This window comes from Cannabis sativa, chromosome 9, assembly GCF_029168945.1.
Source record: "Cannabis sativa cultivar Pink pepper isolate KNU-18-1 chromosome 9, ASM2916894v1, whole genome shotgun sequence".
NCBI classification, from domain to species: Eukaryota; Viridiplantae; Streptophyta; class Magnoliopsida; order Rosales; family Cannabaceae; genus Cannabis; species Cannabis sativa.
In genome coordinates this window covers 34,503,531-34,575,619 of record NC_083609.1, presented here as the reverse complement: position 1 = coordinate 34,575,619, position 72,089 = coordinate 34,503,531, and the positions used below count along the sequence as shown (strand labels likewise).

At 32.1% G+C, this 72,089-nt stretch overlaps 2 long non-coding RNA genes across 2 annotated transcripts; both read right to left on the bottom strand.

Annotated features, from left to right (window-relative positions):
* Nucleotides 1-47,258: 47,258 nt before the first annotated feature.
* LOC133030846 (uncharacterized) lies at nucleotides 47,259-49,157 on the bottom strand. Its single transcript, XR_009684383.1, has 3 exons — nucleotides 48,675-49,157; nucleotides 47,919-47,982; nucleotides 47,259-47,443 (listed from the first exon to the last, which is right to left on the bottom strand). It is a non-coding gene; the product is annotated as an uncharacterized LOC133030846 (long non-coding RNA).
* A 5,281-nt stretch (nucleotides 49,158-54,438) lies between these two features.
* Nucleotides 54,439-56,539, bottom strand: LOC133030845 (uncharacterized). The gene is made up of 3 exons (XR_009684382.1): nucleotides 55,898-56,539; nucleotides 55,140-55,203; nucleotides 54,439-54,664 (listed from the first exon to the last, which is right to left on the bottom strand). It is a non-coding gene; the product is annotated as an uncharacterized LOC133030845 (long non-coding RNA).
* Between the last annotated feature and the right edge of the window lie 15,550 nt (nucleotides 56,540-72,089).

Sequence of the window (72,089 nt, the reverse complement as noted above, 5' to 3'; positions counted from 1 at the left end):
TACCCAACTTAAAAATATTCCTCAAACAATGACTTAATTAAATATTACCAATTAAGTAGTAACCACTTAATTTAGAAGATATTCCATTTTAAGTTCCCATATTTAGAAAATATCAACTTAAAAAATATCTAAAGAATCTTAATAACCAATTTCCAAAATTCCTCAACTTAATTTATAATAGGAAATTCAAAAATATTCAAATCTAAGTTGATTTGATAGATTTAACTAAATCTCAACTTAAATAGGAATATTTAATGAAATTATAAAATTAAGATTCAGAAAGAATTTATATGGTTATAATTCCATATTTAATTAAAACAAGAAAAATACATATAGCTTTCTAGAATAGGACTATTCAAACTATGTTTTTCTTAAATTAATTTCAGGGAACAATGAAATTAATTATGTTGCTAATCAATCTTTTATTAGGTCAAACTAATATAATTAACCTAGCACAGTTATCCAAATCAGGCAAATGGGCCTTCACAATTGGGGTTGTTCATGTGAGGGGGAGCTGGGTCCAGTATGTCGCACCCACTTCTAAGGCTCCCAACTCTCACACAAGGCCCAAAAGAGAGGAATTTAACCTTACAATGAATAACTGTTATTAATTGAATAGGCTCACAACTAAATGAGCCTAAATAAAATCTATCAGTTATGATATTTTATTTAGCAACAACCACCTATATGTATCTATAACAGAAATTAAACATACAGGCTCACACAGGCATACACATTTGGATGGATCCTATCATGTTGCTAAGTCATACACAGATGAAAGAAGTTTGTAAAAATTACCTGTTACAAATTATTTACTTGATCTATCGTCAATTGAACCTTTGGTTAAAACTAGATCATCTGATCTATTATCAAGTTAACCAAGGCAATTTAGATCAAGCAATAATAGGTTTTAGAAAACTTACAAACAATCTAAAACACATACTCCTGCAACAAGGTTAGATTTGGATAGTTGGATGTAGGATTTATTTAATTTTAATCATTTATTTCGAAAAATAAAATTAAAATTAAACCTACCATTTTGAAAAATTAGGTTTTGGGTAACCTAAATGTCATTTCAAAATAAATTGCTAACTTTCCTTTTAAATTACATGTTATTTAATAAATTAAAAAATAAAATAGAAAATGGTAAATTCATACCCTTTTCTTGTTTTACAATTTAATTTAATTAAAAAATAACAAAATTTAAAAGTTAACAAAAATACCTTATTTCCTCTTTTAAAATTATCATGATTATTGTGATCTTATTTTAATTAAGGTCAAGTTACCAAAAAAAATTAATATCTGACCTTAAAAAAATAAAAATAATCAAATTTTAAAGGAAATAAGAAAAAGGTAAGCAAAACTTGATTTTTTCCTATTTTCAAAATCAAATTACACTAATATCTAAAATTAATTTTAAAAATTAAAATTAATTTATTTCTGATAATTAGATTTGAAATTTGAAAAACAAAAATCAATATACAAAACTACACAAAAAATCGGAATTTAATTCCATGAAATAGCATGAAAAATCGAAAAAATTGGAAAATTGGATGAACTGTACGGATGGCATGCTGTGCATGGCCATCCGCCCGCGGATCTGGGTGCATGACCGAGAGATCACGGCGCAGGGAGGCTGCAAGCAGCCCTTCCGCGCGCGTGATCATGTTGCTCGTCACCCCAATTTTTCCAATTTTCAAAAATTCATAACTAATTCAAATTAAATCGAAATCGAGTTCTGTAAAAAGGTAAATTGCTTAGAATTTTCCAAACTATCCAACAAAAATAATTACAGAATAAAAACAGTAACCATTTTTCCCAGAATTCACAAACAACATTCAAACATCAATATGACACTCAAAGCAACATGATACCATCCAAAAAAACAAGCAAATCGTTTTAAGTCCAAATTTCTTGGAAGCAAATCAATTACCATGGCTCTGGTACCAGTTGTTGGAAGTTATTTTACCAGGAACTTAGATCTACTCACAAGTATGTTGATTTAACAACCCAAATATGAACTTCTAAAACGATATGAAATTAAACACATAAGAGTATTAGAAATCTTACAGTGATTGCAGCGGAATATATATGTCTCCTCCCACTCAGATCTCTAACCCTTGATTCCTTTCTGTAGCAGAGTATAATCAAGATCTGAGCCCGAAAGTCCTTCTTTGTTGTCTCTGAAATCTACACAGCCTTCCTCACTATGATTGAGGTATTACTTTATGTGTGTGGGCACTACTCTAGCACTCATACATTTCTAAACAGTGAAGGTATAGAGAGAGAGAGGGTGGCGGCTCAGAGAGAATTTTCTGAGAGAAAATTCTTTCAGAATAATGCTGTGAAAAGCTTGTACAGTTGTTTTAAACTCTGAAGCCTTTGCCTTCTATTTATAGAAGACCACCAAGGGCTATGATTGACATTTTGAACTGAGAAAATCAAGGGGAAAAGGAAGGTAAAGGGGCCGGCCTAGGCAATGTGGAAACAAGGCTTGCCTCTTTTCCAACTTTCCTTTTCCTACACTTGATAGTTTCCCTTTTTGTGAAATGTTGCCAATTCCATTGTTCAACCATATTAATGATAAATCTAATTACTTAATAATTAAAAATAATTATCAAATAATATATTATCATTTATTTTATTAATAATGAAACTAATTAAAGTTTCCTAATTAATAAATATGCCCTTCAAAATCTCTATTTACTGTTTTGCCCTTAATGAGTGCTAAATTCTCAAACTGACAAGTCTATCTTGAGAATTTTTAATTGATTAATTAAAATCAATTAAATGAGTCCTACAAGTAATATCATCTCAACTAGTGAGGGGACCATGGGTCTATATATCCGAGCTTCCAATAAGCAGATCTTGAATTTACCACTTAAATTCACTGACTTATTAATTCTTCGTTGAATCCACACATAGAACTCAGAATTGCACTCTCAGTATATAGAATGCTCTATATGTTCCACCATATAGACACATTATTAGTTATCCATTGTTATAATCCTAATGTGATCAATGATCCTCTATATGGATGATCTACACTGTAAAGGGACTTAGATTACCGTAACACCCTACAATGTATTTTATCCTTAAAACACTTAACCCTGTATAAATGATATTTCAACTAAGTGAAATGAGTACTCAATCATTTATCTCGTTTGGTTAAGCTCGAAGGAAATCACCCTTTGCTTACTATTCGCCAGATAGAAGCTATAGACTCCATGTTTATGTTAGCGCTCCCACTCAATCGCACTACCGTGTTCCCAAAATGTATGTATTGCCCAGACTAAAGTTTTAGGCTTAACTAACAAATCAAAGAACACGAATAACACTCTTGAAATTAAGCCTAACCATATCAGGATTTAGATCATGTGATCTAGGATCAACTTCTGATATTGAATTGAATAGATGTTTACGGTAAGTTTCAAAATCTAATTCAAAGTTCAATATCGGTCCATTCCAATGCATACTCCATGCATCCAACCTGAGCTTTACTTTAACCTATGTTCTGGAAAGAACATAACATTTCTCCAAATGTAAGTAAACTCTGTTGTAGATTGTCATATCAGTGAAACCCAGTGTTCTGATAAATCTAGGAATACTTTATTCACATAGTCATGTTTATTTTCCACTGTGTTGACAACACAATAAACATGTTCAAGTATGTGAAAGGGGTTTGGATGAATTTATAAATCAAATAGACAAGCAATTGATTAAGTGAACCAAAACATACACAAGTGAATGAAAAATTACTTCTGTTACTTTATTGATATAGAATAATCTGGATTACATTGAAACAGAATTTTATATAGGGCATAAAACCCAACAAAAATAAACTGTGCAAATAGGTCAATCTGATGTCTTGATCTTTAGATCAAGTGTAGTATATTTGAATCCACCCAAACTTCTGGAAACTAGTTCATAAATACACATATGAAACATCCTTTACTATATGCTTTACTCATCAAGGAATACTAAAATCTTTACTGTTTTAAAAGTATATCTGAATTAACAGAAGACATATCTCTCATATTTTAAAATATGTAATTGAGATAATACAGTGTAGACTTTTCTTCAGCAATATAACTTTCTAGTATTTTCGAATACACAAAGTTATAGTTCTTCTCTGGTAGAGCTTGAATTATTGTACAATAATTCCTCGACCCCCAAAGTAAGCACCATCTCATGGATCTCGAAATCAGTTGGTGAGATACCAGGACAACTGATACACAGTTCCTTAATATCTATCATATAGATCACTTTCATAAATCTTTCTTCAATATCTACAAATGTTCCCTATTTGATTACATCTCAGATAGCTCCCACTCAATAGCAGATGTCTGGTTAAATAATACTTTTAACCTCTGATTGTTTGGAGAGTTACCTAGTTGTGACTTTTGTATTAGTCTGAAACTTTAAGTCAAGACTAAGTCATCAACATAGCAGACTAGTATTTGAAGTGAAAAATACATGCCAGAGATAAAGTAATCAAAAATTAAGATACCATAAAATTTTATGAGGATTAAGAATTCTTGGTTCAAGTCATTCGAATAGACTGAACTAGAGTTCTTTATCTTATTCTCATAATTCTGATAAGCTATTCCTATCCATGTGAATGGTTAGATTTGCTTTTCAGTAGTGTTCTTAAGTACCTATCACAAGTATCAACCTGATGAAGATGGGAATAGAATTTTAAAATTCTCCCACTCAATTAGGGTAGTATGAAACTTTATCAAAGAACTTTCAAAGGTATCAAACTTTTACTTACAACAGTAAAAAGAAATGAAACATACAATCAAGATCAAGGATTTATATTGATAATAGCTGACTCATTATATTACTTCCATGTTTAAAGAAGATATGTGTTACATAGGGAATTGTGGAATATACTCCACCCCTAAGTATATACATATAGGGCACTATGGATAACCTCCACCCCTAAGTATATAGAGATTATGATCCACCCCTAAAGGTTGTAAAGATCATGATTCTCTTAGTGTGATAGAGTTTATGTGGAGTTGAATACTATCCAGAGTTCAATAGATATAAAAGATCGTTGAACTGCATAGTTTTCTTAACTTTTCTCCACCCCTATCAGATCAAAAGATCTTTTTATTAAACAAATTCTTTAATAATTGTATTAGAATTAACAATTATTAATAAACATAGAAATAATATCTAGTGTTTATTTAATATAACTCAATGAAGAGTTGTAAATATTATAAAATTTGCATCAATAATAAAAAAACTTACACATACAAACATATAAATATAATGTGGTAATAGTTGATGAAGATAAATTAAATGAAGCTCAATCTCATAAATTGCAATGGTTGAATTCGAAAATAATAGAAACTTTAAACTAAAACAATTAAAAAAGGTATTGCAACAATATGAGAAAAACAGGGATAAATATCCCTAACTAAAATTTGAAATCCAAATTGTCTTTAAACTAAAACAATTAATTCAAAAATAAATTGAACAGCTTCATCTTCATCTGGACGATTTCTCCCTTGGTCCAGCTTTCCGATCCAACTCATTTGAGTTCAAGTAGCTTGGCCTTTAAGAAGAAGAAAACAAATAAAAAAAGTTAGTCCAGAATCATAAATCCAATTGGATAACAATTCACTAAAACTCTTAAAGCTTATAAATAGAAATACCTTGTTTCTTTGCAAGAAGTTTAGGACATTGGGGTTTCCAATGACCTTTTTCATTGCAGTAGAAACACTTTCCTTTAAATGTAGCATCACCAGAAGGAGCAGCCTTTTTATTCTTCATGGCTTTTGTTCGCTTCTTGGTGTTTTTCCACTTCTTCTTCGATTTGGGTTTCGAAGCAGAGGCAACATTTCCTTCAGGTTTCATCGTCCCATTACCATTCCCAGGATTGTGAGGTTTACTCCCTTTCTTCTTGGGTAGTCCAATCAAATTTTCATAAGTTTGAAGGTCATTGACTAATTCATGAAATTCAATTTCCTTCTTATTCATGACATAATTTGAAGTGTATGGTAGAAATGCTGGAGTTAGGCTTTTCAAGATAAGACTTACTTGAGTAGCACTATCCATTTCAGCACCATGATCCTGGGCTTCTTGGAAATAACTTGACATTAGGAGAACATGGTCACGCACGTTTTGATGAGGCTCCATCCGTGCATTAATGTACTTCTTAGTCGCGTCAAAGCATGACTGAAGTGATGCCTTACCGAATAGCTCATTTAACTTCGTCATAACTTCAGCAGCCTTCTCGGTTTTAGAAAACCGAGTTTTGAGGGTGTCAACCATGCTAGAAAGCATAAAGTATAGAGCTTTGTCATTTGCTCTCTGCCAACGCTCATACTTTTCTTTCACAGCTTTGAAAGCATTGTCCCCAGGCACTTCAGGTGACGGCTCAGTTAAAACAAATAAGGCACTTTCTCCTATGAGAGCAATATTAATGTTCTAATTCCACTTATTAAAGTTAGATCCATTCAGCTTGTTTTCAGTCAACAGTGATAACATGGGATTCATTTTTATAATAATGGATACTACAAAATAATAGAAATCAACAAATAGAAATTAATAATGGTTTAACACAAAATCAATTTAGAAATTATAAGCACATAGCAAGTAGGAATGATATGAGAAAATACTTAAAAAATTCAATCCTAAATAATTTCCAAGGTTTTTCAACAAACTGATATCAGTGTCTCGTTTAGGCGAGAGTCAAAGCTATCATCTATTGAATAGAGTTGTCAGCTCATCTAAAATGTTAAACATTCTAGCAACCTTTTATTCGATGAAGATTGGAATCCAGCGTTGTCCCGTTTAGGCGAGAGTCAAGGCTATTCTATCTCATGAGCTACTACCATGGTTTCGCAATTTGCAAGTCAAATATGGTCGCCACCATTAGGGTGATCTATACCATATAAAACACTTACAAACTACTTATCTTTCGAGATTAAACGGTGCAAAATTGCTAATGAACGTTTCTCCATTAGGGAGGATTACTCACTAAAACAAACGCGATGTAAAACCCACATTGGAGATCAAATATCTTAATAATAATAAAGCTCATTCTTTAAAATGTATTTTCTTTATTATTCTAATAAATAAATTCTCATTAAATTCGAAATTTAGAATTGAAATTCAAAAAATAAGAATTTAATATAATATTTGTAAAATTATACTTATATGGTGATTGAAATAAATTAATTATTTCCATCTTAGTAATAATCTTAAATATAAATATTAAGGAAATTAATTTAAGTTGAATTAAATTAGATTAATTAACAACTTAAAAATTTTCTTGAGAATATATTTATTGAGTTCGAAAATTTAAAGTATTAAAACTATACAATTTTCGAAAAAATAATAAAAAATAAAAAAGAAATACGTCAAGCAAAGAATCACCTATCCAGATTTTCTTTTGACTAGTTAATTCAATTTCTAATAATATATATTTTAAATTCATCAATTAAATGAAAAAATCATTGATTTAGTTGGCCCAAGAATTAATTAAAATAAATAATTAATTTACAACTGAATCAATTTTTCAAAAAAAAAAATTCAAAAATATTGCATAAATGTAATTTTTCGAAATTGATTAATAAAATAAAGAAAAATATATATATATATTGAAAATTATTTAAATTTAAGTTGAAAAAATAAATTTCAACCTAAAAATAATTTTATATTTAATTAAGTGTCATGAAAAATAAATATTTAAGTATCATGATGAAAATCAACTTAGATATTTAAATTTTTAAAGTTAATTAAATGTATTAAATTCAATAAATAATTAATTAAGTGTAGAGAAGGCTTAATTATTAATTTTTAGTTTGATACTAGGAAAAATATATTTAAATAAAATTGTACCAAAATTAATTATTTAAACAATTAATCTCACAATTTATAATATTTTCCTATTAAATTATAGAAATAATAAGTAGTCTAGAAATAACTATCTAGAAAATATCTTATTTGACTAAGTATCTTTTCAACAAAAATTTGAAAACTATCTAATTTCAGTTATATAGAAAAAATCTAAAACTTAAATAATTTCAAATTTAGATATCTTTTTAAGTTAATATTCGAAAAGATATTAACCTAAAAAATATCTAAAATATTCTATTTTAAGTTAATATTCGAAAAGATATTAACTTAAAAAATCTCTTAAGAATCTTTAATAACTAATGCCTAGGATTCCTCAACTTAATTTAAAATTTAAATAAAATATTCAAATTTAAGTTAGATAAGAAAAATCAATTGATACAACTAATTTATAACTTAAATAGGAATATTTAATTAAATAAGTTCTAGAAAGAATCTAGTTAGTTAAAATTCTATATTTAATTAAATACAAGAAAAATACAAATAGTTTGTCTAGAAATAACATCTAAGACTAAAAGTGTTTTTCTTAAAATTAACTTAAAATATTAAAATGAAAAAAAATTGATATATTTTAAAAGTTAATTATGTTGCTAATTCAATTTTATTAGGTCAAACTAATATAATTAACCTAGTACAGTTATTCAAATCAGGCAAATGGGCCATCACAATTGGGGTAGTTCATGTGAGGGAGTGCTGGGTTCAGTATGTCGTACCCACTTCTCTGGCTCCCAACTCTCACACAAGGCCCAAAAGAGAGGAATTTAACCTTAAAATAAATAACTGTTATTAATTGAATAGGTCCAATACTAAATGGACCTAAATAAAATCTATCATGGTGTGACATTTTATTTAGCAACAACCTATATGCATCTATATAATAAAATAAACACATAGGCTCACACAGGTACACACTTGGATGGATCCTATCATGTTGCTAGGTCATACACAGATGAAAGAAGATTGTAAAATTTACCTGTTACAAATTATTAACTTGACCAAGGGAGCCATCAGATCATTAGGTCTGGCAAAAAGTAAACATGGCTATTTGCAATCAAGTAATAATAGGTTTTGAAAAACTTACACATAAGCTAAAACCATATACTCCTGCAACAAGGTTAGCTGGATAGTTGGAAGTAGGATTTATTTAATTTTAAATAAAAAAATTTCGAAAATAAATTATTAAATAAAAATAAAAATATTTAATTTTGAAAAATAAAATAAATAATAATATTAATTTATTTTTCGAAAATAAAAGAAATAAAATTAATTTTAAATTTTGAAATTATAAAAAAATATTTAAAATTAAACCTACAATTTTGAAAAATTAGGTTTCAACTAACCTAAATATCATTTCAAAATTTGCTAACTATGTTTAAAAATTAAATGTTATTTTATAAATAAAAATTAATAAAAAATTAGAAAAGGTAAATTAAATATCTTTTTCAGATTTTAAATTTAATTTAAATAAATAAAATAACAAAATTTAAAAGAGCAAAATATCTTACATCTATTTTAAAATTTCATGATTATGGTTATCTTATTTTAAATTTAAATAAGGTCAAAATATTTTAAAAATAATTAATTTAAAAAATTTAATATCTGACCTTAAATTTAAAAATAAGATAAGATATAATCAAATTTAAAAATAAGATAAATAATTAACCAAAAAGATAGATATTTACTAATTTCAAATTCAAATTACACTAATATCATGAATTAAATTTAAAAAATATTAAATTAATTCATTATGATAATTAGAGTTGAATTAGGAATAGTAAATATATAAATACAAAACTACACAAAAAATCGGAACTTAAATCCATGAAAAAGCATGAAAAAACGAAGAAAAACGAAAAAATTGCAAGTGGTACGGACAGTATGCATTGCATACTGTCCACTCGCACAAGCAGCCAGGCATGACCGACGTAGCTCAGTCGAGCTGAGTGTCTGCGCGCGTGTTGTCCGAGGAACAAGCCTCGTGCGCGCGCGTGTGGTGTGCACGATCCTTGATTTTTTTCGAATCTTCAAATAATCATAACTAATTCAAATTAAATCGAAATTGAGCTCTGTACAAAAGTAACTTGCTTAATTTTTTCCATACTATCAAATAAAAATAATTCCAGAAACAAAATTTCAATTATTTTTCACGAAAATTCACAAACATCAATCAATCATCATATAACACTCAATACAGCATGAAACCATCCAAATAACAAATAATCGTTTTAATGTCCGAATTTCATGCAAGCAAATCAATTACCATGGCTCTGAGGCCAGTTGTTGGAATATATTTTACCAGGATCTTAGATCTACTCACAAGTATGTTATTTAAACACCCTAAATATGAACTTTCTAAAACGATAGATTAAACACATATAAAGTTAAGAAAACCTTACATTGATGCAGCGGAATTAATGTCTCCTTCCACTCAAATCTCTAACCCTTGTATCCTTTCTGTAGCAGAGTATAATCAAGATCTGAGCCCGAATGTCCTTCTTCAAGTTTGATCCTTCACAGTCTTCCAATCTATGATTGAGTTACTGCTTGCTGTGTGTGGCACTTACTCTTTCACTAGGGTTCGAAATTTATGAAGAAGAAAAGATAAGAGAGGTTTCGGCCAGGTATAGAAAGTGGGGAAGGCTCAGTTTTTGCGAAGAGAGAAATTTCTGTCAGAAAACTAATGAAAGCATATGAAAACTTGTGATTTGACTGAGCCATCACTTTCTATTTATAGGCAACTACTAGGTTTAGGTTAGGAATTATTTGACATTAAAATAATGAAAATATTACTTTGAAAAACCTCATTTAGTGGCCGGCCATGGTGTTATAGTGGGCCCCACTTGATTTTGCAGTTTTATCAAATTTTTATTTCTATTTTCTCAAAAACGTCAATTTTCCAATTCTAACCTTTTAAATGCCAAAACTAATTATTTAATAACTAAAATACATTATTAAATAATATTTTCATTTAATTTAATTATTAATTAGAAATATAAAGTCCATTAATAAATAAATAAACCTGGAAACTCTTTTCTTACAATTTCAGCCCTGCTTAGTGAAAATTCATAAAATTAGACATAGTCTAACTTTAGAATTATAATTGATCAATCACGAATCAATTAATGAGTCTTACAAGCAAAATATTCTCAACTAGAATGGGGACCATGGATCTATATGCTGAGCTTCCAATAAGTGAACCAAATTTACCAAGTAATTCTTACTTATTAATTCTTCGTTGAATCCACTCTTAGAACTTAGAATTGCACTCTCAGACTTATATAGAGCATATTATATGTTCCACGATATCAATATGCTATCTCATTTAACCATTGTTATAATCTTATTGTGATTTAAAGATCCTCTATATAGATTATCTACATCGAGATGGGATTTCTTTACCGTTCTCACCCCTCAATGTATTTTTCCCCTTAAAACACTTAGCTACCTGTAAATGGTGTTTAGTGATCTAATGATTAGTCAGTTAAACAAGAGCTCATCCATTTACTTCTATTTGCTAAGCTCAAAGGGAATCATCACTTTACTTCTATACACCAGTAGAAGCTATAGATTCCTTATTTATGTTCAGCACTCCCACTAAATCATACTATCATGTTCCCAAAATATACGTATCACCCTAACCTAAAAGTAGGCTTAACTAATAAATCAAAGAACATTAATAGCACTCATGAGTTGAGCCTAAGCATATCAGGATTTAGATTCTTTTAATCTTAAGATCAACTACTGATATTGACTTGGAAAGATATATAACAGTAAGTTTGTAATATCTTAACTTAGTTGCAATATCGGTCCAGTCCAATGTATACTCCATACATTCGAAACTAGTACACTTTACTAATATCCTGGAAAATATAACATAGCACTTACTCCAAGTTTAAGTACACATCATCGCTGATTATCACATTAGTGTAAATCCAATAACACTGATGAAACAGGGACCAAGTCTTTTGATTCATATGATCACAATCACATTCCACTGTGTTGACGATACTTTAATTGTGAATAAACATATGATGTGGATTTGAATGATTCTGTGTATAATAGTAATAAACATATTAAACCATTAGCATGTAAAATTCATGCAAACCTCAATCACCTAAAATTTATTATATTGATAACTAATCATATTGTAAAGAGTTTTATTTAGGGCATAAATGTTGGGTTTTATGCCCTAAATAAAACTCATTTCATATAATCAGATTTACTTATTAATAAAGATCAGAAATAACATTTTATGTTGCATGGTTCACATGATTTATTTCATGATTATATGTATATAATGTATGAATTCTTTTTAAGTCCAGAACATATGAGTTGGTTAAATATTATAGTGTTGTCAGCACAGTGGAATATAATCTTTATTGTATGTTCAAAAGTTTATTCCCTGATTTGTCAGAACACTGGATTTAGACTGACATGGTATAATCAGCGATAGGTATTCTTACACCTTGGAAAAGTGTTATGTCCTTTCCAGGACATTGGCAAAGTTTACCAGTATCGGATGTATGGAGTATACATCGGAAGGGGCCGATATTGAAATTTGATTAGATGTTGAAATTTACCGTAATATCTATTCAATTCAATATCACATGTTGATCCTAGATCACATGATCGAAATTCTGATATGGTTAGGCTCAATCTCAAGAGTGTTATTCGTGTTCTTTGATTTGTTAGTTAAGCCTAGTTTTGTATCAGGGTGATACGTACATTTTGGGAACACGGTAATACAATTGAGTGGGGGAGCGCTAACATAAATATGGAATCTATAGCTTCTATTTGGAAAATAGAAGTAAAGGATGATTTCCTTCGAGCTTAACCAAACGAAGATAAATGGTGGAGATCTCATTTCACTTAGGTGAAATATCATTTATACAGGGTTAAGTGTTTTAAGGATAAAATACATTGTAGGGTGTTACGGTAATTTAATCTCTGTACAGTGTAAATCATCTATATAGAGGATCATTGATCACATTAGGGTTATAACAATGGATAACTAATGACGTGTCTATATCGTGGAACATATAGAGCGTTTCTATATGACTGAGAGTGCAATTCCAAGTTCTAATTGTGGATTCAATGAGGAATTAATAAGTTAGGGAATTTACTTGGTAAATTCGGTTCGACTTATTGGAAGCTCGGTTATATAGACCCATGGTCCCCATACTAGTTGAGGCCATACTGCTTGTAAGACTCAGTTAATTGATTTTAATTAATCAATTATAATTCTAAAAGTTAGACTATGTCTACTTTATGAATTCTCACAGTTTAAGGATGAAATCGTAAAGAAAAGGGTTTCTAGGTTTAATTATTAATTAAGAGACTTTGTATGTCTAATTAATAATTATTTTAAATGACAATATTATTTAATAATCTATTTTAGTTATTAAATAATTACTTTTGGCATTTAAATGATTAGAATTGGAAAAATGACATTTTTGGAGAAATAGAAATAAAATTGAGGAAACTGCAAAATCCAAGTGAGGCCCATTTCCCTCTATGGCCGAGCACTCCCTTTGTGTTTCCCAATTATTATTTTATTTTTTAATTGTCATGTAATTGCTAATCAAAGTCTAGCTATAATAGGAAAGTGGTGGATCACACTAAATATGGCAGTTAATCAATTACACAGTAAAAGAGGAAACTGTTTATTTGGAAAGTTGTGCTCTCCCTTTTCCCTATATATAGCAGCCCTTGTTCTCTTCTCTTGTACATCATATGAATCATAAGATGCTACCAGCCACGAAATTAAGAGAGAAAACAGAGAGAATTTTCGAAATCCTTGTGAGATGAGTAGTGCCCACACACATCAAGTGGTATCTCAATCATAGTATGGAAGACTATGGAATTTTTGCATCAAAGAAGGAGAAAAGAAGATCCAGGTTCAGATCTTGGTGATGCTCTGCTACAGAAAGGAATCAAGGGCTAGAGATCTGAACGGAAGGAGTCATATTATTCCGCTGCACCCACTGTAAGGTTTTCTAACTTTATATGTGTTTATTTTCATTGTTTTAGAATTCATATTAGGTTGTTAATCCAACATACTTGTTAGTAAATCTAGATCCTGGTAAAATAATTTCCAACAACTGGTATCAGAGCCATGGTAATGATTTACTTTCATGTAATATGAATTAAAACGATGATTACATGTTTCTGTGTTGATTTGGATGGTTTCATGTTGGTTTATGTGCTTTTATGATGAAGGTTGATGTTGTAAGAAATTTTTCCATGAAATATAATTTTTCAATTTTTGAAAATATTTTATTTGGATTCCTTGTGAAAAATTAAGCAATTTTGTTTTTTACGGAACTCGATTCCGATAAAAATTGAGAAAGTTATGAATTTTGGAAAATAGGGGTTTCAGGTATGTAGGGTGCTCAATCACACGCGCGTGACACGTCCGAGTGCATTCTGCCAGCGCCCGTATGCCTCGCCCATGCACCCTGCATCTGCCGAGGTTTCTCGGCTGGGTGCCCATGCTGCGCGCGCGTTTGAGGCTGCTGGCAGCCTCCTGGGCTGCTGCATGCAGCCACTTTCCCAAAACTTGCGATTTTTTAGGTTTTTCCCCAAAAATCCAATTTTTTCATGGGATTGTTTCCCAAAATTCATTTTTCCAATTTTAAATATTTCTAAATTGAAATGTTTCCAATTTTAAATATTTTCAATTTGGAATTTTTCCAATTTTAAATATTTCTATTTTGGATTGTTTCCAATTTTTTAAATATTTCCTATTATGGTCAGATTTAAAAATTTATTAAGTTCTTTAATATTTATTTATTATTTAATTATAAGATTAGATATTTTGATATTTAAGATATTTTAAATTAAAAGATAACTTTGTCTTTTTATTTAAAATATTATATTAAAATTATCTTATATGACAAATTAAATAATTAATAAATTTGAAATTAACATAGATATTTTTATAGATATACTTACCATAATGTTTTCAAATTCAAAAATTTGTTATTTTGTTAAATATTTAATTATTTATAAATTATAAGTTTAAAAATGATATTTTTTCTATATATATCATTTTTTCCTTATTAGAAATTTATAAATCATATCTTAAATATTTAAATAACATAGATATTTTTGTAGAGATTTGAATATTGCTTAATTTGAGATATTTTGACATATAATTAAGGTAATTATTATCTAACCAAATCTATTTTAAAATTGGTTTATTTTATTAAACTATAAGAATTGAAAGTGATATTGAAGATTCTTTCCTTTCAAATCATTGATCTTATTAGATATTTAATTTAATTTGATTCAAATAAACCTAGATATTTTAAAAATTAGTTTCCTCTATTTGGTTAGTTTAAGAATAATAATTTAATTATATTAATATCTTGTTTTTACATCTGTTACATGGACAATGTTTGTTTGTTTATATTGTTTATTCAAAACTTTTTAACAAACCTATTATTTATCTGATCTAAATTGCTATGATTAACTTGTTGACAGATCATGATCCAATGATCTGATTTTAATCATAGTCCAATTGACGATAGATCTTATAAATAATTTGTAACAGGTAAATTTTGTACTTCTTTCATCTGTGTAAACCTAGTAACATGATAGGGTCCATCCAAATCATTTGACCTGTGTGAGCCTATATGTTTGCTTTTGGGCTTAGATGCATATAGGGAGCCCATTTAAGTTTTTACTAAGTAAATGGACTAGGTTGCTAAAATAAATTTTGACATAAGGAAATTTATTTAGGTCCAATTAGATTTGGACTTATTCAATGAATAACAATTGTTTATTTTAAGGTTAAATTCCTCTCTTTTGGGCCTTGTGTGAGAGTTGGGGGCCATAGAACTGGGTACGACATACTGAACCCAGCTCCCCCTCACATGAACTACCCCAATTGTGAAGGCCCATTTGCCTTATTTAAATAATTGTATTAGGTTAATTATATTAGCCTAACCTAATTAAAATTGAATTAGCAACATAATTAACTTTTAAAATATATGAAATTTATTTTTCATGTAATATTTTAAAGTTAATTTTAGAAAAATACTTAGTTAATGATATATTCTAGACAGTTATTTCTAGTACTAGTTATTATTTCTAATATTAAATAGGAAAATATCATAGATTGTGAAATTAATTGTTTCCTAATTAATTTTGGTACAATCTAAGTTTAGTATATTTTCCTAGTATTAAACTAGAATTAATAATTAAGTTTCCTCTTAACTTAATTATTTGTTTCTTGAATTTAATACATTTAATTAAATTAAAAATTTTATCTAAGTTGATTTTCATCATGATACTTTAATATTGTTATTTTCATGTTATTTAATTAAAGTTGAAAATTATTTTAAGTTTGGAATCTTATTTCAGAATAACTTAAGTTTGAATAATTTTCAGAATATATTTTATTTTATTTTATTAATCATTTCCCAAAATTTTGAAATTACATTTCTTTAATGTAGAAATTTCGAATTTTATTTGAAAAATAGATTAAAGTTGAAAATTATTTATTTAATTTTGGACCAACTTAAATCAGTGACTTTTTCATTTGATGATTAATTAAAATAAATGAACTAAAATATATTATAATTAGAAATTGGATTAATTAGTCTATGAAAGTCTAGATAGATATTATCTGTTTTGCTTGAAGTATTTTGCTAGTGTATTTAATTAAATAGAAAATTAATATTTAAGTTGATTTTTTAATCATGATACTTAAATATTTGAAATTTTTCTGAGATATTTAATTAAATAGGGAAATTATATTTTTTGTTGAAAATTAATTTTTATTAATTTTGGGCCAACATAAAATTAGAGTAATTTTCTAGGATTTATTTTATTTTGTTTTAAAGTATTTTCGAAATGCAATATATATTTATAGAAAATTAAATTTGAGTTGTAAATTAATTCAAATTAATTTTGAAACAACTTAAATTGAATAATTTTCTAAATATTTATGGAAATTATTACTAAGATGGAAATAATTCACGTTATTTATCTATCTAAGTATAATTTACAAATATTAAAATTAAAATTTATATTTGGAATTTTTCATTCTAAATTAGAAATTTTAATTAAATAAATATATATTTAAACTAAATGGATTAAAATAAATATTAGAAGAAAATACAACCCTTCATTAAATAATGAGCTTTATTATTATAAGGATATTCGATCTCCATTGTTGGTTTTACATAGCTATTGTTTTAGTGAGTAATCCTCCCTAATGGAGGAACGTTCATTAGCAAGTTAGCACCGTTTAATCTCGAAAGATAAGTAATCTTGTAAGTTTTTTATATAGTTTATGACCACCCTAATGGTGGCAACTGTATAAGACTTGCAAGAATATGAAACAATGGTGGAAGCTCATAAGATAGAATAGCCTTGACTCTCGCCTAAACGGGACAACGCGGATTCACATCTTGATCGAATAAAAGGTTGCTAGAATGTTTGACATTTTAGATGAGCTGACAACTCTATTCAATGGATGATAGCTTTGACTCTCGCCTAAACGGGACACTGATATCAGTTTGTTGAAAACCTTGGAAATTATTTAGGATTGTATGTTTTAGTATTTTCACTTGTCATTCCTACTTGCTATGTGCTTCATAATTTCTGAATTGTGTATGAATTTGTATTGAACCATGTTATTTTCTGTTATTAAATTGTAGTTTAATTTTGAATCTTCATTGTTGGTCTAGCTTGATTTGTTTTTCTAATGAGATAAATCCCTAATGGATTTTCACCATTAGACTAACATAATAGTGTTAGATCTCGAAAGATAAATATTGTATATGCAACATCTAACTGTTCATCAATTGATGACACCTTAGACTAGTGTTTTACAATATGAAACAAGAAGATTGTATAAATAAGATTACTTTGACTCTCGCTAATCGGAGCATCGTTGGATTCTTATTTAAAACGAAATTATCCTAATTCCTCTTAGCTTATTCATTTCGAATTAGCTTAATGACATATCATTGGATGAATGGTCTATAAATCATATAAAGTCATATTTTCTCTTAAGAAATTAGATGACGCATATGATTATATTCCCGGAATTCTATCCCAAAATGATATAAATCCTCAATCTTAGATATCTCCTACTTGTATAGGCAAATCATAGAGTTAGATTAGTAGTGGTGGTCCAAGAAAGAGTTACTAATCATACAGTTAAACTTTCACAAGTGTTTCATAACCATTTTCTTTCAATGGATTCAAACTGTATGAGTTTAGTATTCTGTGACCAGAATCCACTTGCACTATTCTAAGAACTCTTTGATGTAACTAAACCTAAGTCATCAAAAGATACAACCACATTTTTTTTATAAATCTATGGCATTTGTATCTTGTTCATAGTGATTTTGACAAGATCATTCTCTGCAAAGAGTTAATATGCCTATATCCACTGAATGTAATTTCATCTCATTCGCAGATGGATGTACATTCAGGGGTGGATATGAGTTTTCGTTGTATTCTTAAAACGATCACTCTAGATTTTACCTTATGCAAAAGAAATTTGAAATGTTTGAAAAATTTCATGAATTTCTAGCAGTGGTGAAGGTAAGTGGTTAAAGATCTTGCGAACTGATAGGGGTGGAGAAAAAGGTAAGAGAAAAAGGTAGTAGATATGCAGTTCAAAGATCATTAATTTGATTTTGAATTATATCCAAACTTACCTCCCCAGAAATTCGAGTTGCATATTGATGATTAGTTACTAGTCGTTGCCTAAATCCTTCTATGGTAATAAAATTTCAGAATGATGTAATGGTGGTATACTTAATGTAAATCATTCCTAGATTCATGGATGACCTAATCGAAATCTTAAGAAAAGCTAGAACTGCTAACCCTGGTTTGCATGTTTGTTAGCTATTTTAAGTGATTAGGGGTGGAGCATCCCATAGTCATTAGACAAGAAAGTGTTTGTTTAAACAAATACTACTTTTCTAAGAAAATGACTAAGTCTGAAAATAAAGTAGCAAATAAAGGAGATATTTTTTCTTGATTCCAAAAGTGTTCTATCATCTTATTTTACATATGATGATCCCACTGCCTCTGTTGTCTTAACACAACTGAAGAGGTCTATACCATTTAGTTTTCTTTGACATAGTTCACGGTACCTTGTTGTAGTGGGAGAGTTTCTAGGAACTCACCTTGTTATAACTTGGAAGACACTAGTGATTAAAATCCATTGTGAGTTTAAACAAGTAATGGATTGTCAAGATAAGAAACTAAGAAGAAAGCCAATAGAACTATGGTTTGATCCATTCACATGGAGTAACCTAAAGTTTTCTATTACAAGGACATGAAAGGAAATTTTCGTTAATAAGTCTATTCAATGGACTTAACAAAACTTCCTGTTCCTAGTATTATAGGTTTGAGTTTATCTAAACCTATGGCTTATGGTATACCTGGTAATTACTTACTCTAATGCAAGCAACTTACTTTAGTAAGATGCTGGAGCATTTTCTTTCCAATGGAAATCTATAGAAGCTTCACAACTTCAAAAGCATAGATTTTATTTATCTAAGGAAAAGTTTCAACTATTCCAGAGAAGATAAAGCCATGAAAGAATTTCTTAAATCAACAGTGAGAGGTCTCAGATATGCTTTAGTATGCCTTAGACCAGACACCTGCTGTTGAGTGGGAGTAATGAGTAAGTATCAGATTAATCCAGGAGAAGAACATTGGAAGAAAATCAAGTAAATCTTAAGATTAAGAAGAGGAACTATATGTTAGGTAATAAGGGTGTTTGTTTAAAACTCTTGGACTACACCACATCAGATTTCAAGACTTGCCTTTATGCTAGAACGTCTGCTGATGAGATGGTGATTACTTTGGGGGTGGAGTAGTGATGTTGGAGAAGTGTAACAACCTATCTGAAATCACTTGGTCTACCAGAGAGAGACTGAATGTTAAAAGTTGCAGGAAAGATACTTATTCAGTCTAAGGAAAGTTCTATACATTTGTGGCAGTGTTCCAACTTGCCTTAACTACTAGGGTTACTTCCTGAATAACGAAAGAGTAGTTGCCCAAAAGTATAGAATCCAGTATCCCAAAAGAGTAGACATATAGAGAGGAATTTCACATTATCAAGGATTTTGTGATTAAGGAATAGTAATGGTGGAGAAGAGGTTGTGTTTAATTCAACCTGTCAGATCCTATTACGAGGAGTTTACTACTATTACACTTGATTGGTATATCAAGGTGTTAATGATTATTTGAAATGTACTTTTTGTTTTATATTAGTGCAAGTGGGAGTTTGTTGGGTTTTATGCCCTAAATAAAACTCATTTCATATAATCAGATTTACTTATTAATAAAGATCAGAAATAACATTTTATGTTGCATGGTTCACATGATTTATTTCATGATTATATGTATATAATGTACAAATTCTTTTTAAGTCCAGAACATATGAGTTGGTTAAAGATTATAGTGTTGTCAGCACAGTGGAATATAATCTTTATTGTATGTTCAAAAGTTTATTCCCTGATTTGTCAGAACACTGGATTTAGACTGACATGGTATAATCAGCGATAGGTATTCTTACACCTTGGAAAAGTGTTATGTCCTTTCCAGGACATTGGCAAAGTTTACCAGTATCGGATGTATGGAGTATACATCGGAAGGGACCGATATTGAAGTTTGATTAGATGTTGAAATTTACCGTAATATCTATTCAATTCAATATCACCTGTTGATCCTAGATCACATGATCGAAATCCTGATATGGTTAGGCTCAATCTCAAGAGTGTTATTCGTGTTCTTTGATTTGTTAGTTAAGCCTAGTTTTGTATCAGGGTGATACGTACATTTTGGGAACACGGTAATACAATTGAGTGGGGGAGCGCTAACATAAATATGGAATCTATAGCTTCTATTTGGCAAATAGAAGTAAAGGATGATTTCTTTCGAGCTTCACCAAACGAAGATAAATGGTGGAGATCTCATTTCACATAGGTGAAATATCATTTATACAGGGTTAAGTGTTTTAAGGATAAAATGCATTGTAGGGTGTTACCGTAATTTAATCCCTGTACAGTGTAAATCATCTATATAGAGGATCATTGATCACATTAGGGTTATAACAATGGAGAACTAATGACGTGTCTATATCGTGGAACATGTAGAGCGTTTCTATATGACTGAGAGTGCAATTCCAAGTTCTAAGTGTGGATTCAATGAGGAATTAATAAGTTAGGGAATTTACTTGGTAAATTCGGTTCGACTTATTGGAAGCTCGGTTATATAGACCCATGGTCCCCATACTAGTTGAGGACATACTGCTTGTAAGACTCAGTTAATTGATTTTAATTAATCAATTATAATTCTAAAAGTTAGACTATGTCTACTTTATGAATTCTCACAGTTTAAGGATGAAATCGTAAAGAAAAGGGTTTCTAGGTTTAATTATTAATTAAGAGACTTTGTATGTCTAATTAATAATTATTTTAAATGACAATATTATTTAGTAATCCATTTTAGTTATTAAATAATTACTTTTGGCATTTAAATGATTAGAATTGGAAAAATGGCCTTTTTGGAGAAATAGAAATAAAATTGAGGAAACTGCAAAATCCAAGTGAGGCCCATTTCCCTCTATGGCCGAGCACTCCCTTTGTGTTTCCCAATTATTATTTTATTTTTTAATTGTCATGTAATTGCTAATCAAAGCCTAGCTATAATAGGAAACTGGTTGATCACACTAAATAAGGCAGTTAATCAATTACACCGTAAAAGAGGAAACTGTTTATTTGGAAAGTTGTGCTCTCCCTTTTCCCTATATATAGCAGCCCTTGTTCTCTTCTCTTGTACATCATATGAATCATAAGATGCTATCAGCCACGAAATTAAGAGAGAAAACAGAGAGAATTTTCGAAATCCTTGTGAGATGAGTAGTGCCCACACACATCAAGTGGTATCTCAATCATAGTATGGAAGACTATGGAATTTCTGCATCAAAGAAGGAGAAAAGAAGATCCAGGTTCAGATCTTTGTGATGCTCTGCTACAGAAAGGAATCAAGGGCTAGAGATCTGAACGGAAGGAGTCATATTATTCCGCTGCACCCACTGTAAGGTTTTCTAACTTTATATGTGTTTATTTTCATTGTTTTAGAATTCATATTAGGTTGTTAATCCAACATACTTGTTAGTAAATCTAGATCCTGGTAAAATAATTTCCAACAATAAAACCCCACAATAAGTGTTAGAGATTTTTGCATATACCTCGCGTACAACCAACAGAACTAAGAATGATGACCTCGCCTTACCCATTTGCAATACAGGGATTGATTTAATTGGGGCACTTCCCATAGGGCGAGGAGGAGCCAAGTACGCAGTTGTGACAGTCAATTTCTTTACAAAGTGGATGGAGGCTCAACCTCTGGTTTCCATAACCTGCAAAAAAGTTCTCAAATGTGTGCTCAAAAACATAATTTTGAGGTTTGAAATACCCATTAAGATAGCATTAGGTAACACGACTCAGTTCGATGGTGAACTATTCACTGAGTTCTGTGAGAGGAACAAGATAATCAAAATCTTCTCGTCAGTATCCAGGCCTTAGGCGAATAGACAAGTGGAAGTTGTTAACAAGACCTTGAAGGATACTATCAAGAAGAAACTAGATGCTATCAATGGTAGATGGCTCGATGAACTACCTCAAGTACTATGGGCTCATAGGACAAGTGATAAAACAGCAATGAGACATACTCCATTCTCGCTAACATTTGGCTCGGAGGCAATGTTGCCAGTAGAAGTAAATATCTCCACTCACAGACGAGAGTTTTATAAACAAGAAGAAAACCTAGAACTTTTAAAATTGTCCTTGGATCTACTTGATGAAAAACGTACTGAGTCGCAAATTACTAATGCAGCATACCAACACCGAGTGACGAGATACTTCAACAAGAAGGTGAAAACGAGGCTCTTCAATGTTGGACACTTGGTGCTAAGGTGAGTATTTGCAAATACGAGAGACACATCTACATGAGTATTCAACCCAAACTGGGAGGGTCCTTATGTGATTGAAGCGATAGTAGGAACTGGGGTTTACAAATTGGCTCGGCTGAATGGCTCACTGATAAAGAACTACTGCAAGGTAGAACATTTGCAACCCTACTACAAATAAACTGATGTTGTAACTCATATTTTTGATGTAATATTTTGAAAATTCAGTTATTAATAAAGTTGAATCAATTCAAGTAATTACAAAGTGTCATTCTTTAAAATTACTTGAGGGGCATATCTGTATGATTAACCGAAATTTATCTAGAACTACATGATAAATTGCAAACCCAACACTTTAGAATTTGTGATTAAATAACCTTTCTCACGAGAAATAAAAATCAAAAGTTGTAAAAGAGATACAACTCGTAAGCTACATGCGAAGTTGAATACTAACAACTCGTATTTTGTGGGAGAGTATTAAACGAGATAACAAGATGTCTTGAAAAATACTTAAACCTAATATATGGATGAGCAGCCTAACTATTCATATAAGCAATCAAAAATATACAAAGTGATAAATAATTAAAAGTATATTCAAGTTTGCTTAAAATAGATTATAACTGTTTATGCGAAGCAGAATTAATAACTGCTCGCAAATTAAAAGCATAGAAGATAATAACTGCTCGCGCACATAGTAGATTACGAACTACTTAAAAAATATCAAAGGAAAATACGAGCAATGGAAATGCCTAAAGTATTTTAAATTTGATCAAAATATAATAGTTTAAATAGTGAATGAAAACGCAAACAAACAGATATATTAGGACCATTTGCCTAGATAAAAAAGAAATAAATAAAAACCAAGCCTACACAGTTGGAGACTTGGACAGTTCATCTTCTTCTTCTGCTGCCTCAGCTTCATCATCTTCCTTCTTAGCCTTCTCGCACTAGGGTAAGACTTCCTCCTCAGACTCTCCCAAGAAACTCGTATCCATTCCAGGATTTTCCATCCAGGCGTGGTAGATGGAACGTAGTCCAACAACGTTGCATCGTTCAATGGTTTCAGCTTTTTTCCCATGGAGCATTACTTTGGCTGCATTAAGTTCCTTCTGGAGTTTTCGGCATGCATCCGCCTTATCTTTTGCCTCCTTCTTGGCAGCTTCAAGCTTGGCCTTCTGAGTCCTCTTCACCTCTTCGGCTTCTTTGATTAGGGGAGTGTTCTCCAACTTGGCATCATTCCATTGCTAGGTCACAACCTTGTGCTGGCCTATCAAGTTCTGGATCTCGCTCTCCATGTATTTCCTTTTTTCCATGCCCCGCCGTTGGCCGACGAAGGAAATGAAATCAACAAATAAAAATGCATGAGTATTTTGAAGGATGTTTAGAAAGGAAGTAAGTAGGTAAGGGTAGAGGAATTTACTGAGAGGCCATGACCGACACTCCTTTCAAACACCTCCTATAGGTCCCCATTATTGATTAAGTCTCATTCATGGGAAAAGTGGGCCTTGAAATGACGCCAACAAGATATTCCAAATTCTGCAGCGTACTCTGGGCCAGTATTCCTAGCCTCGACAGGTAGAGTTTTGAGGGCTGGGCTTAAAGAGGTGGAAGCTTAAGTAATTTTTGAAATAGGCTTGTTGGTATGTGGGGGGGCCGGAGAATGGGTCGGAGCCTGAGCCGCATTTTCAGGGATCTTCAGATTAGCAGTCTGGGAGGCTCACTACTTATTGGTAATCATCTTCCTGGGCCTTATTAGGGGTTCCACGTCGACATCTGATGGAGCCTCCGAGATGGTCAACCTATTCTTTCCCTTTATATGAAAGATACCCTTGAGATTTATTTCTACGAGATAAAACAGTATGTTAGCATTCATTTGAAAAATGAATAAAGGGGGAAATGAGGACATAATCTCCTGCATAAGGGATTTATCATAATCATAAGAAGAAGAAGATGAATGACTATAATATCCACAAAAATCCCTACACCCCGTGATCCTGAATATGTCATAAGAGTTAATTGGTTCTAAATCCCAGGTCGCATCTTAATGACTTGGCCTATCCAGCATGGTTCCGTACTGCTTGGCTATCCCATAGAACGAGTCAGTACAACTAATTTTGGCGTGGAACCTTGGGTACCAACTATAAAACCTATGTGCAATGCGGTCTATGACGAGGGGATTCAAAGTGTAAAAATTGTAACGACTATCTCAAAATGACACTAAAGTGTTATGCTCGGCCCTAAGCACTGTGGGTGACTAACCACATTGATTACCTCAGGATGGTCCTCCTTCAGCTTCCTAAGGGACAACGTTCTAGAGGTAATGTCCCTGAGCCACATAATCTTGGCCTTCCTCGTTGGCTGGGATAGGAATCTACTGCCAATAAGAATACTTGGGATATTTTTGATCGCAAGTAAACTCCTTGCCAGTAAAGAAACCCACAGACCTTAGAATGACCACGTTCAAGAGGAACTCAAATAACCGAAGACCAAAGGGAAGACCCATGAGGAGCCTGTATCGCTCGGCAATCTCGAGAGTCAAAATTGCTCTTTTTGAGACAGCTACCAAAAATAAAGGAAAAATTAAGATCAACAAAATAAGAGAAAAAAGACATGGAATAATTTAACCAAGTCTTAACCAGAAATTACTTACGTATTACGCCAAAGGTGGTTGTGCCAATTGGGGAAAGACCAGTTTTCCAAAAGAATTCATCTTTAAAGAGGGTTTTATTTGGCAAATCCACAATGATCTTACGATCACCTGTGTGAGTTGCAATGTAGTAAAAACCACCTACTGCATTCTTCCTCGCAAGAAAAGCCTTCACAGAGTTAAGATACTCTATTTCCTGGGGAGTGGGGCACTCCCAATTCGAAATTTGTACTGAACCTTCAAACTTGCGAGGATTCTGTATGAAATGGGATTCCATTGGAATGGGGAAAGCCCGAGATGGTTTAGGAAATCCTTGAAGTAGTCTCGCGGGAGCATAATGGCTCTAGCCTGATGTGCTCGAGGCTCCAAGTGCCTATCCCAGTCGAGCCACTCGTACTGGCCTCACCACTGATCCCATCAGATGCTTCGCGAGTAAGTCATACTTGTGGGTAACAACTGAACTCGCCAACAGCCACTGATCTTACTCGGCATTCCCGCTTAATCTCAATACCGCAAGTTCTTAGGATGGTGCCTACGTAACCTCCAATGGCTAGCAACTTCGATTCTATTAGTTTGACCTCGAAGGTGACGTTAGGATCCTAGGGAGTGTTTGATTTTCAAGGCTTGGAGGTCATGATTTCAAAGTCCAGGTCACCTGGTTCAAAATCAATTGTTATTGTGGGTAAAAATAAAGGCCTAGCTAGAGGAATAGATAATAAATTGGGGGATTCAGGCTAAGAAGCATCTCGCAAGAAACGACGTTTACCTTCTGTAATTTCTTGTAAGAAGCTTCTGTGGTGACTGGCAATGTCATCTTGGTAGGTTTTGACTATGTGTTCCCTAATTTTTGCATCATTTATATCTAATTTGGATTTGGCTTCTGTAATTCTGAAAATATATGGGATGGCAAGTTCAGTGGGACACTCTATTTCTAAATATTCTGGACGATAAACTTCCAAACCAGATTCGGACATTACTGCAAAGAGAAAGCAATCCAATTTCTTGGATGAAATTCATTAAACCAGAAGTTGGTAAATTGGAGAAACTAAAAAACCCACGTTCTACCTAAACCTTAACATTTACCTAGATACAATTCAACCCAAAAATTGCTAAAACCAAATGAGGTAACAATGGTGCTAACTAAGAAATTAGTGATCAAACCCTGAAATGCAAAATTAAAAGTATGTAAGAAAATGAAGAGAGAAATCACTTACTGTTCGAAGTTTGTTTTTGGAGCTATGAAAGGTCCTACAATCGACGGAACAATGAACGACGTGATGATCCCTCGGAATGCTTGAGGTCGAAAATCAAATCAGACAAAACTCACAAGAAGAACATCAATGACAAACACGGCTTGCAAGGTTCCGAGATATATTGGGTACAGTTTTCTACAGAAAAACTCAAAAAATTCTCAGAATTTTTGAAATGGCAAAGGTAATGAGAGGGTGATCCTTTTTTCATTTTATACTCTTGGGTTTATCTCCGTCAAATCAAGGAGACAATTGATCCAACGTGTAGAATTTGAAAAAAAAAAGTGGAAAAGATGGTTATTAAATGCTGATGTGCATCGAAACAACAAAACCGCCAAATCTAGAGGACATGCATTTTTTTCAAAATGAATTATGACAAAAATACCCAAGGTAATCATTTAAAAAGCACCTTTGATTAAAAAGGCACTTTTTAAGGGGCAATTGCTATACCCAAAATTCGGCTGGCACTTTAGAGGAGGACACGTGTCAATCTTGGAGAATACGAATCAACAAATGTAATGACAATTATACTTGAAGATATTAAAATTGAATAACTCATTAAAGGCAGAGTTGGTAGAGTATATTTATAACTCGCTGACTGCAAAGTCTTACGCGAGATAAGGATATACAAACTATTGACTCATGTGTTGACAAGAAACCAATTTGCGTCAGAAGACACAGTCATAAGGATGATATCTGTGATACGAAGTGAGGAACGAACCTCACTACGTGTAAAGAGATGAAGACGAGGCATGTTGACTGTTAGAACACTTAACATATAATATACATTATACAAACTAAGCATCACAGTTGAACGAATTCAAACAATGAATAACGAGGCATCCATCTCGCTATAGGAAGGCCTACTCATGGTACCTTCACTAATCAGCTCTAGACATCTTTCAATGAGATCCACAGCTCCGTCGAGTCAGCTCTCTCAGATAGAAGCTGACACTCAAATGATGTTGATTGCAGAAGTTCACCTTATCACCAATAACTGCGATTGTCAGATGCGACGTTATGTCTTTAATAGCATAAACGAAAATATGTACATTATAAACCTCGGAAGGATATGGGAAAAGCTCTAGCTCGCTATCAGGGTTATTATTGCTATCCGAGCAGGATAACGTAGCGAGATACATTCTGCAGCGCATCTAAATCCACGTCAGCAATGACCAAGTAAAAGCGAATAAATCACAGCTGTGTGACTTTCAAATAATAACAGCATTTATTTTACGTGGGACGTAATCGAATCCCATAATTTTAGGGAAATATTGTTGTGGGATAATAATCTGATTGTAATTAACTGCCTCCCCATGTAACTATAAATAGGGGCAGAATACACTGAAAAAGGGGACAAAAAATTCTTGAGAGAAAGAACCCTAGTTTGTATCAGAGAAATCTAATAAGATAGACTCATGGACTATGCAAAACTTTAATTACAAAATCACGTAAAAAGCTTTGTGTCATTTCTTCTTTTACTACTATTATTTCTGTGCAAATCAATCACGAAATAGGCTTTATTATCATTAACAAAAAATCTGCGTTAACAGATAAGATATCATAAACTTACCGTTATATCTTTCTAAGTCAATATCAATGATTGATCTTAGGTCTATGGATCATAACACTAATATGGTTAGGTTTAACTTAGTTGTATTATTTATGTTCTTTAAGTTGTTCGTGGAAGCTAACTAATGCTTTTGGCAGATATTTACATCTTAGGAACATGGTCGTTCAATTGATTGGGAACGCTAATCATAGATATAGAATTTGTAGCTTCTATAAGTATTTAGAAGTGAAACGATGATTTCCTTCAAGCTTGGTTGAATAGAGAAAAATTATTGAGATCTCATTTCAGTAATTATATTAGTTTACTACTATATCATTTATAGGTAGCTATGTGTTTTAAGGATGAAGTACATTGAAGGGTAAAACGGTAAATTTGTCCATATTCAGTGTAGATCATCTATAGAGGATCTTTGACTATTAGGATTGACAATGGATAATCATAACGTGTCTATATCGTGGTATAGAGCATTCTATATAATTGAGAGTGCTATTCAATTCCAAAGCTCGATTATATAGGCCCATGATCCCCTCACTAGTTGAGATAACACTTCTTGTAGACTCAGTCAATTGATTTTAATTAATCAATTATAATTTGTAAAATTAGACTATGTCTTATTTAGAAATTTTCACTAAGCAAGGGCTTAATTGAGAAGAAAAGATATTTTGGGGTCAATTTATTAATTATGAGACTTTGTAGGATCTAATTGATAAATACAATAAATGATAATTTTATTTGATAATTAATTATAATCATCAAATAAATAGTTTTGGTATTTATATGATTGAATTGGAAAATATGGTATTATTGAAAGAAGAATAAATGGTTTAAACAAAGTGGCAAAATTGTAACTAGAAAGTGGTCATTTTAAGTGGTCGACCGTAAGTGTATTCTTCCCAATATTTTATTCTTTTTTAATCCATATAATTCAGCCCTAAGCCCTAGTTGAAATAGTACCTAAGGAACATGATACTCTCATCTCATCTAACTCTTTCAACCTGCCAAAATCTAGTTTCTAACCTAGTAGATGAGAGACACATTTTCTTAGTTATTTGCACGTCCTTTATTGTTCTTCACCATTCACTCTTAGTGATAGAGTGTCATGCCCAGACATAGCAAGTCATGTACTCAATCATAGTGAGTAAGATGATGGTAACCAAACCCAAAGGAGAGAAAGAGATTCAGGCTCTGATCTTAATAATACTCTACAACAGAAAGGAACAAGGGTCTAAGATCTGAACAGAAGGAGTCATTATATGATGTTGCAACCAATGGAAGGTTTTCTAAACTCTTATCTGTTTAATTTCAATATTTTAGAGATATTCATATTTAGGATGTTAATCAACACACTTGTTAGTAAATCTAGATGTTTGTAAAATATTCCCAACAACTGGCCTCAGAGCCATGGTGATGATTTACTTTCATAAAATATGGATTGAAAACGAAGAATTTTGTTTATTGTGTTGATTTGGATGTGTTCATGTTGGTTTATGTGTTATTTGATGAATGTATGAGATTTACGAAATTTTTCCAAGAAAATAATTTATTTGGATTCCTTGTGAAAAATTAAGCAATTATGGTTTTACAGAACTCAATTTCGATGAAAAACGAAGAAGTATGGACGTTTGAAAATTAGGGTCCAAGGGGTGTCGAGGGTCGAGCACCATGCGTACCAGACCCTGAGACAAGGAGGATCAGCGCGCGCATGTGCTTGGACAACCCCCTGTTTGAAGCTCACCTACCCCCTAGTTCAAACACTAGATACTGAAAATATCTATTTGGTTATTTTCAAATAATTTATCTAATTATATATTTAATTTAATTTGATAAAATCATTCAAATAAACCTAGATATTTTAAATTAGTTGGAATTTTAAATTTTAAAGAGATATTTAAGGTTATTTTTAACAAACCTAAATTTTCAAATCAGTTGGTTGGTTAAAATAATTATTGTTTTACATAAATATGTTAATTCATAATTTATTACATGGACATTGTTTGTTATATTTAAATTGTTTATTCAATTTTTTTTAACAAACCTATTATATATTTTATCTAAATTGCTATGATTAACTTGTTGACAGATCCAATGATTTGATTTCAATCATAGTCCAATTGTCAATAGTTCTTATAAGTAATTTGTAACAGGTTAATTTTGTATTTCTTTCATCTATGTAAACCTAGAAACATGATAGGACCCATCCAAATCAATTTGATCTGTGTGAACCTATATGTTTTCTTTTGGGCTTAGATACATATAGGAAGCCCATTTATTTGTAGATAGTTAAATGGACTAGGCTGCTAAAAGAAAATATCACCTTATGATAGTATCATTTAGGCCCAATTAGTATTGGGCTTATTCAATGAATAACAATTATTTAATTTATGGTTAAATTCCTCTCCTTTGGGCTTGTCTGAGAGTAATGGGGCCATTAGTAGTGGGTACGACATACTAGACCCAACACTCCCTCACATGAATAATCCCAATTGTGAAGGCTCATTTGCCTTATTTAAATAATTATATTAGGCTAATTATACTAGTTTAACCTAATATTAATTTTGAAATAAATGGAATTAATTTTTTATTAGATTATTTTAAAATTAATTTAGAAAAACACACTTAGTTTAAAGAAAAGATTCTAGATAGTGATTTCTAGTAAAGAATTTATATATTCTAATATTTTATTAAGTAGAAAAATATATTTAAGTTGAAAATATTATTTTTTTTTAATTTTAGACCAACTTAAATTAGAATATCTTTCTTAGAACTTAAATAGAATCAATAATTAAGTTGACTTTAATCAAGATACTTAATTATTCATTTTTATTTTAAGAAATTTAATTAAATTAAAAAATATATATTTAAGTTAAAAATTAATTTGTCAATTAATTTTGGACCAACTTAAATTAAAATATTTTCTTAGAACTTAAAATTAGAATTAATAATTAAGTTGATTTTATTCTAGATACTTAATTATTTTTATTTTAATAAATTCAATTAAATAGAAAATTATATTTAAATTGGAATTTTTTTAAATTTTAGATCAACTTAAATTAGAGTAATTTTCAAAATATATTTTATTTTATTTTAATAATTATTTCCCACATAAATTTCGAAATGCATTTATTTTAAATGTAGATATTTTGAAATTTGCAATTTCTAAAAATTAGATTAAAGTTGAAAATTAATTTGTCAATTAATTTTAGATCAACTTACATGAAGAATTATTCATTAATGATTAATTAAAATAAATAGACTAAAATATATTATATTGTAATTTGAAAATAAGTAATTAGTTTAAGAATTATCTAGATTGATATTTTCTAGGTAGATTTTGTTTGTATTTTTCTAGATATATTTAATTAAATTAAAAAATTAATATTTAAGTTGATTTTATTCTAGGCACTTAAATATTTGATTTTTTTCTTAAGAGATTTAATTAAATAGCAAAATTATATTTATGTTGAAAATTAATTTATTTAATTTTAGAGCAACATAAATTAGAATAACTTTTCGAGTTTATTTTATTTTATTTTAAGTAGGATTTCGATATGTATATATTTTTTAAAATACATTAGATTTCGAATTCAATTATACATTAATATTTATCGAAAATTTTATTTGAGTTGAAATTTAATTAATTTTTGACCAACTTAAATTAAGTAATTTTCATAATATTTATTGAAAAATTAATATTAAGGATGAAAATTAAATTTTATTTTTCAGATATTCTTAGGGTATAATTTTATAAATATTAAATTAAAATTTATATTTAGAGTTATCTAAATTAGTAATTTGAATTAAATAAGTATATGTTAATATAAATAGATTTAAATAAGTATTAAATGAAAATACACTCTTGCAAATAATGAGCTTTAGTTATAAGAATATTCGATCTCCATTGTTGGTCCTACATGATTAATTGTATTCAATATAACCTCGAGACGCTAGACTTCGTCTCCCTTAAGGATGGTTATTTATTGAAGCATTTAACACCGTAAAGATCTTGAAAGATAAGTATTTTGGAAGTTTTTTTGACTCTGTTAGACTCTCCCCTACAGTGACTACTTAGAGATAAATATACGAAGTATGAAATAATGGTGGAAGCTCATAAAATAAGAATAACCTTGACTCTCGCCTACGGGGATAAGGTTTGATTCTGATTTTGATCGAATAAAAGGTTGCTAGAATGGTGTCCATTTTAGATGAGCTGACTACTCTATTCAATGAATGATATTTGTGACTCTCGCCTACTAGGAGACTGTAACAGTTTGTTGAAAACCTTGGAAATTATTTAAGATGTGTTTGTTTTGTATTTTCACATGTCTTTGTTACTTGTTAAATTCTTGATAATTTCTAAATGTGTATGAATTTATATTGAACCGTGTTATTTTCTGTTATTAATTTTTGTAGTACAAATTTCGAATCTTCAATGTTGGTCTAACTTAGTTTGTTGTTTTAATGGGACAAATCCCAAAGGATTGTCACTCATTAGATAAACAAAATATTGTTAGATCTCAATAGATAAGTATTTGTAAATGCAACATCTAGTTGTACATCCAAAGATGACAACTTAGACTAGTGTTTACAATATGAATCAATGAAGAGATTTATAAAATAAGAATAACTTTGACTCTCGCCTAAATGGGACATCGTTGGATTCCTATTTTATTGGAGATTATCCTTTAGTTTCTCCTCTTAGCTTTTTCATTTAAGAAAGGGCTTTTTTCATAAATGTACAACAAAAACAAAATAATTACAAAAAATGTGCAAAAAAAAATTATTTGAAAAACTTATACATTTTGAAAATTTATTACATAAAACATACATTGTAATCATTAATTATATAAATTATTAATAATTAAACTAATTACTATAAATAGAAAATTGTAATTAATGTTTCCAATATTATTTTGTAATATTTTATCCTTATGTTTATTATATTAATGTTTTAAAAATTATTAATAATAAAACATGTTTATTAAAATTCAAAACAAAGAATTCTGTAAAATTAATTAAATAAATAATAAACAGTTTTACAAAAATAAACAAATCAAATATTTTTTTTATTAAAGAAAAAATGTTTATTATCTATTTTAGTATGAATTATTATAATTTAATAAGTTTTTTTCAATAAAATACAATATCAAAATTATAAACATTAATGTATATAAATATAAATTAATGCTTAAAATTACTAAAAATAAACATGACACACATAGTGATATAATAAACATATGTGAATATTATTATTTTGTTTATTAAATTAGTAGGTTTAATAAATAGAAAATAAAATAAACATATCTACACAAAGGATTTTATATTATTAGTATGTTTATTATAATTGTAAATATAAAAATAAACATAGCCAATTTATACTATACTAAAATAAATATATTTTCTTTTTATGGTTTTTATATATTCATTATTTTCTAATGAGTAAGTAAACGAATTAAATACAATTCTTACATTAATAAATAAATAATTAAATATAACTTTATAAACTCCAAATATTATTTAATTAAAAATAAATAAACAGGACACAATAAACAAAAATAAAAGAAAAAGATAAATAATTTTTATATATATATATTATTTATTTTATAAAAAAATTACTAAAAAATAAACATAACACACATAGAGTAATATAATAAACATGTGTGAATATTATTATTTTGTTTATTAAATTAGTATGTTTAACTAATAGAAAATAAAATAAACACATATATACATACAAAATATTTTATATTATTGATATTTTCATTATAATTGTAAACATAAAAATAGACCTATCTAATATTTATACTATACTAAAATAAATATATATTTTTTCTATTGTTTCTATATATTGATTATTTTCTAATGAGTTAGTGAACGAATTTATCTATTGAAAAATAATTCTTACATTAAAAAATAAATAAACAAACATAACTTTATAAATTTCAAATATTATTTAATTAGAAAAAATAAAATATAAATTGTAGATAAGTGGAAATTAAGATTTTTAAAAATCAACTAATAATGATATTGGACATAGTTAATCAAAAAAACTATGATTATATATGTTTTGAATTTTAAAAATATATCATTTATGTTGTTGACGTGATTTGTATGATAAATACAAATTTTATTGTTTATTATTAGTATCTTATTATGTTTTATAATTATTAATTTATAATTTTATGTAATTAGTAGGCTTACTCATTAATACTATATAAATTAGTCATAAAAATAGTTATACAAATCTAAATATAGTAAGTTGACTCATTAATATATCTATTATAATTTAATTAAGAATTTGTATGAATTTTTGTAAATATGTTTTCAAATGTGTACATTTTTAAAATTGTGTTTTTTTTGCACATTTTTTGTAATTATTTAAGAAAATATATACATTTATGTAAAATGCCCTTTAAGTAATTGCTTACATAGTATATGAATGGATTAATGGTTTATAAATCATTTGCTTATGATGTCATTCTACTTTTTTCTATAAAATTAAATGGCGTAGATGACTACATAAATCCCGATATTCTATTGTGAAATGATATAAATCCTCGATCTTATATAAATCTCCTACTTGTATATGCTTATTTGAGGCAACTTAAACTTGTAGTTAGATTAGTAGTGGTGGTCCAAGATAGAATAATTACTCAAGGACTTTTTTTTGGTATAAATTTGAGTCTTTGACTTTAAATTTTAGATTCCAAATAGAATTGTTTTTTAAAATTTCAGTTTCAAAGAATACATTGAATAATACAGTACAAATTTTACAAGTTTAATATCAATTTTCTGTCAATGGATTAGAATTGTAAGTTTATGTATGGAATATGCGTTTGTATTCTATGACCAGGATCCACTTGGACTATTCTAAGAACTCTTTATTGTAACTAGACCTAAGCCATCAAAAGACACAACCACATTCTTATATATCTATGGAATTTGCATCTTGTTCATAGTAGCTTTGACAAGAACATTCTATGCAAAGAGAAAATATGCCTATATCCACTTGGATGTAAGATAATGTATATTCGAATATGGATGTACATTTAGGGGTGGATATGAGTTATCATTAAATTCTTAAGACGATCACTCTAGATTTTATCTTGTGCAAAGAAATTTAAAAATGTTTGAGAAATTTCATGAATTTTTGGCAATGTTGAAAAACATTAAGGTAAGTGGTTAAAGATCTTGCGAACTGATAAGGGTGGAGAAATATTTGGTGGATATGCAGTTCAAAGATCATTAAATTGAACTTTGAATTGTATCCAAACTTACTTCCCTAGAAATTCGGATTGCATATTTATGAAAGTGGAAGGTTATGATTAGTTACAAGCAATTTTATTAAATCCTTCTAGGGAAATATCCTAGTGATAAGAAAAATTTCAGAATGATGTAATGGTTGTGTACTTAGTGTAAATGATTACTAGATTCAGGATATCCTAATCGTGAACTTAAGAAAAGCTAGAGCTGTTAACTAAGGTTATCATGTTTGATAGCAATCATTAGGGGTGAACCATCCTATGGCCATTAAGATAACAAAGTGATCGTTTTAACAAATACTAGTTTTCTCAAAATATGACTAAATCTGAAAAACAAAGTAGCCAAGTAGAGGAGATATTTTTTTGAATCCAAAGTGTTCTATCATCTTATTCTGTAAAAGATGGTCCCGGTGCCTCTGTTGTCTTGATACAAGCGATGAGGACAAAAAGTCACGATACCTTGTCGTAGTGGGAGAGTTTCAAGGAACTCACCCTTTTATGACTTGGAAGACACTTGTAATAAAATTAGTTGTTAGTTTAAATAAATAATGGATTGTCAGAATAAGGAACTAAGAAGCAAATCCAAGAGAATTATGGTTAAAACTATTCATATGAAGTAACAAAAAGTTTTCTATTACAAGGACAAGAAAAGAAATTTTGAAGTCTATTTAATGGACTTAACAAAACTTCTTGTTCCTAGTATTATAATAGGTTTGAGATTATCTAAACTTGTGGCTTGTGGTATACCTGGTAATTTACTTACTCTAGGGCAAGCAACTTACTTTAGTAAGATGCTGAAGCATTTTTTTTTTCTAATGGCAATCTATAGGAAGTTTTTGACTTCTAGACATAGATTTTACTTATCAAAAGTCTCAACTATTCTAGAAAAGATAAAGGCCAAGGAAAGAATTCCTTAGCATCAACAGTGAGTGGTCTTAAGTATGCTTTAAAAGGCATTAGACCAGACACCTGCTGTTTAGTGGGAGTAATGAGTAGGTATCAGATTAATCCGGGAAGGGAACATTGGAAGATAATAAAATAAATCTTAAGATCAAAAAGAGGAACTATATGTTAGTCGATAAGGGTGGTATCTTAAGGCTGGAAAGTCTACTGATGAGATGGTGATTACTCTGGGGGTGGAGCAGTGATTTTGGAGAAGTGTAAAAACTGATCTGAAATCTCTAACTCTACCAGTGGTAGTGAAAGTTAAATTTATAGGAAAGATACTTAATAAGCCTATGGAAAGTTCTATACAATTTCAGACTTTGTACCAATAATTTAATTACCTACTAGTGTTGTTGGGTTTTATGCCCTAAATAAAACTCATTTCAATATAATCAGATTTACTTATTAATATAGATCAGAAATAACATTTAATGTTGCATGGTTCACATGATTTATTTCATGATTATAGGTACAAACTGTATTAATTCATTTGAAACCCTTTTCACATACTTGATCCTGTTTATTATGTCGTCAGCACATTGGAAAGTAAACATGACTATGTGAATAAAGTTTCCTAGTTTTATCAGACATAGGGTTTTACTGATATTATAATCTACAACAGAGTTTACTTGCATTTGGAGAAGTGCTATGTTCTTTCCAGAGCATTGGTTAAAGTAAAGCTCAGGTTGGATGCATGGAGTATGCATCGGAAGGGACTGATATTGAACCTTGACTTATATTTATTAAACTTACCGTAATATCTATTCAAGTCAATATCGCCTAGTTGATCCTAGATCAAATGATCTTAATCCTGTTATGATTAGGCTCGATCTCAAGAGGTATTCGTGTTCTTTGATTTGTTAGTTAAGCCTACTTTTAGGTCAGGGTGATACGTACATTTTGAGAACACGGTAGTGCAATTGAGTGGGAGCGCTAACATAAACATGGAATCTATAGCTTCTATCTGGTGAATAGTAAGTAAAGGATGATCTCCTTCGAGCTTGACCAAACAAAAATAAATAGTGGAGATCTCATTTCACATAAGCTGAAATATCATTTATACGGGGTTAAGTGTTTTAAGGATTAAATACATTGTAGGGTGTAACGGTAATCTAATCCCTTTACAGTGTAGATCATTCATATAGAGGATCATTGATCAAATTAGGATTATAACAATGGATAACTAATGATGTGTCTATATGGTGGAACATATAGAGCATTCTATATACTGAGAGTGCAATTCTAAGTTCTATGCGTGGATTCAACGAAGAATTAATAAGTTAGTGAATTTTAGTAATAAATTCTTGATCTACTTATTGGAAGCTCGGTTATATAGACCCATGGTCCCCGCACTAGTTGAGATAATATTGCTTGTAAGACTCATATAATTGGTTTTGATTAATCAATTATAATTCTCAAATTAGACTATGTCTATTTGTGAATTTTTCACTAAGTAAGGGCAAAATTGTAAAGAAAGAGTTTTAGGGGCATATTTGTTAATTATGATACTTTGTATGGTTCAATTAATAAATATGATAAATGATAATATTATTTAATAATTATTTATAGTTATTAAATAGTTAGAATTGGCATTTAAATGGTTGAATTAGAAAATTGGTATTTTTGAGAAAATCAGATGCAGAATTGAGAAAACTACAAAATTGCAAAAGTGAGGCACAAATCCAAAAGTATAGGGCCGGCAACTTTTGTAGGGTTTTCCCTTTGATATTTTCATTATTTTAATGCCAAATAATTCAAACCTAACTCTAGTGGAATGCTATAAATAGATAGTGAAGGCTTCAGGAAAATTACACTTTTCTTCTGACTTTTCATTCAGAAAAAACTGAGCCTCTCTCTCTCTCCCTATCTTTAGCCGCCACCTTGCTCTCTTCCTTTTCTCTTCAATTTCGAAATTCTTAGTGTTAGAGTAGTGCCCACACACACCAAGTGATATCTCAATCATAGTGAGGAAGATCGTGAAGAAAGACTTTCAACAAGAAGGAGTTTCAGCAGTACTAAAGAATCACAGATAGAGATCCAGGTTCAGATATTGATAATGCTCTGCTACAGAAAGGAATCAAGGGCTAGATATCTGAACGGAACAAGTCAGTATATTCCGCTGCACCCAATGTAAGGTTTCTCATACTTTATATGTGTTTATTTCATCGTTTTAGAAAGTTCATGTTTAGGGTGTTAAACAACATACTTGTGAGTAGATCTAAGATCCTGGTAAAATAATTTCCAACAACTGGCCTCAGAGCCATGGTAATTGATTTTCTTGCAAAAAATTTGGACTTTAAAACGATTGTTTGATGTTTTGGATGGTATCATGTTGTATTGAGTGTTATTTGATGATTGATTGATGTTTGTGAATTTTCGTGCAAAATAATTGAATATCTATTTCTAGAATTATTTTTATTGGATAGTATGGAAAAAATTAAGCAAGTTACGTTTTTACAGAACTCAATTTCAATTTAATTTGAATTAGTTATGATTTTTCGAAGTTTCGAAAAAATCGAGGTTGAGCAGTAGGGCTCCTGCGCGCGCGGAAATCATGCAGCCTCCCCCTGCGCCGAGGTTTCACGCCCAAACACCCCCCATGCGCGCCCATGGGAAGTATGCAATGCATACTGTTTGTACAGCTCACAAATTTTTCGTTTTTCTTCGTTTTTTCATGCTATTTCATGGATTTAACTTCCGATTTTTTGTGTAGTTCTGTATTTATACATTTACTATTCCTAATTCAATTCTAATTATCATAATTAAATTAATTAATATTTTTTAAATTTAATTCATGATATTAGTGTAATTTGAATTTGAAAAATAGTAAATATCTATCTTTTTTGCTTAATTATCTATCTTATTTTTAAATTTGATTATATCTTATCTTATTTTTAAATTCAAGGTCAGATATTAAATTTTTTAAATTAATTTTTTTTTTAATAATTTGACCTTATTTAAATTTAAAATAAGATAACTATAATCATGTAATTTTAAATAGATGTAAGATATTTTGCTAACTTTTAAATTTTTTTATTTTATTTATTTAAATTACATTTAAAATCTGAAAAGATATTTATTTATTTATTTTATTTAATTTTTCTTTATAAAATAACATTAAATTTTTAAAAGTAGTTAGCAAATTTTGAAATGATATTTAGGTTTGTTGAAACCTAATTTTTCAAAATTGTAGGTTTAATTTTAAATATTTTTTTATTAATTTCGAATTTTAAATTTTTTTTAAATTTTTTAAATTTTTCAAAATAAATTTTTATTTATTTAATTAATTATTGTTTTTGAAATTATTTATTTAAAATTAAATAAATCCTACATCCAACTATCCAGCTAACCTTGTTGCAGGAGTATGTGTTTTAGCTTGTTTGTAAGTTTTTAAAACCTATTATTGCTTGATTGCAAATAGCCATGGTTAACTTGTTGACAGATCCAATGATCTGATTTTAACTCATGGCTCCCTTAGTCAAGTAAATAATTTGTAACAGGTATATTTACAATCTTCTTTCATCTGTGTATGACCTAGCAACATGATAGGATCCATCCAAATTGTGCGCCTGTGTGAGCCTATGTGTTTAATTTCATTATAGATGCATATAGGTTGTTGTTGCTAAATAAAATATCATAGTTTTTGATAGATTTTATTTAGGCCCATTTAGTTTTGGGCCTATTCAATTAATAACAGTTGTTCATTTTAAGTTTAAATTCCTCTCTTTTGGGCCTTGTGTGAGAGTTGGGAGCCATAGTAGTGGGTACGACATACTGAACCCAGCACCCCCTCACATGAACCACCCCAATTGTGAAGGCCCATTTGCCGGATTTGAATAACTGTACTAGGTTAATTAAACTAGTTTAACCTAATAAAATTGATTAGCAACATAATTAATTTCATTGAAATTAATTTAAGAAAACCATAGTTTAAAGAATTTTTATTCTAAGCTAAACTATGTATATTTTCTTGTATTTAATTAAATATAGAATTATAACCATCTAGATTCTTTCTGAAGCTTAATTTAAATTTTTCATTAAATATTCCTATTTAAGTTGATATTTAGTTATCTATAACTAATCAACTTAAATCTGAATATCTTTTGGATTTAAAATTTCAAAATTAAGTTAAGGAATTTTAGGTATTGGTTATTAAGATTCTTTAGATATTTTTTTAAGTTGATATCTTTTCGAATGTTAACTTAAAATGGAATATTTTCAAATTAAGTGGTTATAACTTAATTTTTGATATTTAATTAAATTTAAATTTGAAAAATATTTAAGTTCTAGATTTTTTTCTAATACAACTTAAATTAGATATTATTTTTTCAAATTTTGTGGAAAAGATACTTAGTAAAATAAGATATTTTCTAGATAGTTATTTCTAGATTACTTAATATTTCTAATATTAAATAGGAAAATATTATACATTGTGAAATTAATTATTTTAAATAATTAATTTTGGTACAATTTTTTTTTTCTAGTATTAAACTAGAGATTAATAATTAAGCCTTCTCTACACTTAATTATTTATTTCTTGAATTTAATACATTTAATTAATTTGAAAATTAAATATCTAAGTTGATTTTCATCATGATACTTAAATATTTCTTTTTCATGACACTTAATTAAATAGAAAATTATTTTTAGTTGAAATTTATTTTTTCAACTAAATTTAAATAATTTTCAAAATATATTTTTTCTCTATTTTATTAATTAAATTTCGAAATTGCATTTCTTAAATGTTGGAATTTCGAATTTTATTTGAAAAATAGATTAAAGTTGTAAATTATTTATTTTAATTTTGGACAACCTTAAATCAATGATTGTTTCATTTAATGATTAATTAAAATAAATAAAGTAAAATATATTTTATTAGAAATTTAATTAATTAGTCAAAGGAAAATCTAGATAGGTGATATTTTTGCTTGAAGTATTTTTCTAGTGTATTTAATTAAATAGAAAATTAATATTTAAGTTGATTTTCATCATCATACTTAAATATTTGAAATTTTTCTTATATATATTTAATTAAATAGGAAAATTATTTTTTTTGTTGTAAATTAATTTTATTAATTAATTTTGGGCCAACATTAAATTAGAATAATTTTTCCAGGATTTATTTTTTATTTTAACATGCATTTTCGAAAATTGTATCCTTGAATACTTTAATTTTTCGAAATGCAATATATATTTATAGAAAATTAAATTTGAGTTGTAAATTAATTTAAATTAATTTTTTAACAACTTAAATTGAATATTTTTCTAAATGTTTATTGGAAATTATTACTAAGATGGAAATAATTCATGTTATTTTCATATCCATCTAAGTAAAATTTATAAATATTAAATTAAAATTCATATTTAGAATTTTTCATTCTAAATTGGAAATTTTAATTAAATAAATATATATTTAAAATAAATAGATTAAATAAAGAGAATCAAAGAAAATACAACTCTCTTTAAATAATGATCTTTATTATTAAGATACTCGATCTCCATTGTTGGTTTTACATCGCGTTTGTTTTAGTGAGTAATCCTCCCTAATGGAGGAACGTTCATTAGCAATTTCGCACCGTTTAATCTCGAAAGATAAGTAGTTTGTAAGTGTTTTATATGGTACGGATCACCCAAATGGTGGCGACCATATTTGACTTGCAAATTATGAAACAATGGTGGAAGCTCATAAGATAGAATTGCCTTGACTCTCGCCTAAACGGGACAACGCTGAATTCCAATCTTGATCGAATAAAAGGTTGCTAGAATGATTAACATTTTAGATGAGCTGACAACTCTATTCAATGGATGGTAGCTTTGACTCTCGCCTAAACGGGACACTGATATCAGTTTGTTGAAAACCTTGGAAATTATTTAGGATTATATGTTTTAGTATTTTCACTTGTCATTCCTACTTGCTATATGTTTAATAATTTGTGAATTGTGTATGAATTTATATTGAACCATGTTATTTTCTGTTATTAAGTTGTAGTTTAATTTCGAATCTTCATTGTTGGTCTAACTTGGTTTGTTTATCTAATGAGATAAATCCCTAGTGGATTTTCACCATTAGACATTCATAATAGTGTTAGATCTCGAAAGATAAATATTGTATATGCAACATCTAGCTGTTCATCAATTGATGACACCTTAGACTAGTATTTTTACGATATGAAACAAGAAGATTGTATAAATAAGATTACTTTGACTCTCGCTAATCGAAGCATCGTTCGATTCTTATTTACAAACGAAATTATCCTAATTCCTCTTAGCTTATTCATTTCGAATTAGCTCATTAACATATCATTGGATGAATGGTATATATATCATTTCATGTCATTCTATATTTTCTCTTAAGAAATTAAATGACGCATATGATTATAATCCCGAAATTCTATTCCCAATTGATATAAATCCTCAATCTTAGAAATCTCCTACTTTATGGGCAAATCTGACTTAGAGTTAAATTAGTAGTGGTGGTCCAAGATAGAATTACTCATTGTATTTGGTATAAATTTAAGTCTTTGACTTTAATTTTAGATTCCAAACAGAAATTTTCTTATATTTCTAATTCCAAGAATACAATACAGATACACTTTCTCAAGTGTTTAATATCCATCTTCTATTAATGGATTCAAACTGTATGGAATATGAGTTTAGTTTTCTGTGACCAAGATCCACTGGCAGTATTCTAATAACTCTTTGATGTAACTAAACCTAAGTCATCAAAAGACACTACCACACATTTTTAATCTATGGCATTTATATCTTGTTCATAGTGGTTTTGACAAGATCAATCTCTGCAAAGAGTTAATATGCCTACATCCACTGAAAGTAGTTCATCTCATTCGAAGATGGATGTACATTCAGGGGTGGATATGAGTTTTTCGTTGTATTCTTAAAACGATAACTCTAGATTATACCTTATGCAAAGAAATTTGAAAAGTTTAAAAATTTCATTAATTTTTAGCAATGGTTAAGTAGTTAAAGATCTTGCGAACTGATAGGGGTGGAGAAATAGTTAGTAGATATGCAGTTCAAAAATCATTAAATTGATTTTTGAATTATATCCAAACTTACCTCCCCAGAAATTTTGAGTTGCATATTGATGATTAGTTACTAGTCGTTGCCTAAATCCTTCTATGGTAATACAATTTCAGAATGATGTAATGGTTAGGTACTTAATGTAAATCATTACTAGATTCATGGATGACCTAATCAAAATCTTAAGAAAAGCTAGAACTATTAACCACGGTTTGTTAGCTATTCTAAGTGATTAGGGGTGGACCATCCCATAGTCAATAGATAAGAAAGTGTTTGTTCAAAGAAATACTACTTTTCTAAGATAATGACTAAGTCGGAAAATAAAGTAGAAAATAAAGGAGATATTTATTTCTTGATTCCAAAAGTATTCTATCATCTTATTTGACATATGATGATCCCACTGCCTCTGTTGTCTTGTTACAACCAAAGAGGTTAATACCATTTAGTTTTCTTAGACATAATTCACGGTACCTTGTCGTAGTGGGAGAGTTTCTTGGAACTCACCTTCTTATGATTTGGAAGACACTAGTGATTAAAATCCATTGTGAGTTTAAACAAGTAATGGATTGTCAAGATAAGAAACTAAGAAGAAAAGCCAATAGAACTATGGTTTAATCCATTCACATGGAATAACTTAAAGTTTTCTATTACAAGGACATAGAAGGAAATTTTCGTTTATAAGTCTATTCAAAAAATTTCCTGTTCCTAGTATTATAGGTTTGAGTTTATCTAAACCTATGGCTTGTGGTATACCTAGTAATTGCTTACTCTAATGCAAGCAACTTACTTTAGTAAGATGCTGAAGCATTTTTCTTTCTAATGGCAATCTATAGAAGCTTCTCGACTTCTAGGCATAGATTTTATTTATCTAAGGAAAAGTCTCAACTATTCTAGAAAAGATAAAGCCATGAAAGAATTTCTTAAATCAACAGTGAGAGATCTTAGATATGCTTTTGTATGCCTTAGACCAGACACCTGCTGTTGAGTGGGAGTAATGAGTAGGTATCAGATTAATCCAGGAGAAGAACATTGGAAGACAATCAAGTAAATCTTAAGATTAAGAAGAGGAACTATATGTTAGTCTATAAGAGTGCGTTTAAAACTCTTAGACTACACCACATCAGATTTCGAAATTTGCCTTTGTGCTAGAAAATCTTTCTGATAAGATGGTGATTACTCTGGGGGTGGAATAGTGATTTTGGAGAAGTGTAAAAACCTATCTGAAGTCTCTCTAGGTCTACCAGAAAGGGACTGAATGTTAAAGTTACAGGAAAGGTAATTATTCAGTCTAAGAAAAGTTCTATACATCTTTGGCACCATTCCAAATTGCCTTAACTACTAGTGTTAATTTCCTGATTAACCAAAAGTAGTTGCCAAAGGTATAGAATCCAGTATCCCAAGAAAAGTAGACATATAGAGAGGAATTTCACATTATTAATGATTTTGTGATTAAGGAAGAGTAATGGTGGAGAAAAGGTTGTGTTTAGTTCAACCTTTCAGATCCTATTACGAGGAGTTTACTACTACTACCCTTGATTTGTATATCAAGGTGTTGAGATTATTTGAAATGCACATTTTGTTTTATATTAGTGCAAGTGGGAGTTTGTTCGGTTTTATGTCCTAAATAAAACTCATTTCAATATAATCAGATTTACTTATTAATATAGATCAGAAATAACATTTAATGTTGTAGGGTTCACATGATTATATGTACATAATGTATGAATTCATTTGAAACCCTTTCCACATACTTGATCCTGTTTATTGTGTCGTCAACACATTGGAAAGTAAACATGACTATGTGAATAAAGTTTCCTAGATTCATCAGACATAGGGTTTTTACTGATATGATAATCTACAACAGAGTTTACTTGCATTGGAGAAGTGCTATGTTCTTTCCAGAGCATTGGTTAAAGTAAAGCTCAGGTTGGATGCATGGAGTATGCATCGGAAGGGACCGATATTGAACCTTGACTTAGATTTATTAAACTTACCGTAATATCTATTCAAGTCAATATCGCCTAGTTGATCCTAGATCAAATGATCTTAATCCTGTTATGATTAGGCTCGATCTCAAGAGGTATTCGTGTTCTTTGATTTGTTAGTTAAGCCTACTTTTAGGTCAGGGTGATGCGTACATTTTGAGAACACGGTAGTGCAATTGAGTGGGAGCGCTAACATAAACATGGAATCTATAGCTTCTATCTGGTGAATAGTAAGCAAAGGATGATCTCCTTCGAGCTTGACCAAACGAAAATAAATTGTGGAGATCTCATTTCACATAAGCTGAAATATCATTTATACGGGGTTAAGTGTTTTAAGGATTAAATACATTGTAGGGTGTAACGGTAATCTAATCCCTTTACAGTGTAGATCATTCATATAGAGGATCATTGATCAAATTAGGATTATAACAATGGATAACTAATGATGTGTCTATATGGTGGAACATATAGAGCATTCTATATACTGATAGTGCAATTCTAAGTTCTATGTGTGGATTCAACAAAGAATTAATAAGTTAGTGAATTTTAGTAATAAATTCTTGATCTACTTATTGGAAGCTCAGTTATATAGACCCATGGTCCCCGCACTAGTTGAGATAATATTGCTTGTAAGACTCATATAATTGGTTTTGATTAATCAATTATAATTCTGAAATTAGACTATGTCTATTTGTGAATTTTTCACTAAGTAAGGGCGAAATTGTAAAGAAAGAGTTTTAAGGGCATATTTGTTAATTATGATGCTTTGTATGGTTCAATTAATAAATATGATAAATGACAATATTATTTAATAGTTATTTATAGTTATTAAATAGTTAGAATTGACATTTAAATGGTTGAATTAGAAAATTGGCATTTTTGAGAAAATCAGATGCAGAATTGAGAAAACTGCAAAATTGCAAAAGTGAGGCACAAATCCACAAGTATAGGGCCGGCCACTTTTATAGGGTTTTCCCTCTGATATTTTCATTATTTTAATGCCAAATAATTCAAACCTAACCCTAGTGGAATGCTATAAATAGATAGTGAAGGCTTCAGGAAAATTACACTTTTCTTCTCACTTTTCATTCAGAAAAAGTTGAGCCTCTCTCTCTCCCTATCTTTAGCCGCCACCTTGCTCTCTTCCTTCTCTCTTCAATTTCGAAATTCTTAGTGTTAGAGTAGTGCCCACACACAGCAAGTGATACCTCAATCATAGTGAGGAAGATCGTGAAGAAAGACTTTCAACAAGAAGGAGTTTCAGCACTAAAGAATCACAGATAGAGATCGAGGTTCAGATATTGATAATGCTCTGCTACAGAAAGGAATCAAGGGCTAGATATCTGAACGGAAGGAGTCATTATATTCCGCTGCACCCAATGTAAGGTTTCTCATACTTTATATGTGTTTATTTCATCGTTTTAGAAAGTTCATGTTTAGGGTGTTAATCAACATACTTGTGAGTAGATCTAAGATCCGGGTAAAATAATTTCCAACAAGTGTTACTTCCTGACTATCACAAAAGTAGTTGCCAAAAAGTAAAGAATTAAGTATCTCTAGAGGAGTAGACATATTGTAATGCCCTAAATAATTAGGCACGCTACCCAAAACTATTATGAAACCCTAATCCCCTAACCGGGATTACTAATTAAAAAATAGCGCAGAATTTAAACTTTTATATTAAACAGATTGAAAATAAACTTGTAATATATCTAAACTTTTCAAACATAGTTGGGATCCCAAAAATATTTACAAAATTATTACAAGTTCTTTCTTACTAGCCGACCTAAGCGGCAAAACAGAATACAAAAGTCAACACTGTTAGACCCATAACCCGCTTGGTCTGAAGTGGCGTGAACATGTACATTCTTCGTCCTGCTCCTGAAAACTCATGGCAGATCAGCTAATGCCTTACCCTTTCCTGCACAGTAGAGCACCCGTGAGCCAAGCCCAGCAAGACAGTATAAATCACAATAAATATAATATGCTCATTTACATATGTCTGTATAGCACAGACCTAATCACTATATCAACATGCCCATTTATGTCTACGTGGCGTAGACCTATGTGTTACGCTCACACATCTAATTAAATCTACGTGACGTAGAACCACGTGTTGCTCTCACACGTCTAAATACATTAAGGCCTTAGAAGTGGTTCATCTCGGTTATGTGTACCGAGTCCAACCTAATTATGCCTTGAGCGCATAATCCTTAAATTTCATTTCAATTAACATGGCATGACATTTATACACATATTTCACTAGGGTAATAACCCTAGGCTAACAAACCGTTCCTATTAGGGTAATAACCCTAATCCCGGTTACCATAACTCACATATATCATATTCAACATAAGCGCCACTGCGCATACTCTACGTGCAAACCACTGTCTTACCTGTTGTCCAGCTATAGAAGGAGATTCCAAATCCCCGGGTGCTCCTGATCAGGTGCCGGTAATCCTAGTCACACAAATCCGGGATAATTCATACTTAGGGTTAACCCCTGACTTTTAACTCAATAAAATTCAAGCATGGCATTTACAATACAGATAATCACATAGAGCTCGAAAAGAGCTTTCCAACGGTATAAAGAACGTCCCAAACGGAGTCCCGAGTCAAAAGTTATGGCCAAAACAAAATCAGGAAAAAGATGGCTCACTGCCAGGTTTTATGGCCGCGGCCACTGGGTTCGAAAAACCCAGAAAACCAGATTTTAAGGTTTAAACATGCCCACTTTACCATATATTCGAACCTTAATCAATCCATACCCAAAATTAACTTCTTACAGATAAAAAGTCACCACAATAGAGAGCAAACAACATCAATTCTAACATTAATCAACAACATTCAATCAAAGCTCCAAAGCTTAAGCTACATCTCAAGCAAATTTCCATTAACAAGAACTTGAACTCCAACTTCAAACAATAAATTTCAGAGCTCAACACAAGAAAATTACACTAATCAAATCCTCTAATTTCTGTCCAAACCTAACCCAAACAAACATATGAATTTAAAGCTTAAAGCATGCTCAAGACAACCCCACCAACCAAGAACATGCATCACAAATTCAATACCACAACCACAAAATATTTTCATGCTTTTCAACAAATAATTTCAGCAATAAATCTCAGATTAAAACCAGAGAAAGTTACCTCAAACTCAATCCAAGAACAAGCTCAAAAATCTACAAACTCAAAGCTTCAATTCAAGGCCAAAACCAAGCAATTTCTTCAAAAATCAAAATTGAAAAAGAAAAGGGTTTGAGAGAGAGAGGGGGGGTCGGCCAAGAGAGTTACAACCAGAAAATTCTATTTTCTTTTTTTGTCAAAAATGCCATTTCACACACTTATCTCATAAAGCCAAATTACTAAAATGCCCTTAGGGCCATATAACTTCCACTTTAAACATACAAGGGCAAAAATGGCATTAACACACAATTTCAAACCCAATTAAATTTCAGATTATCAAATATCAATTAAAATGCCAATTAATTCAATCTAATTTTCATTTCGGGCCCGAACCCGGTTCGGCCCGAAATACCCGGTTGTGACTATACCGCGCCAACCTGTCAGAACACACCTGAAAAGACAACACAGGCATACTATATAATAATATAGTTCTATTAAGCACGTAATTAAATTAATTTCATCAATTTACCCTTCTCGGGTCATAATTACCAAAATGCCCCTAGCTCACCAACGGGGTCTTAACATGTTAAAATTTCATATAATTTCACATATATTGAACTATATAATAATATAATTCCTCAATTAACTCATAATTATCTAGTTAGGGTTTTGCTAATCCTTTTCTTAATCCCGGGTATTACAATTACCCCCTCCTTATAGAAATTTCGTCCCGAAATTTACCTGAACAACTCCGGATATTTCTGCTGCATATCCGTCTCGAGCTCCCAGGTTGCCTCTTCTACTTTACTGTTCCTCCACAGTACTTTCACCAGTGCCACAGTCTTGCTTCTCAAGACTTTCTCTCTTCTATCAAGTATCTGCACTGGTTGTTCCTCATATGACAAAATCTGACTGAAGTTCTAACGCTTCATAACTCAGGACATGGGACGAGTCCGAGACATACTTCCGAAGCATTGAAACATGGAACACATTATGTACAGCTGCCAGCGCTGGGGGCATAGCCAACCTGTACGCTACTTGCCCTATCCTCTCAAGGATTTCGAAAGGTCCAATGAACCTCGGGCTAAGCTTTCCTTTCTTCCCAAAGCGCTTTACGCCTTTCATCGGAGATATTCGGAGAAATACCATGTCCCCGACCTGAAAATCAATGTCTCGACGCTTTGGATCTAAGACGCATAACTCTTTTGCCTACTCTGAGCCGCGAGCATTCGCGCTCTAATTTTGTTAACTGCCTCACTTGTTTTCTGAACAGATTCGGGACCCAAGAACTTTCTTTCACCTACTTCATCCCAGTGAATAGGTGATCTACATTTTCTTCCATATAAAAGTTCATAGGGAGCCATCCCGATTGTTGCCTGATAGCTGTTATTATAAGAAAACTCGATCAGGGGAAGGTACTTTACCCATGATCCTTCAAAGTCAAGCACACATGCCCGTAGCATGTCCTCTAAAATCTGAATGGTCCTCTCGGATTGCCCATCCGTCTGAGGATGAAAAGCTGTGCTGAACTTTAACTGAGTTCCCATAGCTCGATGCAGACTTTCCCAGAATCTTGATGTAAACTTCGGATCTCTATCCGACACAATGGACTTTGGGACACCATGCAGACGAACAATTTCTCTAACATATAACTCAGCATACTGATCAATGGAGAAATTCGTCCGAACAGGTAAAAAGTGAGCAGACTTTGTAAACCTGTCTACTATGACCCACACAGAGTCAAACTGTCCCGTGGTTCTAGGCATACCTACCACGAAGTCCATAGCTATATCTTCCCATTTCCATTCTGGTATTTTCGCGAGCTGCCGGCAACCACACGGTGTCGGCTGGTGTTCAGCTTTTACTTGCTGACACGTAAGGCACTTTGCAACATACTCAGCGATGTCATTCTTCATGCTTGGCCACCAAAACATGGCTTTCAGGTCTTGGTACATCTTTGTCGACCCTGGATGAACTGAATAAGGAGTCGTGTGAGACTCATCCATGATCTCTTTCTTGATGTTCTCATCCATAGGCACACAAACTCGATTCCCAAATCTCAACATTCCCGTTTCATCCACTGAAAAATCACTAGCTTTCCCAGCCGAAACCCTAGCTCGGGTTTTTATCAATTCTGAATCCTGCTTTTGCGCTTCTTTAATTCTCTCAAGAAGAGTGGATTGCAGGGTAATATTAGCCAATTGCCCCACAACCAACTCAATTTGAGCTCGAGTCATTTCATTTGCCAGCTGTTGGGAGATTTGCTTCATAGAATTCAACTGATTCTGACCTTTTCTACTCAGGGCATCAGCAACCACGTTGGCTTTACCAGGGTGATAAAGGATCTCACAATCATAATCCTTCACCAATTCTAGCCAACGCCTCTGCCTCATATTCAAATCTTTCTGGGTGAAGAAATATTTCAGACTTTTATGATCAGTGTATATCTCACATTTCTCGCCATAAAGGTAATGCCGCCAAATCTTTAGCGCAAATACCACTGCTGCGAGTTCTAAATCGTGAGTAGGGTACCTCTGCTCGTACTCCTTTAACTGCCGAGAAGCATACGCTATTACCCTCCCAGCCTGCATAAGCACACAGCCGAGACCCTGTCTCGAGGCATCACAATATACTACAAACTTTTCCTTATCTGAAGGAAGAGTTAGTACAGGAGCGGTAATCAAGCGTTGCTTTAACTCCAGGAAACTTTTCTCACACCGATCAGTCCAAACAAATTTCTGATTCTTCCGGGTCAGCTCCGTTAAGGGCACAGCAATCTTTGAAAAACTCTCAACGAACCGACGGTAATAACCAGCCAAACCCAGAAAACTTCTAACCTCTGTAGCCGATTTTGGTACTGGCCAATCCCGAACAGCTTCAATTTTGGCCGGATCCACCATAATCCCATCTTTATCCACTATGTGCCCCAAGAATGAGACACGGGATAACCAGAATTCACACTTTTTGAACTTAGCATAAAGCTTGTGATCCCGTAACCTTTGCAAAACCGCTCTGAGATGCAACTCATGCTCTTCTTCTGTCTCAGAGTACACCAAAATGTCGTCAATAAATACAATCACGAACCTATCCAGATAATCCTTGAACACTCGGTTCATCAAATCCATGAATGCTGCCGGGGCATTAGTGAGTCCAAAAGACATCACAAGAAATTCATAGTGTCCATACCGAGTACGGAACGCAGTTTTCGGGATATCTTCCTCTCGAATTCTCAGCTGATGATAGCCTGAGCGAAGATCGATCTTGGAAAAAACCGTCTTCCCCTTCAGTTGATCAAACAGATCATCAATTCGAGGTAAAGGATACTTGTTCTTAATGGTAAGCTTGTTCAACTCCCGGTAGTCAATACACATTCGCAGGGTTCCGTCTTTCTTCTTCACAAACAAAACCGGAGCACCCCAAGGTGAGTAACTCGGTCTGATGAATCCCAGATTTAGTAACTCTTGCAATTGTATCTTCAATTCCTTCAACTCAGCTGGAGCCATTCGGTACGGTGACTTAGACACTGGATCCACTCCCGGAGCCAGTTCAATAACAAATTCAATCTCCCGGACAGGTGGCAATCCCGGCAAATCTTCTGGAAAGACATCAAGGAACTCACATACCAATTTCGTACTCTCAGGCCCTGATGTTACAGGTTGGCTAGTGTCCACTGCAGTGACTATGAACCCTAGACAACCTCTACCCATCAGGTCTTTAGCTTTCAACAACGATATTCTCGGTATGCGCGCCCCCTGAACTTTACCCACGAACACCGCTGGGTTAGCACTCTCGGGCTCAAACACCACCATCTTCCGTTTACAATCAATCATTGCTCCATATTTAGACAGAAAATCCATTCCCAGGATTATGTCAAAATCAGATAATTGCAGTTCAATTAGTTTGGCGGTCAATTCACAACCGTCAATCCAAAAAGACAAGGACCGAATCCACCTCGTGGATACTATCAGGTCTCCCGAGGGTAACAGGGTTCCAAACCCCGAAGCATAAATATCACATGGCTTATGTAAACTTTCTATCACCCTACTCGATACATATGAATGAGTAGCTCCCGAATAAAATAACACAGTATAAGCACAACCATTAATAGATAACTGACCTGTCACAACTGACGGACTAGCATCAGCATCTGCCTGAGTTATAGTGAAAAGTCGCCCCGGGTTCTGAGCAACATTCTTCTTAGGCTCTTCTTTCCTGGCTTGGGGACAATCTCTGATAAAGTGGCCCACCATGCCACACTGGAAACATGCCTTGGCTCGGCACTCACCAGGATGATGCTTCTTGCATTTAGGACATTCTGGATATGATCGAAATGAGGACCCGCGACCCTGACGGCCACCTCTGTTTCCCCGAAATTTTCTATTTCCCCCTGACGCTCCAGAAGCCTCAGCCTTCCGCTTGTGCTCAGGGTTGCTACTGTCGATCCCCTTACTGACGTTACCACCAGCAGGAGGGTTTGATGCCATGGCGGCATCCTTTGCAGCCTGCTCCTTCATTACCTGCTGCTCAGCCTCTTCAGCAATTAAGGCCAAGTCTACCACTCTCTTATACAGAGTGTCATGGGATGTGGTAATTTTCAAGTCTCGACTGATTGTAGCATTCAGTCCTCGAACATACTTCTGCTTTCTGGTGAAATCTGTAGGCACCAGATCACCAGCAAATTTAGATAACCGATCGAATTCCAGAGTATACTCGGCCACAGACATTTTCCCCTGAGTCAACTTCACAAAATCTTCTTGGTGTGAAGTCCTTACAGCCACATTATAAAACTTTTCCTCAAAAAGTTTCTTAAATTCATCCCATGTCATCACACTGACATCCCGGGTTTGATTCACTATGTCCCACCAGACGCGGGCATGATCTTGAAACATAAAGGCCGCACAATTTACTCTCTCAGTTCCCGTCACCCCCATATTATCGAGGATACGGGTAACAGTGCTCATCCACTGATCGGCCTTAATAATATCAATACCTCCCAGAAAAACTGGAGGTTGCAGCTTCACAAACCGCTCGAACACAGAGTCCCGGTGCGGCATAACATACCCTTGGTTACCCACCACTGGCACAGGAGCTGGTGGTAACCCTTGATTAGCTGGGACAGCTTGTTGCCTCAAACGTTGCAACTCTTCTTCTTGACGAAGTATGACACTCCGCATTTCATGAAACATCTGCTGCCAGTCAGCAGGAGGATTAGCATTAACAGCCTCCGCATTATCCCCCGGATTTTGCGGAGGTGGAGGCGGTGCTGGTGGATCGGTTCGGGTAGCCCCGGGCTCTACTTGCTCGCCCTGTGGTCTGGATGATTGCGGAGGGTCCATTACTAGTACCCCTGAAATCAACAACCCCAGCGAGTTAAGCACCGATACCACACTTACGCACTTAATGCCTTAAACCCTAACTCATCTATTTACCTCATACATATTTACATAAACAAATAACATTTATAGCATGGCATCACATAACACATACATACTCTAGATGCTTGCATACTGCCTAAAATGGAAAGCGGTAAACAGATGATCACACATACAGTCAAGTATTTACTCTCAATACTTACTGCACCATGAGTCGAGCTTATCTCTGACGACGAATGTACATGTTCGGCCGGTCTACAGGAAGTTTAAAAACCTTGGCGCTCTGATACCAAATTGTAACGCCCTAAATAATTAGGCACGCTACCCAAAACTATTATGAAACCCTAATCCCCTAACCGGGATTACTAATTAAAAAATAGCGCAGAATTTAAACTTTTATATTAAACAGATTGAAAATAAACTTGTAATATATTTAAACTTTTCAAACATAGTTGGGATCCCAAAAATATTTACAAAATTATTACAAGTTCTTTCTTACTAGCCGACCTAAGCGGCAAAACAGAATACAAAAGTCAACACTGTTAGACCCATAACCCGCTTGGTCTGAAGTGGCGTGAACATGTACATTCTTCGTCCTGCTCCTGAAAACTCATGGCAGATCAGCTAATGCCTTACCCTTTCCTGCACAGTAGAGCACCCGTGAGCCAAGCCCAGCAAGACAGTATAAATCACAATAAATATAATATGCTCATTTACATATGTCTGTATAGCACAGACCTAATCACTATATCAACATGCCCATTTATGTCTACGTGGCGTAGACCTATGTGTTACGCTCACACATCTAATTAAATCTACGTGACGTAGAACCACGTGTTGCTCTCACACGTCTAAATACATTAAGGCCTTAGAAGTGGTTCATCTCGGTTATGTGTACCGAGTCCAACCTAATTATGCCTTGAGCGCATAATCCTTAAATTTCATTTCAATTAACATGGCCTGACATTTATACACATATTTCACTAGGGTAATAACCCTAGGCTAACAAACCGTTCCTATTAGGGTAATAACCCTAATCCCGGTTACCATAACTCACATATATCATATTCAACATAAGCGCCACTGCGCATACTCTACGTGCAAACCACTGTCTTACCTGTTGTCCAGCTATAGAAGGAGATTCCAAATCCCCGGGTGCTCCTGATCAGGTGCCGGTAATCCTAGTCACACAAATCCGGGATAATTCATACTTAGGGTTAACCCCTGACTTTTAACTCAATAAAATTCAAGCATGGCATTTACAATACAGATAATCACATAGAGCTCGAAAAGAGCTTTCCAACGGTATAAAGAACGTCCCAAACGGAGTCCCGAGTCAAAAGTTATGGCCAAAACAAAATCAGGAAAAAGATGGCTCATCGCTGTGTTTTATGGTCATGCAGCCACTGGGTTCGAAAAACCCAGAAAACCAGATTTTAAGGTTTAAACATGCCCACTTTACCATATATTCGAACCTTAATCAATCCATACCCAAAATTAACTTCTTACAGATAAAAAGTCACCACAATAGAGAGCAAACAACATCAATTCTAACATTAATCAACAACATTCAATCAAAGCTCCAAAGCTTAAGCTACATCTCAAGCAAATTTCCATTAACAAGAACTTGAACTCCAACTTCAAACAATAAATTTCAGAGCTCAACACAAGAAAATTACACTAATCAAATCCTCTAATTTCTGTCCAAACCTAACCCAAACAAAGATATGAATTTAAAGCTTAAAGCATTCTCAAGACAACCCCACCAACCAAGAACATGCATCACAAATTCAATACCACAACCACAAAATATTTTCATGCTTTTCAACAAATAATTTCAGCAATAAATCTCAGATTAAAACCAGAGAAAGTTACCTCAAACTCAATCCAAGAACAAGCTCAAAAATCTACAAACTCAAAGCTTCAATTCAAGGCCAAAACCAAGCAATTTCTTCAAAAATCAAAATTGAAAAAGAAAAGGGTTTGAGAGAGAGAGGGGGGGTCGGCCAAGAGAGTTACAACCAGAAAATTCTATTTTCTTTTTTTGTCAAAAATGCCATTTCACACACTTATCTCATAAAGCCAAATTACTAAAATGCCCTTAGGGCCATATAACTTCCACTTTAAACATACAAGGGCAAAAATGGCATTAACACACAATTTCAAACCCAATTAAATTTCAAATTATCAAATATCAATTAAAATGCCAATTAATTCAATCTAATTTTCATTTCGGGCCCGAACCCAGTTCGGCCCGAAATACCCGGTTGTGACTATACCGCGCCACCCTGTCAGAACACACCTGAAAAGACAACACAGGCATACTATATAATAATATAGTTCTATTAAGCACGTAATTAAATTAATTTCATCAATTTACCCTTCTCGGGTCATAATTACCAAAATGCCCCTAGCTCACCAACGGGGTCTTAACATGTTAAAATTTCATATAATTTCACATATATTGAACTATATAATAATATAATTCCTCAATTAACTCATAATTATCTAGTTAGGGTTTTGCTAATCCTTTTCTTAATCCCGGGTATTACACATATAGAGAGGAATTTCACAATACGAAGGATTTTGTGACTAAGGAAATGTAATGGTGGAGAAAGTTTGTATTGAATACAGCTTGTCAGTGTTGGAATTATATTACCAGGATCTAGATTTACTAACAAGTATGTTGGATTAACATCCTAATATGAATTCTAAAACAATGAAAATAAACACATATAAAGTTAGAAAACCTTACAGTGGGTGCAGCGGAATAATATGACTCCTTCCGTTCAGATCTCTAGCCCTTGATTCCTTTACGTAGCGAGCATCACCAAGATCTGAACCTGGATCTTCTTTTCTCCTTCTTTGATGCAGAAATTCCATAGTCTTCCATACTATGATTGAGATACCACTTGATGTGTGTGGGCACTACTCATCTCACAAGGATTTCGAAATTTTCTCTCATTTTCTCTCTCAATTTCGTGGCTGATGGTATATCAGAGAAGAGACACAAAGGTTCATTTATATAGGGAAAAAGGAGAGCACAACTTTCCAAATAAAACAGTTTCCTTAATTACTGTGTAATCAATTAACTGCCTTATTTAGTGTGATCCACCACTTTCCTATTATAGCTAGGCTTTGATTAGCAATTACATGACAATTAAAAAATAAAAATAATAATTGGGAAACACAAAGGGAGTGCTCGGCCCATAGAGGGAAATGGGCCTCACTTGGATTTTGCTGTTTCCTCAATTTTATTTCAATTTCTCCAAAAATGCCATTTTTCCAATTCTAATCATTTAAATGCCAAAACTAATTATTTAATAACTAAAATAGATTATTAAATAATATTGTCATTTAAAATAATTATTAATTAGACATACAAAGTCTCTTAATTAATAATTAAACCTAGAAACCCTTTTCTTTACGATTTCATCCTTAAACTGTGAGAATTCATAAAGTAGACATAGTCTAACTTTTAGAATTATAATTGATTAATTAAAATCATTTAACTGAGTCTTACAAGCAGTATGGCCTCAACTAGTATGGGGACCATGGGTCTATATAACCGAGCTTCCAATAAGTCGAACCGAATTTACCAAGTAAATTCCCTAACTTATTAATTCCTCATTGAATCCACACTTAGAACTTGGAATTGCACTCTCAGTCATATAGAAACGCTCTATATGTTCTACGATATAGACACGTCATTAGTTATCCATTGTTATAACCCTAATGTGATCAATGATCCTCTATATAGATGATTTACACTGTACAGGATTAAATTACCGTAACACCCTACAATGTATTTTATCCTTAAAACACTTAACCCTGTATAAATGATATTTCACCTAAGTGAAATGAGATTTCCACCATTTATCTTCGTTTGGTTAAGCTCGAAGGAAATCATCCTTTACTTCTATTTTCCAAATAGAAGCTATAGATTCCATATTTATGTTAGCGCTCCCCCACTCAATTGCATTACCGTGTTCCCAAAATGTACGTATCACCCTGATACAAAACTAGGCTTAACTAACAAATCAAAGAACACGAATAACACTCTTGAAATTGAGCCTAACCATATCAGGATTTCGATCATGTGATCTAGGATCAACAGTTGATATTGAATTGAATAGATATTACGATAAATTTCAACATATCTAATCAAAGTTCAATATCGGTCCATTCCAATGCATACTCCATGCATCCGATACTGGTAAACTTGCCAATGTCCTGGAAAGGACATAACACTTTTCCAAGGTGTAAGAATACCTATCGCTGATTATACCATGTCAGTCTAAATCCAGTGTTCTGACAAATCAGGGAATCAACTTTTGAACATATAATAAAGATTATATTCCACTGAGCTGACAACACTATAATCTTTAACCAACTCATATGTTCTGGACTTAAAAAGAATTCATACATTACATATAATCATGAAATAAATCATGTGAACCATGCAACATAAAATGTTATTTCTGATCTTTATTAATAAGTAAATCTGATTATATGAAATGAGTTTTATTTAGGGCATAAAACCCAACAGTCAGATCCTATTACAAAGAGAATACTACATATTACACTTGATTTGGATATCATGGTGTTGACATTATTTGAAATGCACTTTTTGTTTTATATTAGTGCAAGTGGGAGGTTGTTGGTTTTGTGCCCTAAATAAAACCCATTTCAATATAATCAGATTTACTAATTAATAAAGATAAGAAATCAGTTTTATGTTGCATGGTTCACATGATTTATTTCATCATTATATTTAATGTACAAATTCTATTAAGTCCAGAACATATATATTTTTTTATGATTATAGTGTCATCAGAATAGTGGAATATAATCATGATTATATGTTCAAAAGTTAAATTCTCATGATTTTTCAATTCACTGGATTTAGAATGGCATAATAATCGGTGATAAGGTATACTTACACCTTGGATAAGTGTTATGTCCTTTCCAGGGCATTGGCAAAGTTTACCAGTATCGAATGTATGGAGTATACATTGACATAACAAACTTAGCGTTATATCTTTCTAAGTCAATATCAAAGGTTGATCTTAGTCTATGGATCTTAATCCTGATATGGTTAGATTCAACTTAGTGGTATTATTTATGTTCTTCAAGTTGTTCGTGATTGCTAGCTAATGGTTCTGGCAGGTGTTTACATCTTAGGAATATGCTAATTTAATTGAGTGGGAGCGCTAATCATAGATATGAATCTATAGCTTCTATAAGTATTTAGAAGTGAAACGATGATTTCCATCGAGCTTGGCTGAAGAGAGATGAATGATTGAGATCTCATTTCAATAATTATTTTAGTTTACTGAAATATCATTTATAGGTAGCTAAGTGTTTTAAGGATAAAATATATTCAAGGGTAGAACGGTAAATTTATCCCTATTTAGTGTAGATCATATATAAAGGATCTTTGACTATTAGGATTGTAACAATGGATAACCATAATGTATCTATATCGTGGTACATATAGAGCGTTCTATATAATTGAGAGTGCTAGTCAATTCAAAATCTATATCGGCGAAGGCGGAATTAATAATTTAGAGAATTTACTTGGTGAATTCTTGATCTACTAATTGAAAGCTCGGTTATATAGGCTCATGGTCCCCTCACTAGTTGAGATAATACTTCTTGCAGACTCAGTCAATTGATTTTAATTAATCAATTATAATTCTAAAATTAGACTATGTAACACCCTAACTAGCATAGGCGTATTACGTGATTTTTAAACATATTGTGCAGCTCGTCGCTAATCAACGACGTTTATGGAAATCGTGATTAATTAAAATTTTTGCTTTTTAATTAAACTTATAAAATGTTTATACAAAAATACTCGGGATCCCGATTACAAAACATTTTACAAAAGTTCATTGACTATACAAAATACTTGTCGCCTAGTGACTAATTACAAAAATAGCCTTGCTGTCCCGATGATCGTACGCTCCAGGCCTAACTGCCCCGACATGTACAATCTTCACTGGCTCACTCTCACGGTCCTTCAGCCTTAGCCTTGCCGTTACCTACACATAAACATAGCACTCTGAGTCGACATACTCAGTAAGAAAAGTATAATCAAATATCATACATAAATTCCGAGTTATGATCAGACGCCCATACCCCTGACCATAACCCTAACTGTTGTGTCCCACACAATACTGAGTCCTGAACGTTCATAAGACGGTACTAATGACAAGTAACAGCCTATACTCGGTACACTGGTCATACTCCAGCTGCTAGTCATACTCTAGCCTGTACTGATGTGTTACAGTATCAGCCTATACTCAGTACACTGGTCATACTCCAGCTGCTAGTCATACTCTAGCCTGTACTTATGTTATGCGTCAAATAATACGGAACCACCAACCCGAGTATCAGCCTATACTCAGCACACTGGTCATACTCCAGCTGCTAGTCATACTCTAGCCTGTGCCGATGTGATACAGTGTCAGCCTATACTCGGTACACTGGTCCTACTCCAGCTGCTAGTCATACTCTAGCCTGTACCGATGTGACACAGTCGGATGGTTCGAAGAAAACATACATATCTAATGTAATCTAACAGGCTTCCTACATGCACGCTAAACATGTAATACATATGCATACTGTTATACTAATCTTACCTCAATTCCGAATTCAGGTGTGCCGGTCAACCTGACTGGAACGAACTGCGCGGCGGTTTACAGGCTCCTAAACCATAACAATCACAACACTATAAGTGATACGCTAAATCACTTCTCGGGGACTTAAACTAGGAACTAAAAGTTTCCCTATCGGTAAAAAGCATGGCCATACCCCATATAACATAAAAACGAGAAAATCTAGGGTTCCTGAAAATCACCCAACCGGCAGACCGGTTGCCCAACCGGAATTCCGGTTCTGGGAATTTCAGAACCCCATCCGAAATTCCGGATGCACAACCAGAATTCTGATTCCTCGCAGGAAACATTCAAAAATTCACTTTGCTCAAATCAATTCCAAACCATACCAAAACTTCCAAACCTGTTCTAAATACCCTAAAGAACAAAACCAAAGCACTAAAACAGCCCAGAACACACAGTTACTAAAAATTCCATGTGAGCTCCAAGTTTTGAGTTTCAAACTCAAACTTGGCTAAAGCTCACCTACAAGCATCAAACCTGGATTAAAATTACATATTCATGCATAACAAAGCTGCAGAAAACAATCTCTAACTCATGCAACAACTATAGCCACCAATTTCGAAAATTTCTCTTTGAAACTTAAGGTTTTGAATAGAAAATTGATAACTTTAAACAACACCACTAATCATGCACTACCAGCACCTCAATTCAACTCAAAAAATCATGCTTTAAACTTCAGAAACAACATCAAAAACACAGCAGCAATATCAACTCAACTAAGCATGCAAAACATCATCTTTTTCATCAAAAATTCAAGAAAACTTAAAATAAAGCTAGAGGAACATACCAACAACAAGAGATCACAAATTCTTGCTAAAAGAGCTTGAAATCCAAGAAGAATTCCCCCTAAACCCAGCTGCTCAAAACCGAAAGAGATAGAAGGAAGGAGAGAAAGAGAGGTTTTGTTTTTCTTTTAAATTTTCTAACTTTTCTAATTTTGAAATAAAGGAAAAATCATGCAAATCCGACCTTATATTCAGCTAACACATTTCAATTAAAACCATATAATTTAACCAAATAAAGTCCACTAAAGGACAAACTAACAATGGGGCAAAATGACCATTTTGCCCCTTCACACTAAAATAACATAAAGAGTACTAAAGGGGTATTTTGGGAAATTCTAAATTCTCGGCCAATCCCAACATTCCCAATGTCTAATAAACCGTCCCACAATACTAACATACTAAGTTGTGATTTTACTGAGCCAAACACCGAGTTCCATGTTACCGGGCATCGGAAATGCAAAATTATGAAAATCACTAAATGACATATAATGCATTTCAGAATTCAATAATAACAGCATAATAATTATTTAAATAGCTATAAATAATTTTCCATAATTAACATGATTAACTGCTAATTTCCAAATGAAACTAAGCGGTCTTTACAAACTATGTCTTATTTAGGAATTTTCACTAAGCAAGGACTTAATTGTGAAGAAAAAGGTTTTGGGGTCAATTTATTAATTAAGAGACTTTGTATGGTCTAATTAATAAATAATATAAATGGAAATTTTATTTGATAATTAATTATAATTATTAAATAAATAGATTTGACATTTATAGGATCAAATTATAAAATATTGCATTACTGAAAGAAGAATAAGTGGTTGAAATAATGTGGCAAAATTGTAACTAGAAAGTGGTCCTTTTAAGTGGCCGGCCCTAAGTTTATTTTTTCCCAATATTTTATTCTCTTTTAATCCATATAATTAATCCCTAAGCCCTAGTTGAAACACTATATAAGGAACATGATGCTCTCATCTCATCCAACTCTTTCAACCTACCAAAATCTAGCTTCTAACTCTATCATACAACTAGTAGATGAGAGACACCTTTTCTTAGTGATTTTACACCTCCTTTATTGTTCTTCACCATTCACCCTTAGTGATAGAGTGCCATGCCCACACATAGTAAGTCAAGTACTCAATCATAGTGAGTAAGACGATGGTAATTAAACTCGAAGGAGAGAAAGACCTCCAAGCTCACATCTTGATAATACTCTACAACCCAAAGGAAGAAGGGTTAGAGATTTGTGCAGAAGGAGTCATTATATTCTGCTGCAACCAATATAAGTTTTTCTAAAAGCTTATGTGTTTATTGTCATTGTTTTAGAGATATTCATATTTAGGATGTTAATCAACATACTTGTTAGTAAATCTAGATCCTGGTAAAATATTCCTAACATATTTATATATGGTTAATTAAGATTATTACCCTAAATATTTATTGTCTTGAGCATGCTATAATGTATTATGTAAGTAAAGGATTAATTATGCAAGTAAGGTTTATTAGCCTAAAACTTCATATAGTAGAGTACATGTTGAATGTATTGTGTGCATATATATGTCAAGAGTTATGTGTATAAGACATAACTACGTTTGACCTGATAAACATCATCAGGATAAACCACAGTAAGAGCATAATGTATGGATTATGTATATATGATTAGAGTTATACGAGTAAGGCATAACTAGGTTAGACTCGGTAACTATGACGCAGATAAACCATAGTAAGGCCTTAAATGTAAAAGAGAACTGTGAGAGTAACATGTAGGTCTATGCTACATAGACATTAATTCTAGTGACATTATTGTATGGAACAATGTAATTTAGTGCAGTGGCACAATATGTCAAGAGTTTTGTGTGAGACATAACTAAGTTAGACCTGATAAACATCATCAGGATAAACCATTGTAAGATCATAATGTATGAGTTATATATATTAGTTGACTTATGCGGATAAGGCATAACCTGGTTAGAATTGATAACCATAACCCAGATAAACACTAGTAAGGTCTTAAATGTAAAAGAGACGTGTGAGCACAACACGTAGGTCTATGGTACATAAACATTAGTTATAGTTACATTATTGTACAGAATAATGTAATTTAGTGCGGTGGCAGAATATGTATGTTGTAGCCTACTATATGAAATGAAATTAATATTATAATTATTCATGTTGTAGTATTATTTTTGTCTTGCTGAGCCTTGGCATACAAGTGCTCTAATATGCAGGCATTGGTAAAGTGGTGTCGATTCAACCTTGAGTTCGAGGGTTTTGAAGATCAGTTGTACTTTTTCCAGCCAAAATAGACCATAAGTGTTGGGTCCAACAAGAATTGTATAGAAATTCCACTTTGTCGCTTAGGTCGACCTGTACAAAATAACTTGTAATACTTTAAAAATAAACTTTATGAGATCCTAGATAAGTAACTTTAAATTATTTTTGTTTTTAGTATAATATCGATTTTTATTGCAAGTTATTTATTTATCAAGTTTAATATTTGTTTTAAACCACTTGGCCCATGGAGCCCAATTATCGAGATTAGTGGTTTGTAATCACGACATGTGGCGTTCTTCTAATTAGGATGTTATAATTTTGTATCAGAGCACTAAGGATTTTAAACTTCCTGAACACCAGCTAAACATGTACAATCATCATCAAAGACAAGCTCGACTCGTGGTGTAGTAAATGTTGAGAGTAAATACGTATCTGCTTATGTGATTAAATGTTTACCACTTAATGATCATAGAAAGTATTGATATTAAATGAAAGTATTATTATAGTAAGTACTGCATAATTATGTGATAATTAAGGGTTATGGAAAGAAGTGTATAAGAGTGGGAGTGGTGCCTGGCTCATTGGGATTATTTGTTAAAGGGTTATTTGAAAAATAAAACATCCTAGTCAATCATTTAGATCACAGGGCGAGTTTATTGAGGACAGTGTTATCCGAACCCTCCCAGCAACACTGCCAAGGCCTCCGCAAAATCCAGGGGATAAAGCAAGGGTGATTAATGCTAATCCTTCTACTGATAAGCATCAGATGTTTAATGAGATGTGAGTTATTATCCTTCATCAAGAAGAAGAGTTGTGCTGAGTTAGGTCACCGGTTTAGGTAGCTTTAGTAGAGCAAGTGATCCTTACAACTATAGTTCCAGTGGTAGTTAACCTTGGACCAATTTTGCAACGGTATAGAGATTCAATTTGTGGAAAGGTTGTTAAATTATAATCTCTGACATTCCTAGTGGTATTGATATGATTGGGGTAGAGTAGTAAATGAATATCGTCACCAGTATCTTGGACAATGTAGGGGTATTTAAAACTGAGTGGGTGAATAAAAGCCCCTTCATGCTTTAAGAATTTGCCCGGATTTTGTGGGATCTAGTAGGTTAGACTCAAAATTTTAAGTATTATGACTCGGGAAGAATTAAAGATTCTATTTCGAGAAAAGTTTTACAATATAGTTGTCTATAGATCATGTATGGAAGATTTTGTGAGACTGAATCAAGGAAATATAAATATAGTTGAGTTTATATTAATGATTGACTAGTTATCTAAATTTGCTAGTGACTTTGTGCCAACAGACTTCACCCGAAAGTAGCAGTATCTTTTAGGGGTGGATGTTATAATTAGTTGAGGCTTGAAGTTTACCACTTATTATGGCACATTGTATAAGAAAGTGATAGAGAGTATTTATCACCAAGAGGTAGAACAACTGATGATAAAGAAAAATATTGCCAAGGACGCCAACATGGCATCAATCCTTAGTGTTGGTTGTAACTTCTGTAAGGGGACCGATGGTGGCACTTCAGATTAGAAGAGGAAGGTTGAGACTTCTAGATCACTAGGAATGAACAAGTGATTTGTAGAAACAGAGGTGGTCGTCAAGGTCGTGAGAGTATGTTCAGATTATACCTTGAATGTCCTAAGTGTAAGGGACACCGTCAGGGTGAATGTTGAGCTAAGATATGTTTTCAGTGTGGTTTGGTGAGCCACATTATTAGAGATTTTCCTCAAGCTAAGAAGGAGGAATCAAAGAGGAGTAATAACGAGATTTTAGGATGCATGTTTATTGTACATAGGCAAATGCTAACACTAGCTCATCTGTTGTGATAGGCTAGTTGTCTATAAACGACTTCCCTTATATAGTAATATTTGATCCTAGGGGTTATACAATCTTATATGTGTCAAGTACGGTGACAAAATTTTTTTATAAACTTCTCAATATTTATGTTTTGGGATTTGGAACCTTGTTATCATCTGAAGAGTTGATGATCTCCACTAGGTGGATTAGATCCTTATCTGCTGAATTGACGGTTGGGAGATAATCATCACCTTAATTAGGTTATAGTTACGTGATTTTGATATAATTTTGGGAAGGGACTTCTTATTCGAAGATGAAGCAACAATTGATTGTAAGCGATAATGGTGGTGTTTGAACCTGTTAATGCCAACCTAGCTGTGTTGTGGGCACGGTACAAGGATCTCGTATACCTAGAATTATAATTCTGAAAGCTAGAGACCTTATGTGCAAATCTGCATAGGATTCTTAGCTATAGTAGTGATACTGGACGACCTATTGCGGCTGGATCTGAAAGTATAAGACTTATATATGAATCCTTAGAAGTGTATCCATAAGATTTGCTTAGATTAGTTATTCATTGGGAAATTAAAATTGTTATTGATTTAGTTATAGGAGCAAAAACGGTATATAAAGGGCTTTATTGAATGGCTCCTAAGTGGATTATGTTCTAAAAACTGTGTTCTGTACAAGGTATGGGCACTAAGAGGTTAGTGATGTCTTTGGGATTCATTAAAGCTCCAGTAGCCATTATGGATTTTATGAACCAAGTGTTCAAAGATTAATTTGATAGATCAGTGTGTGAAAAGTTTGCAGGAGTTAAAGCAGTGGCTGAAAACTGCTCTAGTATTGAATTTTCCTTTTAGTAAGGAGAAAGTTTGCTGTATATTATGATGCCTTAAGATTGGGTCTAGGCTATGCATTAATGTAAGATGGAAAAATGATAGCATGTGCTTCCCGATAGTTGAAAGAGTATGAACAAAGATGTCTTACCCAGGATTGGGAACTTACATTAATTGTATTTGTACTAAAGATTTAGTGGCATTGCCTATATAGTAAGAGATGTGAAATATACACCGATCATAAAAGATTAAGAGATTTCTTCACCCTGAAGGATCTGAGTATAAGATAAAGACATGGGCTAGAGTTAATAAACGATTAGGACTATGAAATCCTTTACCATTTTGAAAAGGCTAATGTAGTAGGTGATGCCCTACGTGGAAAGGGCAATGATAATAGGTTATGTTTTTTTTTTTTTGGTATTTGATTGGTTTATCAATAAAAGTAGAGTATAAGAGACCTGCGAGATTATTACAGCCATTGAATTCACTAGAATAGAAATGGAAAGATGTTATGATGGACTTCATCGATGAACTACCTAAGACTATGGGGCAGTATGATTTTGTATAGGTAATCGGTAGGTATACAAAGTTAGATTACTTTTTGCCTATTCGAATGAACTTCTCCATCGATTAGTATGATGAGTTATATGTTAGAGAAATAGTTCATCTTTAAAATGCTCCAAAGTCTAGTATTTAACATAAATATAAAGTTCACCTCAAAATTCTGGGAAAAATTTATATTGAGTTACGGGTACACAGTTAAGTTCAATACAATGTTTCATTTTCAAGAAGATGGACAGTGTCAAAGGACTATCCAGTATTTAGAAACACGCTTTGGGTGTATGTGTTGGACTAGGAAGGATTTTAGGTAATGTACCTTCCCTTGATCAAGTTTTCTTTATAATAGTTACCAGTCAATCATTGGGATGACCTCTATTATACTGCTCTATGACAGCAAGTGTAGTTCCCGAATCACTAGGATAAGTTAGGTGGGATAAGGATTTTCGGTCCTAAAACTATTAAGAAAATGAATGAGGCAATGGATAAAATTAGAACTTGAATGCTCACTATTCAGAGTAGACACAAAAGTATGTGGATCCAAATCGGCAGAATATTGACATTCGGGTTGGAGATATGGTACCTCTTCATAATACACTCATGAAAGGAGTAAAACGCTTTGGTAGAAGAAGGAAATTAAACCCTAGCTTCATTGGATCCTTTTTGAAATCCTGAAGAGGACAAAGCAAGTGACATACAAGTTGGCTATGCCCTCAACGCTAGCAGCTGTACCTAATATATTCCATGGATGTTTTAAATGCTTTGGGATTATGTGTATGAGAGACTCATCTTATATTTTTGAGCTACGAAGCTTTAAAACTTTAACTTGAGTGACGTACCTATGTATAAGAGCCATTATTTTTGGGGTGTAAGAACACAATAGAGGCTTGAAACATGGACGTTATAAATGACCAGTGAGAATACTTGATAGGAGAGAGAAGTTCTGAGGAACAAGATGCTGGTAATATAAAGCTATAGCAAGGTTGAAGAGACGACTTGGGAATTAAAATTTGATTTGAGGCAGAAATTTTCAGTATGGTTTAAGTAAATTTTGAGACGAAATTTCTATAAGGAGGGCATACTTGTAATATTTTGGGATTAGTAAATGGATTAGCTGTTGGATTTTATGCCCTAAATAAAATTCCATTTCAATGTAATCCATTTTATTCAACATCAATAAAGAAACAGAAGTATTTTTCATTCATTTGTGTATGTTTTGGTTCATCTTATCAATTGCTTGTCTATTTGATTTATAAATTCCTCTGAAACCCTTTTCACATACTTGATCCTGTTTATTGTGTTGTCATGACATTGGAAAGTAAACATGACTATGTGTATAAAGTTTCCTAGATTTATCAGAGATAGGGTTTTACTGATATGATAATCTACAACAGAGTTTACTTGCATTTGGAGAAACACTATGTTCTTTCCAGAGTATTGGTTAAAGTAAAGCTCAGGTTGGGTGCATGGAGTATGCATCGGAAGGGACCGATATTGAACTTTGACTTAGATTTATTAAACTTACCGTAATATCTATTCAAGTCAATATCGCCTAGTTGATCCTAGATCAAATGATCTTAATCCTGTTATGATTAGGCTCAATCTCAAGAGGTTATTCGTGTTCTTTGATTTGTTAGTTAAGCCTACTTTTGGGTCAGGGTGATATGTACGTTTTGGGAACACGGTAGTGGAATTGAGTGGGAGCACTAACATAAACATGGAATCTATAGCTTCTATCTGGCGAATAATAAGTAAAGGATGATCTCCTTCGAGCTTGACCAAACGAAAAATAAATGGTGGAGTACTCATTTGACATAAGCTGAAATATCATTTATACGGGGTTAAGTGTTTTAAGGATAAAATACATTGTAGGGTGTAACAGTAATCTAATCCCTTTACAATGTAGATCATTCATATAGAGGATCATTGATCAAATTAGGATTATAACAATGGATAACTAATGATGTGTCTATATGGTGGAACATATAGAGCATTCTATATACTGATAGTGCAATTCTAAGTTTGATGCATGGATTCAATGAAGAATTTATAAGTCAGTGAATTTAGGTTATAAATTCTTGATCTGCTTATTGGAAGCTCGGTTATATAGACCCATGGTCCTCCCACTAGCTGAGATAATATTGCTTGTAAGACTCATATAATTGGTTTTGATTAATCAATTATAATTCTCAAATTAGACTATGTCTATTTGTGAATTTTTCACTAAGTAAGGGCGAAATTGTAAAGAAAGAGTTTTAGGGGAAAATTTGTTAATTATGATACTTTGTGTGGTTCAATTAATAAATATGACAAATGACAATATTATTTAATAATTATTTATAGTTATTAAACAGTTAGAATTGACATTTAAATGGTTGAATTTTAAAATTGGCATTTTTGAGAAAATGAGATGCAGAAATGATAAAACTGCAAAATTGCAAAAAGTGAGGCCCAAATCCACATTGCCTAGGCCGGCCACTTTTATAGGGTTTTTCATCTGATATTTTCATTATTTTAATGCCAAATAATTCAAACCTAACCCTAGTGGAATGCTATAAATAGATAGTGAAGGCTTCAGGAAAAACACACTTTCAACATCTGATTTCCTTCAGAGAAAAACCTGAGCCTTCTCTCTCTATACCTAGCCGCCACCTTCTTCTCTCTCTTCTTCCTTGAAATTTGGAAACCACTTAGTGCTAGAGTAGTGCCCACACACAGCAAGTGATACCTAACTCATAGTGAGGATGATCGTGAAGAAAGACATTCAACAAGAAGGAGTTTCAGCACTAAAGAAGGAGAGAAAGAGATCCAGGTTCAGATCTTGATAATACTCTGCGACAGAAAAGATACAAGGGTTAGAGATCTGAACGGAAGGAGTCATATTATTCCACTGCACCCAATGTAAGGTTTCTCATACTTTATATGTGTTTAATTCATAATCGTTTTACAAGTTCATATTTAGGGTGTTAATCAACATACTTGTGAATAGATCTAAGATCCTGGTAAAATAATTTCCAACATTAGCAACCCTAATTAAATTGGATTAATGATAATTGAGTAACTATAATATTATATAATTAATTATGTGAAAATTATTTGAGCTTTATTCACATTTAAAACCCTGTTTACAACATAGGGTCATTTTCTTAATTTTGCAAGAGGATGGTAAAATTATAAACTATATCATTATATCGTATATTTATGTTTTCTTATTGCAGGTGATTTTTGACAAGTTAGTGAGGTATAGTCACAATCGTGTATTTTGGCGCGAAAGGAGTTCGGGATCCAAAATTTGTGAGTTATGTGCTTAAGGAAATAACATGATAGATATGTGAAATTGTGCATTATATATTTGATTTTAAATTAAAAAACTACCCTTGGTAGTTATTTATGTGATTTATAGCCCCTAAGGGCAAAAGGATCTTTGACCAAAAAGATAGTAAAATTGTATATGTTTGTATTTCTGAAAAAAAAAATAAAGAATGAAATCTCTTTTATGCTTGAAACCATATCAAACTAACCCCCTTCTCTCTCTCTCTATAATCTTATTGTTTTAATTAAATATTGGTGATCTTGGTTGATTTTAGGAGGGATTTTGGTCTGGATTGTATTTAAGCTATGAGGGAAAGCATTTAAGGTAGTAGTTATCCTTTGATATGCTCAATTTATGAATTAATTTCTAAAAGATAATGATGGAATAGAATTGCATGTGTTCTTGATTTGTGAACTTGAAATTAGTATTTGAGTGTTGAACTTTTTATGAGTTTGAGAACTCCGAACTTGTTGTTTTGAGTTAAGCTGAATATTGAATCAAGTTTATTGTGTGAAATTTTTTGCCAATTCTTTGAGTTAGGACAAGAAATTTTAACTTAGTTCTTTTTGAAAATTGTGGCATAATTTAAGTAATTTTGAGCTCTATTAGTGTTTGTATGCTTAACATGAGTATTTTGATGTAGTTGGTACTTACTATGCTCTGTAATAGACTTGTGAACCAATTTGATGACTTAGGTGAAGTTTTGTTTGAGTTTATGAATTTTCGGACCATTAAAATTGGAATTCTAGGTTTTTCGAACCAAGTCACCACGTCCAGACTTATGGTCACCGTGGCCAAGACTTGTAGAGAGCATTCTCAATTTTTCTAATTTTGTTTTATGCATAACTTTGGACTCTGAACTTTAATTTGGATGTTCTTTACATCGTTGGATAGTTCTATTATTTGCTCTAGTGTTGGAGTCTTAAAGGTGAATATTATGAAATGTGATTTTTGGGATTAACCTATTGTATGAAACCCGAGGATTATGACTAGACATACAAATACTTGGTTAAGATCACATGTGGATTGGGATTTCTCCTCATACATTGGAAATCATATAAGACAGTGAATTATGCACACAGAGTATAGTGTGGTGGCGCAATTATATATAATGTGATTAATTAGATGAAAGCATGAATTAGGGTCATTACCCTAAGTTAATATGTGTCGTGAATTAGGGCCATTGCCCTATGTATTTATATTGTGAATTACATTAATACCCTAAGTAATTATATTGTTGTGAATTAGGGTTACCACCATAAATATATATTGTCTTCAGCATGCTATAATGTATAATGCGAGTAAAGGATTAGTTATGTAAGTTAGGGTTATTACCCTAAAACTTCATAATGTAGAGTATATGTTGAATGTATTGTATTCATATATATGTCAAGAGTTGTGTATGAGACATAACTAAGTTAGACCTTATAAACATCACCAGGATAAACTATTTTAAGAGCATAATGTATGAATTATATATATATTAGTAGAGTTATGTGGGTAAGGCATAACCAGGTTAGACTCGGTAACTATAACTGAGATAAACACTAGTAAGGTCTTAAATGTAAAAGAGACGTGTGAGCATAACACGTATGTCTATGGTACATAGACATTAATTATAGTGACATTATTGTACAAAATAATGTAAGTTAGTGCGGTGGCACAATATGTATGCAGTAGCCTACTGTATGAAATGAAATAATTATTATAATAATTCATGTTGTATTATTATTTCTATCTTGCTGGGCCTTTGCTCACGGTGCACAATATGCAGGCATTAGTAAAGTGGTGTCAGTTCAACA